Here is a 72,089-nt window from a genome sequence, read left to right on the forward strand (position 1 = left end):
CTTCCTCTTTGTTCAAGCTCCCTTTCGTTCTCCTTCTTCATTCAAGTGCCCGGAGCTCGAATTTCTGGATTCAAGGTAAGGGAAGTTAGTTTTATGCTGTGTTTTGGTTAAAGGAGGGTCTGGGGACTCATTTAACCGGCTGAGAACTGATGATTGTGGTTGAGAACTTCTAAAGTTAAGCTTTTGGGGTTTTCGGGATTTTTGAGAAATTTTGAGGAAATTCTTGGATTGTGGTTGCATGTGGAAAATGAGGTATTTTTCTTGTTGTTTGATGAGAATGTGGCATTTTGGCTGGATTGCATGCTTGTTTGCTGTTAAGATTTGCAGGTTTTGAGCAATTTTTCGAACTTGGGGAAGTTACTGATGAGTTCGCGCTGGGCGCTGTTCTTCGCGCCGGGCGCGCGACCACCAGGAGACTCAGTTTAGGCAAGCCCGCTGGGCGCAAGGCTGTGTGCGCTGGGCGAGCTTGCAAATGGGAGTCTCTGGTTGGCCCGCGCCGGGCGTGACTCGAGCTGCGCTGGGCGCGATATCAAGAGTAACATGTTTTTGGGATACTTGGACCGCGCTAGGCGCACTTTTGGACTCGCTGGGTGCGGAGGCTCCTTGGGAGTCTCTGCCAAGAGCATGCCGGGCGCAATTGTGAATTGCGCTGGGCGCGAGACCCTGGTAGGTCTCTGCCTTCCCCACGCTGGGCGCGGGTTAGGCCCCACTGGGCGCACGAGACTCCTTGAGTCTCTGCCAGGCAGGCACTGGGCGCAATTTGGAATTGCGCCAGGCGCGGGAGAGCCTTGGTGCTCTCGGGTTGAGCCGCGCTGGGCGCGACCTCGAGTGCGCCGGGCGCGTAAGGAGATGATGATTTATATGATGTTATATGCTGAGCCAAGCGAATTTGATGAATATGCTGTGATGATTAGGGGATAAAGCTGAGATAAATATGTTAGTTGTATTAGAGGTGTATTGTTGAGCTGGAATCAATGGATTAATAAGAGAAATTATATAGTATAACGAAATTGTAGACCGTTGGGCTGAATTGCAGAAAGTGATAATTTTGTTGAATTTCTGTGCTGTGTTGTGCTGTGCTGTGCTGAGATATGCTGGGTTGGGTGATATTATAGCCGCTAAGTCGGTGTTGTTGTTAGCCACACATGTGGTGTTGATTCTAGCCACTAGAGTGGTGCTGTTGTTGCCGTTTTGCGGTGCCGTTATAGCCACTAGAGTGGTGCTGTTGTTGCCGCTTTGTGGTGCCGTTATAGCCACTAGAGTGGTGCTGTTGTTGCTGCTAAGCAGTGCTGATATTGCCGCATTGCGGTGCTGATATTGTTGAGTGGTATAAGCTGTACAAGTGTGCTGATAATTGTATCTGTTATTATTTATATTGATATTTATATAAGTGTATGTTGAATTTTAATTTCACTAGCTTACCCTTTTGTTGTTTTCCATGTTATTGGACTGCGATGATCATACTATGTATGGGAGCAGGGCAGGAATAGATGGGCGTCTTGTGGTGAGTCTCTGGCGGACCTTGTAGCTGTTTTGCTTGGTGATGTTGTTTTGCTTGCGGCTACTTGGGATAGTAGCATTTGGTTGTAATTTTCTTTAGTACACTTTAACTCTAGTCAGACTGGAACCTTGTATATCTATATATTCTAGATCCTATATTTATATACTTGTTCTATCTGCCTGGTGTTTCTAGTGTGCTATGCCGGGTGTAGTGACCAGACGGGTCGTTACACATGATCTCCAATTCAGTCTGATTTCCTATTGTTTTTTCGAACTTGCATAAACATATTAGAAAGTATATGAGAAGCTTTTATGTTAAAATGCTTTTTGATATTACTTTCTGCTCTGGTCTCCATTTCACCTTCCTTTATTATAATACCAAAAAATAGTTAACAAGAAAATATATTAGTTACCAAATTAGCAAATCAGCAACCTAGGGTTAAAATCAATATCATCAAATGTATTTAGATCTTTCAAAAGTAAAAAAAAATACAAAAATAACAATCAAATATTTTCCTATCACATGATGGTTCAGTTACATATGGATCAAATGATGTAGAAGTATTTTATTTCTATTTATATTTATCAAGTTCAAGATTATAATAAAATTAAACAAATATTTTATAAAACTTAATCTCCCTGTAATTTTTTATTAATAAAGTGTGTGATAACTAATAAATTGAAAAATATATGTTTGTATAGTTAGATCTAAACAACTAAAATAAGATTAAATCAAATAAACACAACACTTGGGAAATGACTTTGAACTATGAAATGACAACTTCAAATATTGCATTCCAAATTCTGATAAAATAAATAAGTTATAATGACATTTTCAATTTTGGTTAAACAGTTCACTTGTTTCTTATAATTGTATAAATTTTAAGTTTTAGTTCCTTTATGAAATAATAACTAGTTTAATTACTACACAAATTTTTGTACTAGCCACCCTACCATTTTGGTCCCATTGTCCCATAAATCTATAATAGAAATGACAATTCTAGTAAAAAAAAAACAAATACACACACAAAGTGAAAACAACATAGAAATATAAAACTCCAAACCCAATTTCATTCATTGTTATAAACCAAAGTTTAATTGATTTAAAATATCAGTCACCTATAATTGTATGAGTTTTAATTTTTAGTCTCATTATGAAATAACAACCAGTTTAATATCTACATAGCCTACCATTTTGGTCCGATTGTCCCACAAATCTATAACAAAAATGACAATTCTAGCAAAAAAAAAAATACACAAAATAAAAATTACATAGAAATATAGAACTCCAAACCCAATTTCTTTCATTGTTATAAGCCACAGCTTAATTGATTTAAAATATTAATCAAATCACACACAAAAAATAGCACATTAATTAAACTGATCATACATATTGCATGAAATCTAATCTACTCGTCAGTTCTATACAAACTGATCATAAGCTTTGAGTTTGTATGACTATGTTTTACTTTATATGGTTGCAAAGTCACTATCTACATAACAAGGAAAAGAAAGAAGAAAAAAAAAGAGACTAGTTGAAGTAGAAGGCTAAAGAGAGAGATATGGAATGATCTTTGTTTTCCACAAGTAAAGAGCATGCTTTATTATCACTTCTTTTAAAAGACATGTAAAATTTATATTAATAATATTCCTTTCTAGAAAAGACAATTTTTTCTCCTCAAGATGAATTAAAAAGGACAACAATTAATCTAATCATTGAATGCACAAGAAATAACATCAAGATATAGAATCTAGTTTGCATAGTTAAATAGCTCTTTTAACCCATTAAAACCAATAAATGAAAAAAAAATCATAATAAGTTCAAGGCTACTTTTTAGCTTTTAGAATAACAAATAAAGTGTAGTACAAATATTTTTTAAAAAGAAATATTCTAAGCATAAGGATTAAAAAATAGATATACACATACAATAAGCTAATTATGATATCATAAATAATTAATTTACAAGTAAGCATAGACATGTAACCATATATTTCAAAAACCATTAATTTACCTTAAAACATTGAAAAAATATCCTTATTAGCCTTGGGAATTGCTGCTTAATGGTCAATGTGATAGGCTTTACTACAGTCTTTCATGGGTTAAACCTAAATAGAAAAAAATGACATATAAACTTTACATATAATTAAAAAAGTATATAAATGCTTATTTTTACCTTTTACTAGTAGGTTCAATTAAGGGAAGATCATCAAGTGGTGGGTCCTTCTCATTTAAGTTTTCATCAACAGGTGGTGGATTAACATAGGGTGTGCCTGCAACAATTGGGGATAGAGATGGTGTGTATGTAATACCTAGGGATGGGATGGTGTAGAAGCTATAACTGTGGATGGGGATGGTGTAGAAGCTATAGCTGAGGATGGAGATGGTGTGGATGCTACAACTGAGAATGTGGATGGTGTAGGTGTAACAAAAGTGGATGGGGTAGATGGTGTCAAGTTGTCTCTTTGTGACAATATTTTAATCTCATATCGTTTCTTCCCCTTCATTGCCTCTTTCCCCTTATTTCCACCGGGTGACGGTAGATGGGGAGGGTCACAATCTCCTAATGACATATCTATTTGTTGAAAAATAAAATTACAAATAATAAGTAAAATTAAACATATAATTAAAAAATAGACAATGAAACAAATTTAGGACATCACTTTTATATATAATTATGATTAAGTAATACACTTTGATATCAAAATCATAAACTTCAAATCCAATTTTTCTAATCCTATTCTGAACTGTAGTCTTCAAAATCATCATCAAATTCTCTTTCTTTATTATTTTCTGCTAAATCATTTTCTTCTTCATTCATTTGCTCATTGACTTCTTCAAGATCAGCTTCTAAATCCTGTAATCATGTAATTCCTTTAACTTCAATGATTTCATTAGCTTAAACATCTAAAGTGTAGTTTGCTTTTGGCTTTAATATCTTATTGTTATTTTGTAGCTTCAAGTCCAAGTCTTTTCGTCTACAATACAAACCTAAGTCTTTCCTTGCATTTTCATTGTCTTTTGTCTTGCAAATTACATTCATCACAATGTTGAATATGTTGTCAAAGAGATTTTTTTATGTGCATAACATCGAGGTTGTGTCTCAACAAATGTCTTTCCAATATGGAAGATCCCAAAAGATACTTCTTTTTGTCCAATTATGTCATTGTACATGTCCGTCTAGTGTACGCACACCATCTTCTATGACTTTTGTTAAATTCATGACTCTATGCCAAACTTGTTAAGGAGTCAACATAGGTGGTGGCCCATCCATTTCAACTTCACCCTTTCTGAAGGCATTCTTGTTCCTCCTAAATGCATGATCGCTAGGTAAAAATCTACAATGTGAGTTAAACCATGAAGGCTTAATTCTATTTCTTAAACTAAAGGCTTTTGCATGTTCCATGCAATAAGGACATGCAAATCTACCATGAGTGCTCCAACCAGACAACATGTCAAAAGTAAGAAAGTTATTAATAGTCCACATCAAAGTTTTCCTCATCATGAAATTTTGCTTCCTTGAAATGTCATATGTTAGAACACTATTCAATAGCATTTTCAAGTCGCACATTGTGTGGATTAAAGGTGAAATCTAGATTAACTCAATCAAAATGCTTCTAGGCTTCACCGTCAAATGGATGATGTAATATGCTCAAACTTCTTTTACTCTCATAGTGGCACGTCATTTGTGCAACAGTTTTCATTGAAGCAAACATACTTTGTAAGCTTGGAATTATAGACAAATAGAACATGGCCTTAATTGGAATTGGTTTTTTAGTAGTTGTTCAAGTGTTATGGCTCTAATACCTAGGCTTATGGAAAAATCAGCATTCACTTAACTCTTTGTCATTTTTTCTATATTCATTGTCAAAAAAAATAACATGCAATCATTGACACAACAATCAATTCTCTTAGTCTTCAATCCCAACTTTGATACTAACCTCTTTGCATCATAATACACAATGAGATACTAAAATGGTTAACCTTTTTACTAATAAATAAAATTTACTTCTACAACTTTTTCATTTTTGCAAACAAATTCATTTCTCACACAATAACCATTCAAAATATAGAATAAATTCACTAAAATAAATTCAACATAAGAAACTATAACAAAGAAACAATGTTATAGAGAAATTAATAATAAGGATTAAAATAATTAAAAAAAACTATAAGTGTAACAATTAAAAAATCAAACTAAACTATAAGGATTGAAAAGAATTAAAAAATAAATAAGTTTCTAAATTATCTTTTAATTTTGTCTCTCCTTGCTAGATATATTGTTATTTCTTGTTTTTGGTTGGTGAGTTGCATGGAGGGTAGAACTAATTATCTTTCCCACTCATAAAATAATTAAAAGACTATAAGTGTAAAAACATTATAAAAAAATCTATCTACACTATAAGACTGAAAATAATTTTAAAAAATTCTAAATTATCTTGTAATTTTGCATTTCCTCACTACATAAACTATTTTCTTCCACAACTAAAAAATTGCATAAACTATTTTGCTATCCCGTTCAAGCATTTTTTCAAGTTGGCCACACATCTTTATCCTAGATTGACAATTGTGATTATCAACACAACCTCATAGGGGAGTCAACATTTTACTTATGGAATCACTCATGTGTTGAAAACTTGATAACCTAGGTATTCTTATAACATAAAATAAAACTCATATATATAGTGTCATCTAATAATATTCATAGGTAGCCAAATTTATGTACATTGTACTTATACATAAATTAAGTGGTGCATGAAAAATTTAACACTTAACTCCACACTTAGTTTAGGAAAGAAAGGATGCAATCAAGATATACTCTAACCTGCTTGAAGAAGTTGAAAGTCATAAACTTCAAAACAGGCCTTAGACCGTGGCAAGCAATGTCAACTCCAATCCCAACAAACAAAACTTGTATTATATTTCACAAAAATATGATTTTTATCCATCAACTACAACCAAGTATCTATAAATTTTGTTCTTTTATTTTTTTCAAAGATATTCAATTAAGTTTAATTCGTAAAAGTTAATATGTTAATCTTACTTCTAAGAAGTAAAATACACAAACCATGTTATTGAAAATGCAATTAACTTACAAAACAACAATTGCATAATAACTATTAGTCTTGAAATTTTTTGTTTCTGAATTCACAACTTTCTGCACTTAGTACAATCACAATTGCATAACGAGTTTTATTCTAGATGTAAACATATCATCTTTTAGTTCTCTAATGCAATCTAAATTGATGGCAACTTATAGTAACCATGTCCTATTTTATGTTGAGTTTGAAGCCCTCTTGAAGATCTCTATGAAGATGAAGTTTTAGTTTTGATGTAACCATATTTAGCTTTGTTTAGCTTTGATTAAGTTTGCTTCATTCTATATTTTTTTGCATATGTTAAAAGGATATTGTGTTCATTGTTTAATAGGACTTAGGCTTGAATGTGTTTGCTTGTTATGATTGGTTAATTTCAAAAACTTATCTTACTTTAGTAAACATAAACTCGATGTTTCTTATTTCATGTGAAAACATGATGTAATAGGTTATCAAGTGTTGATAATAGATTACAAACTGTTTTGACATTAAATCAAACTTGATTCATTCAAAAAAATTCAATATTAAGTTAGCTGGGTAATAGATTACCATTTCAAGTAATAGATTACTAAAGCTTAGTTTTGAAGTGGAATTCAAAGTCCTCTCTGTGATAATCGATTACCAATTGAAGTAATAGATTACCATATGGTGACTTTTGAGTGAAAACAAATGAAATAATTTAAAAAAGCACCAGGTTAATCGATTACCCATATTAGTAATCGATTACCTCTACACAAAATTGAGTTTTATGGTTTATGAAACATGGGATTGTTGAGTCAGACGAAGCAATTCCCAAAAAGGTTTTGAATGAGACAAATATAATACATGTTGTTATTACTAACAAATGTGTTAGTGTTTCAGAAAAAAAAAACATAAGTACAGGCAAGTTGAAACAAAAAGAAAAAGAAGCCAAGCCTAGCATAAGAAAGAAAATGCTCAAACCTCAGATGAATAGCTTCAACTTAGACAAAGAACAGTCAAAGCAAAAGCACACCATGAGGATCAGAAAAACCAAGACAAGTGAATATCAGACTAAGTTTTGTCAAGGGCAACCTCAAGCGTAACATAATAAATCAGACGAAGCAATTGGCCAAAGATCAGAAAGTCAACTACATATCAGATAAAGGATAACACAGACTGAAAAGTATTCTAGACGGAAACAAAGTCTGTCCATCTATCATGCTGACCAGACCAAAAGAAAGTCAAAGCATCTACGTCAAATACTCAGACGAATATCAAGACTAGAGACGCACAAGATCAACAAACGCACACGAAAACTTCCATACAAGTAATTGAGAAATCAAGTCTCCTAGGATAACTCAAGCATCGTCTACGATCATAAAAGCTCAAAATGATTGCGCGAGTAATAAAATAAGATGAGAAAAAGAAAATCAAGCACAGAAGTAAAAGCATGCATGTGTTAGAAAAAGTACATTACTTTTTTAGATAATGACAACGCTCTACAGCTACGCGATCAAAAAAGGACAAAAAGGTTCGTAGGTCTCTGCTAAATTCAGACACTGCTGCATGCAAAATGAAGAAGACATCACGCAATGTCCATGAACAAGAAGCAACATTTAATGCAAGATCTTGAGCATTAAATGAAAGATCAAACTAGTCATGAACGATTATATCCGCTTCAACGGACACTTGCAATGGAAAAATTTTACTATATATATGTCACAACTTCGAACCTGAGAAGGTTGGCTTTTAGAAAAGATAGACGAAGAGTGATATCCAGCCCATGAAGTAAGGAAACCAGAGATAGAGCTTCTAGAGTCAAATGTATATTGATGTAATTATCTCTGTAGTCTAAGGTGTTCTAAGTGTAACTAAGGATCATATACCTTAGTGAGTGTAGAAAACATATGTATCATCTCTATGAGAGTAAACCAAACACTCAACCTCAATTTTCTAGTTATCATATGTAAAGCCTGAAGAGGCTAGGGAATAAATACATGTAAAGCCTGGAGAGGCTTGTCAAAGAATACTCACTACGAGCTAGAAGTGGCTGATCAAAGAATACTAGCTTCGATGAGTGAATTTGACGGGCCAGGAGGTGGTCGACAATACTCACTGAGAGCCAGAAGTGGCTGAATAAAGAATACTAGTACTAATAGCCAACTAGGAGTGGTTGAGAATTCTCAGGACCAGGAGTGGTCAAGAATACTCACTAAGAGCCTGAAGAGGCTAAACAAAGAATACTAGAGCTAATGAGTGAAGTTAGCCAACCAGGAGTGGTCAAGAATACTCACTAAGAGCCTGAAGAGGCTGATTAAAATACTAGCGTCGATGAGTGAAGTTGACGGGCCAGAAGTGGTCGAAAATACTTGGCAAACCAAAAGTGGTCATAATATTTATACTTCATTGAATATCTAGTGGAACCCTTCTTTTAAGGAGACTGGACGTAGCTCAGTCTGAGTGAACCAGTATAAAATCCTTGCACTATCTATTTACATTTCAGATGAGATTTTATCTACTTGCTAAATCATATTAAAAACTTCGTCCATTATTTATTCTTCAATGAAACTACCTCTAGACGAGAAACACTCTTGTTTGAACTATTATCTGAAGAAACAGTGTTTTCCATAAGAAATAAGTTTTCGTCTAAGAAACATTTCCTGTGTGCAGATGATAAAATCCCAGACGCAAAAATCTATTTATTGAACCAATTCTGCACAGTTTCAGCAAAGCATTCAAAGTAATATCTTTATTGGACGAAGAAAGAGTTTCTTGCGAAAATATTTTTAAAAAATTCCTTTGTTCACACACACACACACATTTAACCCCCCTTCTATGTGTTTTTCATCTAACTTTAAGGATAATTGATTACCAGGATAAGTAATCAATTACCTCAGTTCTTGAATCAATATGATTTAAGTTTCTTTAAAGATTGGTAATAGATTACCTGCTATGGTAATAGATTACTACTATTACAAGTTTTTAATGTTGAAATCTTGTTTGCTATATAAATATAACACTTTTTGAAAAACTAAAAATAATTAAATGATATGATCAAAAAAGAGCAAGAAAGATCATTAGAGAGATCAAGAAAAGAAAAGAAAAACATGGTTGTAATATCAAAAACATTTTTTGAGAGAAGATCAAATCAATTTTTTTGGAGAAACTACAAGAGCAAGATTGAACCAAGAAAGATGTATTCTTGAAAGAACTTGAAATATTGTTGATCTAATCTCTGTGGAAGATCATTCTACACATTAGGTGTATTGTTTATGATCTTTAAACTTTGTTTTTACTGTTGGATATATGACTCTTTGAGATAGAGTGACTCTAGAAAAGTTAAAAGAAATCTCGGGATAGGTTTTTCTCAAGTGGATTCTTGTGGGGTGCAAGAATTATGTGTTTGTGAAACCTTGTAGAATCAAGATTGTGTGATTTACATTCTGAGTATAATATTGCTTGTACATGGTGTTTGTAAAGAATATTATAGTGGAATTACTTGATTTAGTAGGGTGCTAAGTCAGAAACTAGATGTAGGCCCTTGTATGGATGAACCAGTATAGATCACTGTGCAAATTCTCTCTTAACTTTCATATCTTAATATAATTCTTGTTTAAATTGTAAAAAAAGAATTTCAAGAAATTCAAGAAACTATTTCTGTGAATGTTATCAATTTCTTATTCAAATTCTGAGTATTGTATATGCAATTTGGTAATAAGTGAAAAAAGATAATTATTAAAATCAATTTGGATTACAAGAATTTGTTCTGTTGTGTAATAAATCTGATATTGTGTATCTTTAATTGAATTGTAATCTGAATGTGATTAACTAAAATTGGTCTAACAAAGTAAAGAATTAAAAAGAAAGTTCTTAAAGACCATAGGAAGTTAGCTAAGACAAGAATTTATTCAAGACCCCTTCTAGATTCATGTTCTACTAGGACCAACAATTGGTACCAAAGCTAAAATTTGATAATTACTCAAGCTAGATCCTTAGAACCCTTAGAATGGTTGGTAATCAATTACCTTTTGATGAATTTGCCTCTATAAACAGACATTCTCTCTTTTGTGGTGTTAATTATCCTTTTTGGAAAGTGAGGATGAAAATTTTCATGGAATCTGATGGCATCCTTGCTTGCATTAATGTAAGATGATGACCAAGGAAGGACACCTTTACTCCAAGGATCAAGTTCTTCAAGGTGGCGCAAGGTTTTAGGGTGAATGATTATGGAATGGACGAAAATGGAGGTTGGGTAGAAGGTGTTTGAGGAAAGGCTTGAGAAGGCTCCCTTAGGGTTGGCTCACTTCATGATGATGAATGCCACTTCTAGGGTTGTTCTCTCAAGGTGGAGATGGTAGGGTTTGGCCGAAAATAGCCAAGGGAGACTAAGAAAAATATCAAGGCTCAAAGGCTCACTCAATATTATAATTTCCAAAGTATTTACATGATGCATAGCCTAGGGTATTTATAGAAGGGAGAAAGCATTTAGGGTTGCATTTGAGAGTGTATTGGCTAAAAATGCAATGTTAAATGCACTTCAAATGAAACCTAAATTAACCCTAGATGCTACTTGGTGGCCAAGGATGGAATCTTTGGGTTTGGCTAAGCTACAACTAGGTGCATGATAAGACCATACAACCTAGGTGCCCTCTACTTGCGCCTAAGCCTTACCAAGTCAAAAAATAATTCCAAGACTACCAAAAAATACGTCTAGGGATTTTTCCTAACCCTAATAAAATACCCTAGCTATAAAATAAAATCCTATAATCTAAAGCACCCCACAATACAAGGGTAAAATGAGAAATACAAGTAAAAATAAATCCTATGACTAAAATACCCCAAAATACAAGGGTAAAATGGGAAATACAAGTAAAATAAATCCTATGTCTAATATACCCAAAACACAAGGGTAAAAAAGGGAAAATTAAAGACAAGGGCAAAATAGGCACAAATGCTATGCTAATAAAAACTTACAAGCTACCGCCCAAAAGTAGGCTCACTCCTCCTATGACTTTTCAACACTAACCCATTCCTCTTGCCTCCTTCAATATATCACCTCTTGGTCTTCTTGGCCTTAGTATTATTCCATCATTCCCTCCCTCTTGAAAAGGATTTGACCTCAAATCAAGAGGTTCTTTATGGTGGGCATCATGACCAACAAAAACATAAAAATAAGCATTAAAGGCAATAATATATAATAGAAATGGAAATTTTATCCTAAGACGAGTTCCACTAAAAATGCTAAAAAAGATTGTCTAAACTAAAAGGACTAGACTCTCTAATGCTAAGGATAGGATCCTCCCCATGGTGAAGTCTAGGTGTATAACTAAAACCTAAAAAGGTAAAAAGACTAAAACTATAGCACACTAATGCATTAGTCCTAAGAACTAAAATATCTTGTTGGAGGTACCCAATGTAGTGACATAGGTTTGAATTGGAAAATAAAGAAAAATTAACTAAAAAAATTACCTAAACAACTTTGTATTACATTATTTGTTAGATACATATGAGAAAAAGGTGTTAAGAGGAGTCTAGAAAACTTATATAATCTAAGTTTGTCTTGTAGGGAAGTAACCAAGTTAAGTTCAAATAAGTTTGAACTTCCTTCAAGATCAAAAATAGAAGATACAACACCATGAGATGTATCCAACAAACCATACAAACCAAAAGTTGGGTGCTTTATGAAGAAAACTAAAGTAGAAGGAGTTTTAAAGAAAGAAGGCTTATCTTCCTTGGGCACCACGAAGGAAGTAGCACAAGAAGTGGGACTAAGTGAAGTCCAATTCTTCTTCACTAATTCTTGAAGTTGAGAGTTTTTTTCTTTAGAAAATATTTGTTTTTGAATCTCGACTTCATGACTAGTGGTAACATGAGAGAAAGTGTTAAGGTCTTGATGAATAAAGATAGTCTTTTTCAAATCATTATCAATGGTAAAGTGACTTTCTTTAAGCATAAGCCCTTTGGAAGAAATATTATTCTCTTTACTATTCTCTAAGAGTATTGTTTGCTTTTCTTTTTCAAACCACTCTTCAACTCTGTCTATACTTTTCTTCTTGTTTTCTTTCTTTATTTTTATTTTCTTTTCTTTTTTCCTTTCTTCTAAGTTCATCCTCTCTTTTTGTACTTTCTTCCTCATGCACACTCTTAGGGATTCTAACCTCTTTATCTTTTTGATACCTAGTTGGAACAACCCTAGGTTTGGATCCACTAGTTTCTCTCCCTTCAACTAATTTTGCAAGTAATTGTTTTATTTCCTCATTATTTCTTGCATTTTCTTTTTCCCTTTTTCCACTCTTTTTATATTTTCTTCCTCTTTTTTTTCAAATACTCTTTTAACTTTCTAAGTTCATCTCTAACACTAGAGCTAGTACTATGATAATTATGACCATGTACACTAGAATGATCACTCATCTTTGTTCAAGAAAAGGTTTTCACAAATTTGTTTCAAAAAGGTTGGCAAAAAGGTTTTCACAAAGATTGAGTGATAAAAAGGTTTTCACAAAAAAATTTTTAAAGGTGCAAGATTGGTATAAAAAGGCCTAAGTGTACAAACTGAACTATCAAAGGGAGGTGGACTACAAGGAATCACTTAAAAACCAAGCCTTTTCAAGTAGGAATCACTAAGCCTTTACACACTTTTCTCACAAAAACAATTTTCACAAGAATTAAGTGTGTGGTGTGCACGGCCCCCTAGTAGACAATGTAGCCTTCTAAACGAAAACAACTAAGAATAAAGAACCTATACAATTATACTACTAAAGCTATAAAACATACAAAGGAAAACACTTAAAGTATATACTAGTCGGATTCCTAGGTGAAGGTTTTCAAATCACCTTCCAACTACACGAAATTACTACCAAATTGAAGAGGTTTAAAATGGCCAATTACAACCCATAATGAAAGAAAGCACAGGCCAAAATACAAAAGAAGGCCGAAAATTTAACAAGAAAGAAACAATTGGAAAAGAAAGTTTTTGAGTCTTCAAGTTTTCAAATCTCCACCCCTTCACAGGGAACACCCAAGGTTAGCCTTTCAATGGTGTTTGCACTCTTTGATTTGGTGTGATCCTCCAAAGTTCCTTGAACTCAAATTGGACAGCCCGTCCACTCAATCCACCAAGAAAGTGTGTGGTGTTTAGAAACTTTCCTCACCTAGGTCAAAAAGAAACCAAAACCCAAGAGTACAAGAGGCCAAGGAAGAAAAACTAAAAAGGCACAATGAAGAAAAGGCTAAACTCAAAGTGGAATTGATGAGACAAACTTAAGAGTAGAAAGAAGACACAAAACTAAAATTAAGGCACATTAAGAAAGACAAGCACACAAAAGAATAAGTCCTAGAATGGCACTAGAATAGAATTTATCAAATGGGCTTAAAAGAAAGTAATGCACTTAATGTGTTTGATTAAATGTCTCATTCGACCATTAAGATTTTTCCATAACTCCAAAATAAATCCAAGTGTCAAGGTATGAAAATTTGGTCCAAAACTCAACAAGTCTAGCAAAGGTTCCCTTTTTCTTTTGTCTTTGATTCTTTTGATTTTTTTGTTCATTTTTAAGCTTGGATTTGCCTCAGTTTTATGGTCAAGGGTCCAGCCACAATCTCTCTTTTTTTTATTTTGAATGTTGATACTCTTCTTTTGCTTGGGTTTTACACTTGTGATTGTTGGTTTGGTTAGCAACTTTTGGAGTATCCTTTTGGTTAACTTATGATGGCTTAATGAGACAAGTTTTGAGTGTTTTCTTAAGGTTTTTAATGTGCAATGTCCAGTAGCAAGAATATGCACATAAAAGTCATTTTCATACTCAAAACATCAAACAATACATAGGCATATCACGTGCACAAAGGAATACACAAAGTGGCCAAAAAATTTTAAGCAAGTATGTGCAAAGAAATTAATCACACATGATATTTTAGGAATGTAGAACATGCTAGAACTAATTAGCATGCATGATTGACTCTCTAAAGCACATCAAGGACTCACGGTCATTTCATCAAACAAGTGGCATGCATGCCATTTTTTGTTCATTTCAAAGGCTAAGCATAAAAGCTTGGAATTTCTTTCAAGGTAGTTCAAAGGAGACAAGCTTATGACAAAACCGGATGGATTAAAAAATAAAAATCATCAATATATCATGCAGCCCAAAATTTTCCAACAACTTAAATTTAAAGAAAAATGGTAAGAACCTAAATAAGAAAGCCTAAAAATGCCAAGATGATTCACAAGGAAGATATGCTATGAATCAACACATGAAAAGAGATTTATGGATCATCAAAATATGGCAATATGATGACTCAGTTAAGAACAACTTAGAAGACATTCATGGAAGACAAGACATGACCAAAAATACTTAGAGACAAAGAAAATGTTACCCTTGAAGAACCAAGGCTCTAGATACCACATGATGGCATCCTTGCTTGCATTGATGTGAGATGATGACTAAGGAAGGACACCTTTAATCCAAGGATCAAGTTCTTCAAGGTGGCGCAAGGTTTTAGGGTGAATGATGATGGAATGGAAGAAAATGGAGGTTGGGTAGAAGGTGTTTGAGGAAAGGCTTGAGAAGGGTACTCTAGGGTTGGCTCACTTCATGATGATGAAGGCCACTTCTAGGGTTGTTCTCTCAAGGTGGAGAGGTTTGGCCGAAAATAGCCAAGGGAGACTAAGGAAAATATCAAGGCTCAAAGGCTCACTCAATATTATAATTTCCAAAGTATTTACATGATGCATAGCCTAGGGTATTTATAGAAGGGAGGGAGCATTTAGGGTTGCATTTGAGAGTGTATTGGCTGAAAATGCAATACCAAATGCACTTCAAATGAAACCTAAATTAACCCTAGATGCTACTTGGTGGCCAAGGAGGAATCTTTGGGTTTGGCTAAGCTACAACTAGGTGCATGATAAGACCATGCAACCTAGGTGCCCTCCACTTGGGCCTAAGCCTTACCAAGTCCAAAAATAATTCCAAGACTACCAAAAAATACGTCTAGGGCTTTTTCCTAACCCTAATAAAATACCCTAGCTATAAAATAAAATCCTATAATCTAAGCACCCCATAATACAAGGGTAAAATGGGAAATACAAGTAAAAATAAATCCTATGACTAAAATACCCCAAAATACAAGGGTAAAATAGGAAATACAAGTAAAATAAATCCTATGTCTAAGATACCCAAAATACAAGGGTAAAAATGGCAAAATTAAAGACAAGGGCAAAATAGGCATAAATGCTATGCTAATAAAAACTTACAAGCTACGGCCCAAAAGTAGGCTCACTCCTCCTATGGTTTTTCAACACTAACCCATTCCTCTTGTCTGCTTCAATATATCACCTCTTGGTCTTCTTGGCCTTAGTATTATTCCATAAGAATCTGTTCATAGAAGTATTTGCCAAGATGTAATTACTAATTACAAAATTCCTACTGTAAACATAGAAGGGAAAATATTTGAGAAACCTTTTGATAGATGGGAACCGAGTGAAATTAGAATAGCTAAAAATAATGCAAAAGCTTTAAATATTTTGCATTCTACATTAAACTATGATGAATCTTTTAGAATTTCAACTTGTACTATAGTTAAGAAAGCATGGGACTTAATACAAGTCACTCATGAAGGAACTCTGGAAGTTAGATGTGCAAGAAAGAACACTCTTATTCAAGAATATGAGACTTTTAGAATGACTTAATGAGAAACCATCATGGACATGCAAAAGAGGTTCACTCACATCATTAATCACTTGAAAGGACTAGGAAAGATCTTTGATGAAGAAGAGGTAAATGTAAAAGTTCTAGAGTCACTCAATAGGAGATGGAAATAGGAGATGGAAACGTACTATGACTGCCATTACCGAATCTAAGAATTTAGCTAAAATGACAAGTGCTGAGTTATTTGGAAAGCTAAGCGAGTATGAGATGGATAAGACAAAAATGGTTGAGGAAGAACAAAAAAGATAAGAAAGTCAAAGGTTTGGCTCTAAAAGTAGAAGACTCCTCAAGTGAAGAAGAATACAATAGCAATGAAGAAGAATATGAAAATGAAGAACTGAACTTAATGGTAAGAAAGTTTCGAAGGATTATGAAGAAAAAGAACTTAAAAAAGAAACCATCAAGTCAGAAGAAATTCTTCAAGAAGAATGACAATTCCTCTCCAAATTTTACATGTTTTGAGTGTGGGAAAGTTGGTCATATAAAGGTTGATTGTTCCTACTTGAAAAAGCAAGGAAATAAGGAAAATAAGTCAAAATTCATATCTAAAAAGAAGAAAGCATACATAGCTTGGGAGGATAATGCTTCTACAACCTCCAGTAATAGTGAACAAGATCAAGAGGCTAATCTTTGTCTCATGACTAAATATGAATCAGATTATGAGGTAAGTGATTTAGATTCATCCAATTGTTCATTTAATCAATTACAAGATGCATTTTCTGAGTTATATGTTGAAGCTAAAAAGATAGGAAATCTAAATAAAATCTATAAAGGCAAAATAAGAAAATTAGAATTGAAAGTGTCTTTTTTAGAAAAAGAAAATGAGACTTTAGCAACTAAAGTTAGTAAGTTGAAATTACCTTATGTAGATCGTAAAAACTTGTATGTTGCATTAAAATTAAAAGAAAATAAAAGAACTGATTGGAAGAATAATTATAACAAATCCATGACTCCACATTTTTCATGTAACTATTGTATGAAACCTAGACATAACTATTCTAGATGTATGATTAGGAAAAAGATTGATTATGTACACACTAACTCTCTAGGACCCAAGTTCCTTTGGGTACCAAAATGAAGTTAATTTTTGAATTGTAGGTGTGCTTGAGAGCCAAGAAAACAATATGATATCTGGATAGTAGCTACTCAAAGCATATGACAGGGAATAAAAGCAAGTTCATCTCTCTACAAGAAAGAGAGTGTGGTACAATAACGTATAGAGATAACAACAAAAACAAAATACTAGGTTCAAATACAATTGGTAACAATTCTAATACCCTTATTAAAGATGTTCTCTATATAATTTATATATATATATATATATATATATATATATATATATATATATATAGATATAGATATATATAAAAGAGAAGATAAACTAAAATAATATGTGAAAAAGATGTTATAAAAGAAAATATTGGTTGGCGTATTTAAAAGTTCAAGTTGTTAATATCTTATAATGTTTGAAAGCTTACCTCATTGACAAGAATTTGGCTCCCCTAAGATCATAAAAGAGGAGTAGAGGGAAATGAGAGGGAATAACAATAAAGTCATTTCATTATAAATGAAATCATTTTTACTTTTTATAAAAGATAAACTATTAAGATTAGACTAATGTTAAGATGGGAAGAAAAAGTTAAGATAATATATACGAGGCATTAGGTTCAAACTTTAATACGATCGTTATATATATATGTATATATATATATATATATATATATATATATATATATATATATATACTCTTTAAAATAACAATTATATAAAAAAAATATTAAAAAGATGAAAATTAATAATGTTTGAATATTTTGTATTTGAAAAGAAAAATATTATTATATCCTCATGAATAGTATATTTGTCCAAAAAGAGGAAATAATTTCTTTACCTTCATAACGAATGCTATAAAAGAGAAATATAATATTTAGTCCTAAAATAGAAAATAGATATGTTTGAGTTATGACGTGGCTAAACTATATTAGATAAGGTAGTGACTTTAGGAACTTACAAGTCACAAATTAGTTATGACAACTTCAATGTGCGAAAATAACAATATAAATTATTGTTGTTAAAAGCATAAGTAGCGTAATGGATTCTATTAATTTTTCACTTTAGAAAACGAAAGTATGTACATCAAAATTCTATATTCTTTTATATATATATATATATATATATATATATATATATATAATTATTTCAATTCTCCTTATTTTTTGAATTAAAGACTACGATTTCAATGGATAAATTGTCATATAAGAATATCTAAACCCATATAAATATAATAGTCATTGTACCTGTCTGAGGGCACACTCGTAATCTTCTGTGGTGAAGGGCCGAACGGGAGCTTCAGGTGGATTCTTCAGAGGGGGGAGGTACCTGCAAAAGGCACTCCGACGCTCAAGTCAGGACAAACACGATTTTCTAGGGTAATAATTGAACAGTGACATACCTCGTTACGTGTGATCTATTTATAATACCTGACATGGGCCTGAGCATGGTGGGCCTTCTCTGACATTTACCGAATTAGGTAATACGATATTAATCGGCTGATTATGCCTTAATCATGTACTTGTCCTTGCTAATCGTGATCATTGGCATAATCCTTGCTTTATCCTTCGGCTCATTACCGAGCCGACAGGTAAATGCTTGGGTTGCTGGGTGTCTTCGGCCGTTGGCCGGGCCGACAGGCATTTGTTCGGTTATCAAAGCTCTATCGGCATTCGGCTGAGCCGATACATAGCGTATGGAGACGCATCGTGGTGCTATTCTTATCGGTCTTCAGCCGAGCCGAGGTTACTAGTGAACTCTTCTCTGCCTTCGGCTGTATGCCGAGCCGATGTTAACGTCGAGGTTCGTTGGGGCGTGGTTGTTTTCAGTTCGCGTGGGTGTCTAACGAAACGGCACGTGTTGGTCCACGTGACCGATAGGATCCCTCCGGTACAGCCATAAAATTAAATATTGTTAAACAAAACTTTTTAGAACATAACTTATTGTAGCACATATATGTAGTGACAATTTTTCTGTTAGAATTCTTCTCCAACAACATTAAAGATTTGCTAATAACAAATATCTTCGTGGAAAATTTGTAATCTTGTAGTGAAATTGCGAGGATAACCTAATTTCTTAAATATGTGATTAATTTGATCCTCAAATCCGTATTTATGAAAAAGTTTTAACTCCTTAAATAAACATCAGTATATCAAAAAATTAGTCCATACTTTCGGACAAAAAATACCATAAGTTGAAAACAAAAATAAAAAAACACTTAATATAACAACTCAAATTAATTAACACCTTACATTGGATGCGTGGTACCCGCTTGCTGGTAATTGCAATAACGGGGAGAATATTATGTTGTTTTCTTCCCTTTTTGTGAACATTTTTTTTTATTAACAACTTAAATAACTTCTAAATTTTTTTGGGTAAAAAGAAAAAGAAGAAGAAGAAGAAATATATCTTCTAATGTTAGGTTTGTTGATTCATCGGGTATACCTATTGGGTCAAATATGCAATTTAAAGGCCCAAATTAAACTTTGTTTGAGCTAACTCATTACCCCACTATTCTTGTCCGATCTACCTTTCCTCCCGTGTACGTACGAGACAACATTTAATATGCATTGCATACACATAGCATATAATATTATTTATATTCTCTTGTATATTGAATTCAATTGGAAGAGATATATATAGTTGGTGAGTAACAAGAGACAAATGTGGGTCCTCATATTTATGTTCCTAATATTTAAAAGTGTATATGTTCCAAAAAGCGACTATTGACATGTCACTCTTTACTCACGTGAGAGGGTTGTCAGATCTACCCATCACGGACCAGAAGAGATACCATATGAACTGGTTTTCTATTATCACATGGTCGTGCTGCGTACGTAGTTAGAACATTTCCTGGGGTTGCTTATATGCTTATAAACAACCTTCGGTACCACTTTATACTACATCAGATTTATGAGTTGCTTAAATTTATACAAGTATCATAATCTTTGTTAGAAATGTAAAACCACGTAAATGAAATTTAGTTATTTTCTATTAAAAAAATAGATAAAATTAACATAAAAAGCAAAATGTATAAATATAAATAATTTTTCTTTAAAATTATTTTATAAGTTTAAGTTAAGTTAAAAAATTACATTTTAAACTGGTTTTATAACTATAAATCTATTGAAAAAAGTTATCAACTAGTTATATATGCTCAACCACCATTTATAAGGTTGAGCTAGTCAGGTAAAAAAAAATTCTTTTTAAGTTTTTCTTTGCCACCTTAAAAATGATTCGCAAAAGTTGTTATTGTGAATAAAATTTACATGTTTACGGTAGATATTTATGAAATATATATACAATAAACAGTGGGTAGCATGTATTTGATTATTTACACATACTTCAAATATTTTTCTTATTGTTATAATTATGTTATTATATACTTATTATTATATCAATATATTTCATTTCTGTCTGTATTAAAATAATATTTAATCAGTAAAAATTATATTTTATCAACGTAAATTAGTCATTAATTATTAATTTTTCAGATACATATTATAAATAAATAATTTAATCTATTAAATGTTTGATGAAGTTTGTCTTTAAAAATTAAGTACATAAGTTTAAATATAAAATTAAATTTGATTATTGAATGAGCCAATTTATGTTTTATAAGTTTGATATAACGTAACACAAACACAAATAACTTATGAATATCATAGAAAGACTTCCATGTATTTATTGTTTACTTATACTTCCAAGGATATATATATATATATATATATATATATATATATATATATATATATATATATATAGAGAGAGAGAGAGAGAGAGAGAGAGAGAGAGAGAGAGAGAGAGAGAGAGAGAGAGAGAGAGAGAGAGAGAGAGAGAGAGAGAGAGAGAGAGAGAGAGAGAGAGAGAGAGAGAGATGAGAGAGAGAGAGAGAGAGAGAGAGAGAGAGAGAGAGAGAGAGAGAGAGAGAGAGAGAGAGAGAGAGAGAGAGAGAGAGAGAGAGAGAGAGAGAGAGAGAGAGAGAGAGGAGAGAGAGAGAGAGAGAGAGAGAGAGTATCCATTGAGACCATGAGATGAGAGGATCGAATTTTAGGCATTAGATTAAAATCTTTAATTTCTTGCTTGTAACTTTGTATTATCTTGGACTTTCTCTGCTCGCTATATTGGTTATTCTGTTTTCACCATGTTGCATGCTTTATTATTTATTTTGATGAAATAGTGTTATTTAAGAGACTGTTGTGTAAGTAATTATGCGTGTCATTTCATTGATATGGTAGTATCAATATATACATCAGTACAAGAGGAGTCTTAGCCTATGATTTGGAATCCCATTAAGATTGTGGATCCCATTAAGATGGTAATTGATCTCTAATAACTATTTATAAGAGGAATATTTTCTAAATATTAATTACGTTGTCTAACACACTCCCGCAGTCGAAGGTTGCCGTACGTTGAGACTGTCTCTAAAGTCTTCAAAGAGTATGCGCGGAAGTCCTTTAGTGAAGATGTCGGCAATTTGATAGCGTGACGGAACATGAAGGACACGAACTTGTCCACGAGCCACTTTCTCACGAACGAAGTGTATATCCATCTCAATGTGTTTGGTGCGCTGATGTTGAACAGGATTGCCTGAGAGATATATCGCGCTGATATTGTCCACAATAAACTAGTGTGGCCTGATGAACCGAATGATGTAGTTCAAAGAGAAGATTCCGGATCCAACAAGATTCAGAGACCACGTTAGCTACTCCTCTGTATTCTGCTTTAGCACTGGATCGAGACAAGGCTGGTTGACGCTTAGAGGACCATGAGATTAGGTTGTCTCCAAAAATACACAATATCCAGAGGTGGAGCGTCTAGTATCTGGGCATCCACCCCCAGTCAGCATCAGTGTAGGAGAGAAGACCGGAGATTGAGGATATATGAAGATGTAAACCATGATTAAGAGCATGCATGTGTTCATTTGTTGGCGCATGCATATAGATAAATAAACTTGTTGCACAACATATGATATATCCGGTCTTGTGAAGGTGAGATATTGCAAAGCTCCTGCTAAACTTTGATAATGCGTGGGATCTGAGGGAGGTCCAGAAGATGCACTTAGTTTAGCCTTAGTGTCGACCGGCGTTGTGGATGGCTTACAAGAGCTCATGCCGACTCGCTCAATAATGTCTTCTGCATATTTACGTTGAGAAAGAAACAACCCACTTGCATGTCGTGTAACTGCAATACCCAGAAAATAGCTCAAAGGACCCAAGTCTTTCATAGCAAATTCAGAAGCAAGTAGTGACATAATGGAATTATGAAGAGCAGTAGAGAATGTTGTGAGAATGATGTCATCAACATAAAGTAGAATGTATGTCGTGTCAGCTCCTTTATGATAAATGAATAATGAATGATCAGATTTGCTATGTGAAAAACCAATAGTGGAGACAAAATCAGCAAACCATTGGTACCAAGCACGAGGGGCTTGTTTGAGTCCATAGAGAGATTTCTTCAATAAGCACACATAATCGAGATGAATGGGATCTCTGAAACCCATCAGTTTATGCATGTATACAACTTCATGGAGCTTACCATGCAGGAAGGCATTTTTAACGTCCAACTGATGAATGGACCAAGATTGTGATAGAGCAATGCTCAAAACAGTTCGTATAGTTGTCGGCTTTACGACTGGGCTAAAAGTTTCATCACAATCCACACCATCCTGTTGAGACCTGCCATCACAAACAAGACGGGCTTGTACCACTCAAAAAAACTGTTAGATTTCTTTTTAAGACGAAAAACCCACATGGAACGAATAATATTAGCATCAAAAGGACGGGGAACCAACTCCCACGTCTTATTTTTAATAAGAGCATCAAATTCGTCTAGCATGGCCATTTTCCAATTCGGGTCAAACAAAGCAAATTTTGGGTTACGGGGAAGGGGTGATGGTGCAATAGAGGTCATCAAGTTGAATTGACGTTTGGGCTTATGAATCCCATGCATGCTGCGTGTTTCGATGGTTCGAGGTGGGGCTTGATTTATTTGGTTCGGACATGGGCTAGGTGGCATTTGGGTTGTTTGAGGTGAAGGGGCTGGTGGTGGTGTATTAGGTCGTGGAGATGTGGGCGAGTTTGGTTCGTGGTTGGGTGGGATTTGTGGTGTATTATTTGGCTCAGCTTGTGTTTGATGAGTTGAGGTAGGTTGCGTATGTAAGTGGTGATGCCAAAAAGGATGTAAGCTTTCATTTAAAAAATCATAGGTGTGAGATGTGGATGAATGTAACTTGGCAAATGGGAATTGCAACTCATCAAAAATGACATGTCTACAAATGATTATTTTTCCATTTGATAAATTATAACATTTATATCCTCTATGATTGTTTGGGTATCCCAAAAACACACAAGGGGTGCAACGAGGTTGTAATTTGTTTATTGTGGTGGAGGGAAAAAGAGGATAACACAAAAAACTGAAAACCCGTAGATGTGTGTAAGATGGTTTTCTATGATAAAGTATTTGAGTGGGGGAATAATTTGAGAGGAGCTTGCTTGGGAGGATGTTTAAGAGGTAGGTTGCCATGGGAAGTGCGTGATGCCAAAATGATGGTGGCATAGAAGAATGAGCAAGGAGAGTTCGGATGAAGTTGTTGATGGCTCTTATTTTACGTTCGGCTTTGCCATTTTGTGGAGATGTATATGGGCAAGAAAAACAAAATGTCATTCCATGAATGTGACAAAAGTTTTTAAAAACCTCATTATCGAACTCCTTCCCATTATCACACTGAAAACATTTAATATTCCTTTCAAATTAAGTGTGAATGAATGCACAAAAAGACAAGAAAATGGAATAAGCCTGTTATTTTCTTCCAATGGGAAATGTTCATAAGAAATTAGTGTAATCATCCAAGAAAATAATGTAATATTTATGATCTACAGAACTTAAAATTGGTGATGTCCATAAATCACTATGTATTATATCAAAGGGTTTGGTAGTGGAAGAATTTGAAACATAAAATGCCAACTTAACATGTTTCCCGAAAACACAAGATTAACAAACAGAAGAGAAACTAGAGTGTTCGCAGTCAATAAATTTATTTTTTCTAAGGGAGCGTAAAACAGGTGCTTCCGGGTGTCCCAAACGGTTATGCCATAAAACATAAGAAAGGGCTGCAAAATTTGATGGAGTGTTTGTTGATGGAGTGTTGGTGATAGGATAAATATCCCCAGTGCTATCACATCTCATTAGTGATATCCCCGTCGAAAAATCCTTCATAGAAAATCCAAAAGGATCAAATTCAATAGACACAAAATTGTCAATTTTCAAAAGACGTACAGAGATCAAGTTTTTAATGAGTTTAGGGGCATGCAAAACATTGTTTAAAGTTAAGGGTGGGTGAGGAGGTGATAAGGTTGTTTGTCCATACTCGCGAATTGGAATTTCATGTCCACTGCCAACAATAATATTTTTGTTATTGCTCAAATTAAAATAAGACGAGAGAGTACCTCAAGAAGCTGACATGTGTGATGTTGCGCTGGTGTCCATGTACCAATTCTCATCAGGAACGTTCAGAGATAAAGTTTGCATTGCCGCATTAATGTCAGTGGGTGCATGTTGTGAAGGAGGCCCATGAGCATTGAATGCTTGTTGTGGGCGATTTCCAAGAATTCCGGGCTGACGTGCAAGAGGAGGCGAAGTCCATGAAGATGTGGGGTAAGGGCAAGGAGGAGCGGCCCATGATTGTTGTCCCCAATGTCCCCACGGGGGGTATGATATCCATTGGGACTGTTGATGTTGCCACGGTCGCTGCTGTGAGGGTCCACCATGTTGTTGTCCATTGTTGTGGTGGTTGTTGTTGCGTCCTCTGCCTCGACCGCCACCATTACGTCCTCGTCCACGGTTTTGGCCGCGTTTCGAGCCGTTGTTGCCATGATTAAAGGAAGGATGAGGGCTGGAATTGGGACCGCGACCAACACTAGATGCATCATCAATGGAATGGTTGGTTGTGAGGAGAGTGGTGCCAGCGTTGGTGGCGGCGAAGGCAGCCTGCTTTGCTTTGCGAGTTTCTTCAAGGATTAACCTTGATCGTGCCTCATAAAAGGGTGGTAAAGGATTAGTTTGCTGAATGAAAGTAGCAACACCATCGTAGTTCTCATTTAAACCCCGCAATTAATTGAAGAACTAGACTTTGATTTGAGATCGGTGCACCAATTAACATTAGATAGTTGATCAGCAAGCATTTTGAGTTCTTGGCAATATGCCAAGATGTTGGGATAGTCGTCCATATGAACGTGAGTGAATTGATTTTCCAGGTAGACAGCGCGTGAGTTTTTGTTATCCAGGAAAATATTTTGCAGTTGCTCCCACTCCCATGCTTGTTGTGTAGTCGAATTGGGTTGTAAGATGGTGTGTAAAAGATCGTTAGAGATGGTGTCGTAGATCCATTGAAGGACGATAGCATCCAAGCGAGACCAAAGTGCTGGATCGCCTTCGGCAACTTTTTCCGTTGCCGTGTCAGTTGATTTTGATGGAGGTGGGAGAATGTGATCGATGACTTGGTATGCTCGGCAATGGATTTTGAACAACTCTACCCATGAAGAATAATGACCATTTTCCATCTCTAAAGTGATAGGGATGAAATTCTTAACGTTGTTGACAACAAGTGCAGGGTGGATTTTGGTTTGGTCGGCCATTGATGTGATGGAGGAAGCCCATGGGCCAAGGGCCCAACTACTAGGGCTATGGCAAAAAGGATCCAAGAGGAGTGGGCCTAAGCTCAAGGAAAGTCCATCACACTTTTTAGTTGGGCTTTGATCCAAGCCCAAGTAGAATAGGAGTAGTGTAGGTTTGGGCCTTAGGGCTTGTATTTCATTTTAGGCCTTGTATTTTGGCCACTTAGACTAGGAATTTCATTTCATGGTCATTTAGATTTAGGGTTAATTTATGTTAACATGTACATCTTCATTTGAATGTAATTAGTATGTCATTTGAAGTGTATTTCGGCCATGTGCACACATGCACATGGTGTGACCGAAATGCAACTCAAATGGATACTAAATCACATCCAAATGAGTGCACATGGAGGGGGTGGCCGGTTGGCACCAAAATTTGAATTTTAGAATTCAAATTTTGGCGCCTAGAGTTAAGTAAACCATACCATGATTTTACTTAACTCTAGGTTAACCCAACTTAAACCCTTAACCTAATTTTTCCTATAAATCTTTCTTTGGCCGAGTTTTGTATTACTTTTGGAATTTATGAATGAGATTTCTATCATTGAACTCTCTCCCTCCGAAAGTCTCTCTCAACCTACCTCTACCCTCCTTGAGCTCCTCTCTTTGTAGAGCTAGGTTGTTTTCTCTTCTATCCAGACTTAGCTTGGTTAAGCCTAGGTCACATTGATTCTTCTTGGAGCTTCCTTCCTTGCTACACTTCCAAGGAACCGAGAAGGATTAGAAGGCAATCATTGAGGATTCACCAAGTGGAACCTCATCATGATGTGACAGAGAAAAGCAGATGGAATAAAAATAGGAGAAAGGGATGAGGAGGGAGGCATTGTCTTGTGAGGGCAGGTAGGGTTTTCAAGGATCAGATACTAACTACTGATACCATGTAAGTAATTATGCGTGTCATTTCATTGATATGGTAGTATCAATATATACATCAGTACAAGAGGAGTCTTAGCCTATGATTTGGAATCCCATTAAGATTGTGGATCCCATTAAGATGGTAATTGATCTCTAATAATTATTTATAAGAAAAATATTTTCTAAATATTAATTACATTGTCAAACATGTTGTATGGGTTATTTACGTGCTCGACTACCAAAATCTATTTTCCTTTAAGCAATAATGTGTCCTCGTGAAAGATAATATGATTAATTTAATCACATTAATCGGTCCCAACTACACGTTTGTAATTCCAAACAAAAGGCCTTCATTCTGCCTCTCAAGAAGAGAAGATAGACATATTCTTTTAATGAACGAAAGATTTTTTTTGGATAATGACTAAAAAAAATTGCAAAGATATAAATCTAAAGCAGACAATAGAAATTTTTTTGACACCATTGATTCATTTACCACTTCCTTTTGTCTTTAAAAATTATGGCGGAAGAATTTTCATTTCTTCAATATAAATTTCTTTGACACCATTAATTCATTTACCACTTCCTTTTGTCTTTAAAAATTGTGGTGGAAGAATTTCCATTTCTTCAAGAACATTGGATCCAATGAATAAGGTTCGTAAATCATCTATTTTCTTTTGTGCATAATCTCCTTCATACTCAACTAATTGCTTCTCATTGTTCTCAACTCCATTCATCACTAGAAGTGATCTTTCCTTACACTGTCCTGCCTTGTCCATACACCTAAATAAGTGATTCCATATATTTTCTATGAGCTTGCTCTCATTGTTTGGTTTAGGGTTATTAGTTACATGCAAGATTTCCAACTTTTGTCACCCTTTTTCTTATTTTCTATCCCGCAATCTACACATGGAATCCATAACTCATTTTGAAATATGCAAAAGTTCTCATGATATATTTCTCTAAATTATGATATATTCCTCTAAATTACGATCCAACTTTTAGTTTTGGCACAGAATGAAGTGAATCTCGTAATTCATTTTTTTAAATTAAAAAATAACTAGCACATCTTAATCATCAATTATTTTAATTTCTAATATAAAATTATTGATATAAATTGAAAGGGTTAAGTAAAACAAAATATAAAGTGAGTTATTGGTTAATCACGTGGTTTGATAACAATAGTCATTATAAGCTTCCTTTTATTCGTATAAATTATAACGATGGTAACGAATTTGAATTAGCATCCTACATACTATTTCAACTTTTAGGCTTACCCTGATTCACAAAGAGTTAATTATAAGTTTTTATGTCGAATTAATCTGATTACACCCTTATTTTAGTATATATAGTTGCCACTATTTGGAATTTGGGATAGGTAAAATAGTATTGCACTAAGAAGAAAATTATTATATAGTGGCACACGTTCTCTACTAATACAATACGTGTTATTAAAAAGTATTTTTATCCACACTTTAAATATAATATATATTGGTATATTATTAAAAAATATTGATATATACAATAGTAATACACTCAAATCATCACTTAAATTGTGTAAATAAATTCATACTTACATATATTATTTATATTAACATTTTTTTTAGTAATTAGCACTATTTTTTTAAGTATGCGCTTTCTTATTTTAAGTATTTTACTAAGTGGATGGCAATTTTTTCTATGAAGTAATCTTCTTCCAAAAGTTAAATTATTTTTTATTGTCTCTTTCCCATCAAATTTCCTCATCTTAACTTATTTTCATTTCAGTAATTATTCCCTAGGTAAGCTTGTTTTGTCCATTTGTCTAGAGTTATTATTGGGTATATGAATCGAATTGGGTGTTCATCGTTTGTCTAGCCTACAAAATAGGATAAAGCATGTTATTCATAAATGAATCATTTTGAGAGTTGTACCAAGCCAGCAAAATTCAGATTATGATAGCAAATGTTATGTATTACATTATTAAAAAACAATAACCGTCAACTTAGTCGTTTGAGTTAACTTAATTTTATAAATTATAAAATATTGTAGTACTATAACAATTTTATAAAATACAAAATATTGTAGTACTAGTTCTTGAAATTATAAAACAATAATCATTCTGATCTCTAACATTGTCACACAGTCAGTTTACTCTCTGAAATCATACAATTTAGTAATAGTTAAAATGTCTAACATTTTGTAGTTTTAGAAAATAAAATGATATTTCTATAAGTTAGAAAATAAATTATTCGATACTCATACTTTTAAAGACTAAATTAGTATATATTATTTCATTCGAGTCGTATTTACAAGCATATTATAGTTAAAAATTATGTCATAAAACATCACGTACTCCATTAAGAGAATAATTGATAAAAATTAACTTTCCTACTTTTAAATAACTGTTTTTTAGGAAAAAAATTCTTTGTAAAATAAATTATATGTTTCAGATAATAGTTTAAATTTATAAATAGATTTTATTTTCTGAAAATAAAATATTTTTAAGTAATTGAAAATTTGAAAATTATGATTTTTTTTTTTCTCTTTTGAGATGATTAGCTATATAATATTTTTTGTTATTTTCACATGAAATTAAACATCTTAAATTTTTTTTTTAAATTTATCAAAATAAATTTTTATTTTGATTACAATCAATAATCAACTATTTAAATAATCTAAGGGGGTGTATTGGTTTAGGAATTCATAGAATTTTAAAAGACTTTTTTTTTAGTAAAAAAGTTCATTAGTATTCGATCATGATTTTATATCACTTAAAAACAATCCAATGGTATTCAATCTAGATTTTCAAGAATTTGAGACTTTTTACAACTTAAAAAGTGTAACGACCCGACATGGTCTCTACACTTAGTGGAATCGCACTACTACTAGCAAACTAAGATAAATATTAAGCTGGATAACTCACATATACAAGTATAGGTAAGAATAAAAATAACTAAGTTTCTGTATACAAAATAGAACACCATATATGTACAGTCATCCCAAAAATAATATTTCTTAGTGCCGGTCAAGCACAAACAAAACCGTTATCCAAAATGGTAACTCTAACACGAGGATCAAACTCTCCATCTCGTAGCGGTCACCTCAACTCTAAGCTATCACTGACCTGCTCCCATACCAAGTATGATCATTGCAGTCCCACCACATGAAAACAGAAGGGTAAGCTAGAGTTCAAAAATCAATCATACAAGTACAGAATAAAATCTATACTACACATGCATCCAACTCAAGTCCCAAAGGAACTTCTATCTCAATCAAATCATTCATTCATCAAACATAAAGTCAAACACCATACACTTCATCATCATGACAATCATGCAATACATGCAACTCATGAAAGATATCAATGCATATCAATCATCTAATGCATTGTCACGCATACACCTATGAGATCTCCCTAACAACAGAGCAGTATAAGTGACATCCCATCCTACCGAAACCACCCCAACCATTTTCACGCCCAATGCGCTCGCTCGGTCACAGCTAAACAGGATATAATCCTCACTTGGGTTTACTCGGATGATGTCACTTACACAATTGGAAGTCCAGATCCACCGTCAGGTATAACACAACTGGGTACATGCTTATCACGATCTTGGCATGCATTACCAAGTCAATTGTGGAGTTCGCCCACCAACTATCTGCAAGGATCCACGCACCTTCCCGAGTACTTGGTTAAGGGAATAACCCTCGACCTCATACCCCGCTCCAACACTAGCTAAGAACTTAGAGAATACTCACCCAACCTAGTGGCCTACTTGAGCACCACTCTCCCAAATTCAATGGCCTACCTAAGCACCACTCTCATATATCAGTGGCCTATCTAAGCACCACTCTCAAGAGACTCTATGTGAGCTCTTCCAGTTCGAAAATATTTTTCCTCTCCTCAAGTCCTAGGCTAGACTCATGCCATAAGGCATCACATGCAATTATGCATCACACATGATACATGGTCTGCCCACCATCATGATTAATAATCATACACATGTCATAAGACATCACGTGCAATAATGTATCATACATCATACATGGTCTGCCCACCATCATGATCAACAATCATACACATGTCATAAGACATCACATGCAATAATGCATCATACATCATACAAGGTCTACCCACCATCATGATCAACAATCATACTCATATGAACATATACTCATGTCATATCATATTTATACATTCATATATATCATTACCAAGCATACATATGAATCACACCTCAACATACATCATATATCATACATAGATGATCTAAAACTTCAACTTTAAACATGCCAAAGCATCATTTCAACTATCACAAATAAACATGTTCATGCCCTGCGCAGCCTGAGCGCACCTGACCTAGTCCTAGTTAGAGCGTTTCAAAAACTCTCATCCAAACCAACAAATCCAGCCACATGCAAACACAAAACACAATGCATAGGCTCCATACAACTCAAAAATAAACTTAAATCTCACATGCACCCATCCAATGCATCAAAATCACCAAAAACTCCATTTTTTCCAAAACCCCGAAAAATGAGCGAATTCTCTGATCCAACCATGGATCCTCGACTTTCATGCATCAATTGAGTTTCTAAACTCACATGCAACCTATACAACAAACATTCTAGCTTCCCTTACTTGAAGATTGGTTCAAAATAGCCAATAATTGAAAAGAAGTAGAATTCCCTTCCGAAGCTCAACCCGGAACTTCAATCCTTCCAAAGCAAGCTTCCTAGTCTGAATTTCAAGAAAAGACAGAAGACATTAGTGATCTATAAGAGAAAAAGAATCATACAAAGAAATTTGGGAGAGAAAGGAGCTCATAGACCTAGAGTCCTTCTCTCTAAACCTTCTCTCTAGAAAACTTCACTTTCTCCTCAACCACACAATCCCTATTTATAGAAGTTCAGGAGTGGCCAGAACGGCCCGTTTTGAATCTGGAACGGCCCGTTCTACACCCCTTCATCATGTGCAAAAATCACACGTAGAACGGCCCGTTCTGAAACCAGAACAGCCCGTTTTGGGACTCATCCAAAACGACCCGTTCTCCATCTAGAACGACCCATACTCCATCTAGAACGGCCCAAAACGACCCGTTCTCCATCTAGAACGACCCATACTCCATCTAGAACGGCCCGTTCTGGGGTTTGGAACGACCCGTTCTCAACTACGATTTTTAGGTCAATTTAGTAGTTTGGAACGACCCGTTCTAGGCTACTAAATCACCCATACTGGGCTTTTGGGCCTTCTGTAATAACTTACCACGTTACAAAAACAATCCATTGGTATTCGAAAATATAGGGATTTTAAAGAATTGTTGTATTAGAGAGATTTTGAAAGACTTTTTAGTGGTATTTATAAATACCAAATTCATAAAACAATCCCATCCAAACTCATTAGATTTTGGAGGATTGTTCGAAGTGATTATTTAAATGCTTCAAGAATTTCCAAGTGAGTTTTTTATCTTTTTTTTTTTCTATGCTCATGTCTTCTCCATTTTTTTTTTCTGTTAATAATATTGCACTACTTCTCATATATAATACTGTACTACTATTCTCATTCTATTCCCATATTTGGTGAAACTCCTGTACGTAAATAATAGTGTCATTGACTTGCTCTATTTTATTCTGTTTAGTAATTTTTTTTATAACATGCATCAAGAAAAGGAAAATGTGAAAGCTAAAATTGATATCATGATCTCTATAATCAACCGTAGATCTTCAAGATCTTGTAATCAATTTAGATTTATTAGAGTGTATATATATATATATATATACATATATATATATATATACATACATATATATATACATATATATATATATATATATATATATATATACAAGATGAATTTGATTTAGGTGTTTCTATAAGTAAAATGAGATAAGAATGAATCTTAGTTGGAGGAAGAACCCTCTCAGCATAAAAACTGTGATCTCTCTCCCTCTCTTGAATTTTGTCATTGTTATCCTTCCCCTTTTATGACTCAACAATTATTTTTATTTTTTTTACTATGAATTTTATTTTTTTAATTTTTATATTGTGAAATTAGAATTTTTTATATTTTAAAAAAGAAAATTAACATAAGATATTATAGTATCTTAGAATTTAATACTAAAAATATTTCTACACAAGTAAATAATTGAAAACAATTAAAAAATTTAAAAAATTATTTTGCACCTGTAACAAATTTCAGATTTTTTCTCCTAATTGATGTTTGTAAATTTCTAAGATATTTTAAATGAATAAAACTGTATGAAAACCAAACTTTCACTCAAATACCAATATAAAATGCAGAGACATATTTAATTATAAGAGAGTAGGGTAGCTATGCCACTATTTTTTAATCATTTATAAATTTATAAATAAAATATTTTAAATAAAAAATTATAAAAGATTTGAAATGTTGTTTAGAATAATTTTTAGCATGTGTAACACTACATAACTTTCTTCGTAAAGAATGTCATTCTGATGAATTTTTAATTGGAGTGGTAGACAAACTTTCATCTTCAACATAACTGATTAATGAAAATCATAATTTTGAGCCTATTATTAAAACCCAAGAGCAAAAGTAAAAAGATGTTAATGCTTGGAGGACTAGTATAACTATGAATATGTGGACGAATATTATTTAGAAGGACATAATATTACAGATCGGAGAATTATTATTATTATTTATCCCGACATTGTTATTTTTTTTAATATTTTTGTTTTTAACTCTTTTTAAATTTAAATGTATGAAAAAAATCTCGAACTCTTATCTTATGTAAAAAATTTACGAAATTTTGCAAAGTCCACAAAATCCCGCAGAATCCATTAAAATCATAACTTAAAAGTTTGTAAAATCCATTAAAATTTTGATTTAAAATCTTACAAAATCCTACAAAATCTTAAAAGTCATGAAAATTCTGCAAAATTTTAAAAATTCACAAGACTTTTTTCAACTAAAAAAATCCTTTAAAATCCTAATCTAATATACTTCCTAATTTTTACAATTTGTTTACACACCTTTAAAAGCAAAACTCTCTTGGTGGAAATATCTAAAAGTAACTAATCCCTTCAATTTTGAGTTTTTAACCGTGATTATTTTTTTTAAAGACCACGAGTATTTCTCACCGAAAATAATCTTATTTAAAGAAAGTAAAATTATCTAATTCAAGATTTTAACAAAATTAATTATTTAATACCCAAATTTTAAACTTACTTATTAAATTAAAATAATCTCGCGTGATTAATCAGTTCACGAACTTGATAATTTTAAGAAGATATTATGTATATATATTCATAAATAAATAAAACTTTTAATAAAGAAACATCAATGTATACATTATTTCAGTCTTTCTGACAATAAGGCATCTTACGCGGTTCCTATTTTCCTTTTGCACTCAAATATGTCGAAAAAGCTGTGAACAGTTACATTTGACTTATTATTCTTGATTTCTACATGGAAAAAAAAATAATAATAACTTACTAAAAAAAGAAAATAAGGATAGTAAAGTTACTATCTATGTAAAGAATAACAATATACTATCACATAATTGAAACTTACCGAAAAGGATACACACAAACATAGAGGCAGAATATTTTATTAATTTAGTATTTTGATTTGTTGTGCCAAAATTGATCCATATTTACAAAAGTAAATATTTATAGCTTCAGTGTATTTACAGCTATTTTTCTTTTAATGCACGCTCAAGACAATACCAATCATGCACTAAAGGCTAAGGACGATAGTCAAATTTCTTCAATAGTATATATAGACACATTAATATTCTTATAACTTTTAGAAGTTAAGATGCACATGCGTTTTCATTATTTTTTTTTCTTTTAAAATTAGAAGCAATTATATTTAAGTAGATATAGAATTATTATAAGTGATAAAAACTCTTCTTCTAAATATTTAATATGATTTTATACCCATAATTTTTAAGTTAATGATTAAGCTGAACAATCATCACACAATTGATCATGAATTTTTCATTGACTTTTAAATTAAAAAATATTTAAGCGTATTTTTGATAAATATTTGAGAAAATTAATGTATTATATATAGAGCTTTAAAATTAATTAATAAAATAATTATTGTGAGTCAAGCTTATTCTTATTTTAAAAAATAAGGTTAATGTATGTCTATGGAATAAAGATTATAGTATTGATAAGAATTTCGCTAACGTGTTTATACATGTATATAGTTAGGAGATTGAACTCATTGATTCTTATTATATATATATATATATAGAGAGAGAGGAAAGTTTAAATAATATCGATGTAATTTTTATTAAATATTACACTACTTAATAATTTTATATTAAATATAAATTTTATAAATTTAATTGTTAGATTGAAAGTTTATATCATTTTATATGTGTATATAAAATTTTATTAAAATTGAACAATAACTTGAAGGTAATCAAAGTATCTATATTTTATTATATTTTGAAATGTATATATTATGTCAATTTTATTTTATAAAAATAAAGTATTAAATCATGTTGGAATAATATAAAATTTTATATATATAATTTATGAATAAAAAACTTTCAATTTAACAGTTAGATTTATAAAATTTACATTTAATATAAAATTATTAAACATGTAATACTTAATAAAAATTACATTAATATCATTTAAATCCTCTTTTATATATATATATATAGCAAATATTTATCGAGTAAATAATTGATATCTTCTACCCAAAATATGATTGTTTTTTAATGGAGAATATTTGTTATATAAACAAAAAATCATATATTAAAAGTTAGAAAAAAAATTATATAAAGAGGAAAGTGGGGTTTGTTACAGTTAAAATGGGTCCCACATGACACCTCTCTTATTACTAATGCCACCTTCTCTACCACCTTAATTATAGCTTTCTTTTTATCCCATTTATCTTCTTTTTATATCAACTCTTTCCATTTCCTTCTCCACTTCTCTTCTCCGGCCACCCTCGCCGGAATCTTACCGGAAAATTATATTTCCCATCTTCCAAATTCACCTCTTTCACCATTGCTGTTTAACACAGATCAAAACACTCTTTTTATATCTTCTTCTCTTCTGTTCTGTGTTGCTATTCACTTCAGCAATGCAATTGAAAACCTGCGAATTTTAGACCCATTTGAGGGAATTTCAATTTAAATTCACATTTTTCCTTCTGGGTATTCTTCACTATCCTAGCTTATGGTTGCAACTTGCATGATCTTGAATGTAGTATAGTAGTAGTTGTTGCTATTGTTATGTGAGTCACAAACTCACAATGCTAACAATCTTTTAGTGCTATGGATTCTGAAAACTCAATGAGGTTTTATGGTTTCAAGGTGTCACCTGTTTGCTGTGATTAATTCTGAGCATCTCCTTGTTTGGTGGGGTGTGGGGTTAATGATTTCTGGTTTTGGTTTCAGATTTTAATTATTAGCGTGGTCAATGGTTTTCGTTTGGTTAGCATTAATTATTTTACTTGAAATATCCCAACTTCAAGCCTCAACTTCGGTTTTGGTATTGATTTATGCCATTTATTAAGACGCATTAAATTCAAGATTTATTTGTTTTAAATTTTGTTTCTCTTTCTTCTTCTTATTTTTTGAAGCCCTTCATTGAAGACCGAAGAGTTAAGTTCACGCCACTGATTTGGGTGTAAGCAATATTTAAGGGAGAAAAAAAGGAAATGATGCTGAGGTGGGCAAGGGTGTCTGATGGAAAAGGTGATCACTGTGACAGTGAGGAGATGGAGATGGGTTTCAATGTTTTAGGTGGTGATGAAATTGTGAAGTCCAAGAGGTTGATTGTGAGGCCTAGGATCAAGGTGTGGATGGCTCGTGCCATCACTACAGTCATACTTTGGACTTGTGTGGTTCAGCTGATGGCAATTGGGGAGTTATGGGGGCCAAGGTTGTTGAAGGGCATGCCTTATTGTTTCAGCCACCAAGATGATGCATCTCAAGCCGTGGCAAAGGCTTATATTCCAGCCAAGGTTGTGCTCCCACCAAAAAGTAAGTTCGAGGTTTGTCACATGATTGTTGAAGTCTATAGATCTGTTTAGGTAAACTTTTCTGTAAGTACTTCTACAATAAAAAAACTCGAAAGCAAAAATGAAATAGTTATTTTTCATAAGCTACAACTACTAATATAAGCTAATTTTTAGAATCTTTCTCCAATTAGTTTGTCCAAAATCTTATTTTGGACTTATGCATAAGTTAGCATAAGTATATTAAAAAATTTATTTTGATTTTTCTTCCTAATTTTTTCTTCTAGAAGTACTTTCGAAGTTTATCTAAATAAGTCCACTAATGTAAAAATTTCCTCAAAAAAGGAACTTCCTTAGTAGTCAGTAGATTGTCTGTGATTTTTTTCAAAGAATTGAGCTTTGAATATATATACATATATATATATATATATATATATATATATATATATATATATATATATATATTTGCTGAAGAATTTTTGGACTACTTATGAGTGAGGGCTGAATTTGATGATTCTTTTTTTTCATCAGGGATCCATAAGAATAATGGTTATCTTATGGTTTCATGCAATGGAGGACTCAACCAAATGAGAGCAGCAGTGAGTGGCCAGTGCTTTGTTACATTTATGCAGGCATTAAATTAACATTCAAAGTCTGATCTGTCTTTCTAAATTTTGTTTTCTCTACTGCAGATATGTGACATGGTTGCTATTGCAAGACATTTAAATGTTACTCTTATAGTTCCAGAGCTGGATAAAACATCTTTCTGGGCCGATCCTAGGTTTGCACATTTACTACTGCTATATCAAGAATCCAAGATTTTAGTTCAGGCAGAATTTCTCAAGTGATTATCATCCTGATTTTTCATAATTGAAATGTTGTGCTTATATCTGTTCCCTTGAATTGGCAGTGAATTCCAAGACATATTTGATGTAGGTAATTTCATTGGATCCTTAAGAGATGAAGTGAGAATATTAAAGCAACTACCACCTAGGCTCAAGAGAAGAGTTGAACTAGGATTATACTACTCATTGCCACCAGTTAGCTGGTCTGATATTTCATACTATGAAAAACAGGTCTTTACTCAGTTAGTATGGTTTCTTTTCTTTATCATTGTTTTTGGTTACTTGAATACAATCGGAGATCTCATATCAACTAATAGTACGATCAATATAGTGTATATAAGAGAGGAGAAATCCACCTTACATGTTAGTTTTATAAATTTGAGTTAAACTCAAACTCCGATTTTAAGATGGTATCAGACAAATACAACTAATTTTCCTACTTGCTTATCACAGATCCTTCCTCTTTTACTGAAACACAAGGTTGTGCACCTAAATAGAACCGATGCTCGACTTGCGAATAATGGACTACCTCTGAAGATTCAAAGGCTGCGATGCCGAGTGAATTTTAATGCTCTGAGGTTTACTTCCCAAATAGAGGAACTCGGTAGAAAGATAGTCAGAATTTTGAGGGAAAAGGGACCCTTCCTTGTGCTTCATCTTAGATATGAGATGGACATGTTGGCCTTCTCCGGATGTACTCATGGTTGTGACCACAGGGAGGTGGAGGAACTCACAAGAATGAGGTATGCTAAATCATGAACTAATGTGTTTTTTAGTGTCAATTTTTGGTTCTGAAGTTACCCTTTGAATATAATTTTGTAAAATTGTATTTTTAAGATATGCTTATCCCTGGTGGAAGGAAAAAGTCATTAATTCTGAGCTCAAGAGGCAAGATGGTCTATGCCCTTTGACACCTGAGGAAACTACACTAATACTGACAGCTTTAGGCATTGATCAAAGTATTCAAATTTACATTGCTGCTGGAGAAATATATGGTGGAGAGAGAAGGATGGCAAGTTTACAAGCAGCTTTTCCTAATCTTGTAAGTAGAAATTGGCAGAATCATATTTTCATATGTATATCTGTGAATTTGAACCATTCACTACCAACAGGTGAGGAAGGAAACTCTGCTGGAACCTTCAGATTTGATGTATTTTCAAAACCACTCATCACAAATGGCTGCACTGGATTACCTTGTGTCTCTAGAGAGTGATATATTCGTTCCAACATATGATGGGAACATGGCTAAAGTTGTTGAAGGCCATAGAAGGTATTACTTACTATAATGCTAGATTTTTACGAGTCATCTTCTCAGTGACCTCAAGCATTATAATAGTGTGTCTAGATCTGTTGATTTCATTTGTGCTCCCAAGTATATAATGGAATTTTTTATGGCATTCTTTTCACCTTTTGGAAAATGCCATTGGATCACATAAGGAATTCATGAATCATGATTGATTGAACAACTTAATAAACATTATACTCTCCATGCAACACTATCTGAGTCATTGAGAGCACTTGCAAACCAAGCTCCTTTCTCTTTTTAATTTTTGCTGCTGATGCCAAAACTATCATATTTAGATTGCCTGATACCAAGTACTCTTACTATTAATTCTCTTCTCTTTTTACTAACATCATGGTTCATGCTGTTCAGATTTTTAGGCTTCAAAAAGACTATATTACTTGATAGAAAGCATTTGGTGCGCCTCATTGACCAATACGCCAAAGGGTCATTAAGCTGGGATGAGTTTTCCATTATGGTGAAGAAAACTCATGCCAATAGGATGGGAAGTCCCAAAAGTAGAGTTGTCATCCCTGACAGACCCAAAGAAGAAGACTACTTTTATTCCAATCCTCAGGAGTGTTTGGAATCGCAAGATGAACCATTCAGCAGCACATGATCTTAGCTTAGCTAACACGTGCCTCCTCTATTTATACTCTTTCCTCCATCACAAGTCAATGCCAAATGTAATTTACTCCAAGGAGAGGGCCTGATAATTCTGTACACAAATTAACACAAAGAACTGTGCGCATGCCTTCCTCAATTGTTTCTCGTTAAACATTATTAAGAGTTTGTTTGGATACAAATTTAAAAAAGCTTTTGAGGAGTTTTTCAATGAAAAAAGTATATTTATTTCTAGTAGAGAAGCTCTGAGAAACTCTTCTATACTTGTATCCAAGCAAATTCTTAGATAAATTGGCTTAATTGCATGTTGTGAGGAACAGGTTCTTGTGTAAAGCAACAGCAAAGTGGAGTTATATCTTCTACACTGTAAAGAAGAACAAAAGATATAGAGTACTTTTACTATTAACTTTTTATAATATCGAAGATGGTTCTTCACCAAATACTCATTGCTGAGCCTTCAAATAATAGATGTAAAAGAACAAAGCTGAAGTCTCTTCGAACCTTCTTGTCCATTAAGATATTGACATATTGTAATGGCTTTGTGCCGCATATGATAGTTGTCTGTGATTATGTTTGTGGACCAAAATAAGATTAAGTGGGAAGACTCTAAAATGGGGTGGCAAGACTCGAAAATAGTTAGTTGAAGGTTATTGGTGGGCCAAGAATCATGATTAGCATTATATATATTTTTGTATCCTTATGGAAATAACAACTACTTTTGTGGTTTAGGCAGGACTAGAACAACCAACTTCAAACAATTCTTGATGGAGAGTAGAGACTCGTGGTGGAGAAGTGTCCTGTATATATCATAGAGTCCTTTAATACGAGTAACCCAAAAATAAAATAAGTAATCTCAATAAATAAATGAATATATATGTTTATATACAAAGAAAATCTTGATTGTATTGAAATATATGGTGGAAGATTAAATGGTATGCATAAAGTCTTAAAAGTGTGACTATTATACACACAAAAAAAAATGAATATTAAGTAAATTTTTTCATCAGCAATTGAAATTGCTTATTCTACTTCTACTCATTTTAAGGTGGTCAATTTCATTTCCTTTTATTTCGTATAAAGGTTTGGATCCTCTTTTATCCACTAATATGATATGATCATGTTGAGGAGAAAAAGAATCATTTTTATCAAATATAATTAGTAGATCTTAAAACAAATTATCGCAAGTCCGTGTTTAATAAAATTATTTATTTTTTTCTAGCTAACACATGATCAATTATGTTCATGCAAATAAAATAGATGTATGCTAAGTGTTTTCCTATGTTATAATCAAGAAAATAAAAATAAAAATCCTTTCACATACTTTATTTTTTCATTTTCTTTTTAAGTGTTGGGGTGCTGGTTGACCTCTGCATCCCGCGTGTCATCCCTTTCTCCTTATATTTTATTATTCTGCAGCTGCAATTTTATATTATCATTATCACAACTCTAAAGTGGGTTTTAACCCAATGATATCTATACATTACTTAGTGCTTACATTTTAATTTAAGGCTCATTCCTTATGTTTTATTAAATTAAAATCCCATATCTCCATATGTAAACAAATAATCACAATTGGAGGATAGTTAGTTTAATTCACTAACGATTGCAAATTGTGATTACTACGAAAGTGCATCACTAAGACGTCACATATGTACCTTAAGTTTTCAATTTATATATCACAGTATTACGAGTTAATTACTCTGGTGCGGTCCTCAATGCATAACATGGTCCAGCATACAGCAGGCCAGAGTAATTGCAATTGTTTTTAGTGGATGATAGTAACGTGACATCTATCATTTATTCAAATATAGAGTTTAATAGTGTTGAATGTTGAAGAAATATATTGAAAAAAATTGAAGTTCTACGTAGATTAAAAATAAAATAATTAAAGAGTATATAAGTGAAAATAAATTTTCATCTTATAAACTGATCTTGCAAAATTGAATTAGATTCATATCTCTCATTCTCAGAAACACACCCAGTTAACAAGAACATAAATGAAGCAGCTAAGTCCAAAAGGATCAATACTAATATTTAGTTCTTAGTTATATGAATTCAAGTCTCAGCGCACTCTCTAGTTTTGGCTGAATTCTAACCAAAATAAATAAATAAATAAATAAAAATTTACGTATGCGAGTTAAACTGGCTGATCACACCTAATTCGTATGCGAGTTAAACTGCACCGTGATGCATTTGGATTGTGCATGATTATTAAGAAATAAATGGTGTTATATAGTCCCAAAAAAGAAAAACATATGGTGTTATATAGACATATTTATTATTTTGACAAAAACACCTCACATGTGAAGTTTTTTTGTGTCTAAATATTGTAGTCTTGCACTCCTGAATCCAAACATAAGATATGTGTCACTTGAATTAAGTCCCACGCGTCTTTTGCTGTTATACAAGCTAAAATTCTAAAAAATTCATCAGAGTTTAATGTAGAATGTATAATGTTCAGTGCCTTTGCATCATTCTTAGCTCTTTTAATCTCGCCTTGATCCCAACTATCAAACAGTTTCTTTATTTCTTTTTTATTTTCAGTTTTAGTAGGGATTTTGTATTCAGTAACCACAGCCTGCCATATGCTTCTATGAACAGATTCCATAAAGATTTTTATTCTCACTTTCCAAAATGGGTAATTATCCCCACAAAATAGAGGAGGTTTGTTTATAGAGACACCTTCAACAAATGGTAATTGGTTACCAACCATCTTAGGAGTTTATGGATCTAACTTGACTAACTTTCAAATTTTAAGCTCTTGATACCAATTATTGGTCCCAGTGTACTAGAATCTAGAAGGGGGATGGGGGTTGAATAGATTCTATCCTAAGATTGCTCTCTTTTTCACAATTCTTGAAAATTAACCTCTCAAGAAAAAAAAAACAACCTTTATGCAATTTGAGTAACAAACAACAGTAGATTACAAAGTTTATTATTGACGTAGTAGAATATCAAAGTAAGAGCAGCGAATCAATCACTTGTAATCAAGGTTGATTTTATATTACCTTCTTTTTAATCAGATTCAATTACAAGAATAAAGATAATTAGAGTTGGTACTGTACTTGAAATTTCATTTTTCCAAATCTTTAAAACAAGAATTCAACAAGATTCTTTAAAGATAAGGGTTAGAAGATAAAGAACACAGAAATTTATATTGGTTCAGCCACCCACTTGGCCTACATCTAGTTTTCCTTGATTTAGCACCTCACCAAATCAAAGATCATTCACTATAATATTGTTTACAAACACCTTGCACACACAATATTACAAGAAAAGCAACCATCAATCTTGACACCCTAAGATTGAATACAATCAAAATTTCTGTATCCCAGAAATTACTTGAGAAACCCTTCTCAAGATTTCACCATCTCTTATTAAGATACCCTATCTCAAGAGATACAACATTAAAAACGACAATACAGATTCAAAGATCAGAGTAATATCACCTAGTTCTATGAAGATTTTGATCTTTCACTCTTGAGTCCAGTTCTTGAATTTCTTCTTTCAAGAATTGATGTCCTATCTTTGCACTTCTTGAAATTTCAGAAAATTTCTTTGGTAAAAACACTTTAATCTTGTTTATGAAAATATTTCTTTTCTTGAGAATTCAAAGGTTCTCTTGGGTCTCTTTTTAAATTTCAAAAAGATTAATTTTATAGAGTGCAAGACATGATTCAGTTATCAAGAGTAATAACAATAGTAATCTACTACCTGTGTAGATGCTCTGTTACCAACTCTTTTAATTGAACCAGAACATGAAAACTGTCCAGGAAAATTGATTATCTCAGGTGGTAATCGATTAACCCGAGCTTGAAAAGTTTCAGATTTGCATATCACTCTGTGGTAATCGATTACCTATATTGGTAATCGACTAACACGATGATAACTTCATTTTTTCAGTTTGATTCCAAGAAAGATACTCTATTTTAATCTATTACCAACTTTGGTAATCTGTTACCTCAGAGAGTTCTATAAAGATAGGTTCAGTAACAGACTTAGTAATCTATTAACACAGAGAACATTTGAATATCCTTTTACAGTGACAGGTTTGGTAATCTATTACCCTAAATGGTAATTTGATTAACAAAGTTACCTTGAAAACTCTTATTTGAATCAAGTAATATTTCTATGTTTAAACACTTGGTAGTAAATTATCCTTTTCAAGATAATCTATTACTTCATGTTTACTCATGGAAATATTTAAAAAAAATAAATTCTTGGATTTTAAAAGCTTGACAGATTCTTGAATTAAGCAATCAACATCAAACATAAGAAAACACACACACAAGCCTATATCTATAACATTCAATACAATATCCTTTTACATAGGCTCAAACATCATTTATACAATATCATTAAAACTAAAACTTCTTGAGAAGTCTTCTTGTCATCTCAATGATCTTCATCATTTCAACAATCTCCAACATATTTTTCTATTAGTTCATCTTAACCACTGAGACTTTGTCTATTTCTTGATCAATTTGATTAAGTTTCACTATCTTTTACAAAGACATAAATATTCTTTCGCAATTAACTTTTGACTTAACCTAAGTGTTCTTTCAGTTGTCTCTTCAAACAACTATCCTAGTATTCTTTCAATATAAAGCCTCTCCAAGTTTCAACAACTAAGCATTCTTATACAGTCAAGCTTCTCCAATCTCAAAGAAATAAAACAAAGTTAAAGTTAGGAAATAATTATATTGTTCGTCTTACTACAATATATAATATAATCAATTAAGTATAGAGCTTTTTACAAAAAGAATGAATATATCTTTTCTCAATGATTGTCTCTTTTCTTTTTGAGTCTTCAAGCTTATTTACATAAACATTTTTTGAAGATGACTGTTACAAATCCTTGATTGTCTCTCACAAGCTTGCTTCTCTATCTTCATCTTCATTCCTTAGAGAGAAGTATCTGTTGGTGCATTAAATGTGTTTTTACCAAATTCTCATTTCTTATATGGTCAAGGAAATTACTTATCATCATTTGGGTACCAAAAGAGGTGAACTATGCGTGTGTCAGTCAAAAACAACTTTTCTTTGAGCTTTTTGCATATTTTTAGGAATATGTTAGCCCTATTTCTTATGCAAGGCATGGTTATGTTCATTTGTGAAGTGTGAGTATTGAAGAAAATTTTTTATTCTTTTTGATCTATTAAGGAATAACATAGACAACGATGATTCAATTATCAGACATCATAAATTATATAATTATAAAGCTTTTTATCTTACAAATGAAGTGCTTCGTTCAAGAAACTTAATATCATAATAATTTATCGTCTTATTACTATTCATCTTATAGTGTATGATCTGAAATTTTTTTCTTACAAAATAATATCTAAATTTGTTATAATTAAAGCTTATAACCTACGGGATCTAAAATCGTTTTTTTTACTATATCTTTTGACCTAATAACAGATGTTTTGTACCTTTATGTGTTTTTAAATAAAAATAAAATAATCAAAATAATAGTGTGTAGTTACTATTCAAAGAGAGAAGTTTGAAAAGTAAAATTTTTTTTAGTGCAAAATAAAAAAAATGAAAGTAAAATAACATTAAGTTGTAGGAGAAAATGTGTGATTTAAAGATAGTTATATTGTTAAATAAAACATGTAAACACCATATAGATGCAGGACCTTTACCATTAATATAGCTAGATTACACGTTTGATTCAAATATCAAATAACATTTTTCATTCTATATCAAAAAAAAAAAATTTCTCTCGTCTAAACCATGATTCAATAAAAACATAAGAATGTACAATAAAAAAGTTTGAAGGAAGAATTATTGTTTAAAATGGATTTTTATAGGTGTTATTCTTGTTTGAAGAAATTTTTTTAACCTTTTATCTATTTCATTTTTTATTTATTATAATTATTTATATTTTTTATTTATCATATTTATTTATTGATTAAATCAATCTTTAACCTCTCTATATGTATTAAACATCAACGATTATCTTATATGAGAACATTTATAAGGGATATTATTTGACTTGAACATTTTTAAGAATTCTTTTAATTTCTTATCTATTCAATTTTTTATTTATCATAATTATTTATAAATTAAATTTTAATATTTTAAAACAAGTTATTAATAATTAAAAATAATAATCTTGTACCACAATATAAAATATCTATTTTAAATCTAAATTAAAATTTATATGATTAAAAATATTTATTTATACTAATTTCAAATATAATTTATACATTTAAATATAATATTTATGTGTATATATAATTTATTATAAATTTTAGTTAAATATAATCAATATTTAACTTGTCAAATGCAAATATTAAAATATTAGTTTATTCAAAATCATAATAAAAATGATTAAATAAAATGTGAATTCTAGAAAATTTAAATTGATAAGAAAAGGTGTGTTTATTGATTGCCGGTGACTTATGCTTTGAATCTAATCAAACTCTTCCTCCATTGCATTGTGCATGATGAAACAAAATAACAAATTTCCACATATATATATATATATATATATATATATATATATATATATATATATATATAGAATGAAGTATGCATATTTTTATTTATTTATATTGTATTGACCAAATGATCGGAAGACAAGAATTAACGAAGGATATTTTGTTTTTGCATGGCTAAAAACTTAATTTGGTCCTTTATTATAATTGTTTGTTTCAATTTGGTCTCAATTTAGTCTCTAATAAATTAAATTGTTGAAATGTCGGACTTCCATCTAAATTATTTAAACGGAGTTAACTGTTGGCCACGTGGATGTCACATAGATGCATAGGTAGATGCCAAATCTCTTTAATGCATATGGAACCAGAACGGCCCGTTCTGAAACTAGAACGGCTCGTTCTGGTTGCACATGTTGTGTGTTAAATTTGTATTTGGAACAGGCCGTTCTAGGTGCAAAATTAACATACCACGAGTGCAGTAGAATGGACCGTTCTGAAACCAGAACGGGTCGTTCTGGTTTTAGAATGGACCGTTCCAAAATGCCAACCACATACGTGCGTTCAACAAAATGTGACAACTTGATTCAAAAATTGAAAATAAAAATTCATAACATATCATAAATTCAAAGACAGAAATATGGTTCAGAGACTGAAAACAAAAATTCATAACATAACATAACATATAATAAAAAAGTTCAAAGAAATTACTGAGAAGGGAAATCATATGGATAATGCTGAAGGTGTCAATAATACATCTTATCTACCATATAACACTGAATGGCTGATAGGATATTAGCATTATCTACCTGTTCATATGGTTGTGTAGTGAAATGTTGGTCCTGTGTATCCTCTTCCTTTACTTCAGGTTGTACCTCCTCAAGAACAGATTGTTGTTGTTGGGGTACATCAGTCAATGACTTCAAGGGGAAACACTATGTCATTCCATCCTTGACTATATAGTGTCAATTTGGTAGTAAGTGATTCACTCCAGTTTGACTAACAATGAAATAGAACTTGCTACCATTGTCCCTAATGATACACTGCATTGTCCTTAATGATACACTGTATAGCCCAAATGTTTAGCAATTGAAGTTATCAATCCCCATTGATAATATTACCAAATCCAGTGTTTGAAATGCTTTGTACCTTGGGTCTTTTTCCTTGCACGATTCACAACCGTGAACTATAATCATCGACCATTTGCATTTGCCATTCTGGAACTAGAACGACCTGTTCTAAAACCAGAACGGCCTGTTCTGGTTCTAGATGCATTAAAGGAATTTGGCATCCACCTATACATCTACGTGTCATCCACTTGGCCAACATTTAACTCCGTTTAAATAATTTTGACGGAAGTTCGAGATTGCAACAATTTAATTTATTAGGGACCAAATTGAAATAAAAAATTAAAGTGAGACTAAATTGAAATAAAAAATTATAATAAGGGACCAAATTAAGTTTTTTCCTTTTTTCTTTTATCGTAATTGGACCTATTGGAAGAGCCAATGGGTCATGAGTAGTACGATGGAACTACACATAAATGAAGAGGTGCTCGAGACTTCAGAATAATACATATATATGTATTTTGAGTTATTTTGTCTTCTATATATTTATAATTTGAACATACTATTTTTTATTTTTTTTATTTTTATTAATTATTGTCTTTTATTAATTAATTTCTTTCTTATATTTTGATCTTCTTTCGATTCAATTTGCATTCTTAACTTGTATTTCTCCTTTTTATGTATAATATATATATATATATATATACACTTAAATGTACTCCACTTGATAATTCATATTTTACATCAAATTTTAACAATTCAATCATTAAATTAGAAGTCCACATCTACAAATTTTTAAAAAATTAAAAACTATTAATATTTTATTTCTTTAATTCAAATTGATGAATAATTATAAAAATATTTTATTTGTTAATTTAAATCTATATAATTTCCAAATTTTTTAAAAGCTTGTAAACTTGATTTATGCATTAAGAACTTTTAATCCAATGATTGAATGGTTGAAATTTGATATAAAATATGAGTCATTAAGTGGAATAATTTTAAGTAGAGTTATTTTTTTTATCATGCTCCGAAAAAAATAATTTTTATGTTGCTTACTTCTTCGTTTCCTTTCACTACAAGAAAAATGCGAATTTCCGACAAACATAATCCGTCGGTAAAAAGGAATAACCGTCGGAAATTCTCTATTCGAAGGATTTCTGACGGATGCAAATTCGTCGGAAAAGGGGCGTCGGAAAAAAAATCCTTCGGAAATAATTTAATACGTCAAAAATTTTCGATGGATATATCCATTGGTAATTATCCGTCAGAAATTTCTGACGGATACATCCTTTGAAAATTGTTTGAAAATATTTATATGATTCCGACAGATAAATCCGTCAAAAATTTTTTGTTTAATTTTAATAAATTTATTAATGTAACAGCCCTCATATTTGATCTCTCAAGGATTCTATTTCACGACGCTTCACTTTTTAACGTGTTTTGTGCTTACTTGCACAATTTATGAGAAACTTCCCAAAAGATCACCCATCCCTATATTACTCCAAGTCAAGCATGCTTAACTGTGGAGTTCTGATGAGATACGCTATCAAAAAGTAGATGGATGTTGTCAGTATAGGTAGTACAAATTAATTCATTTAAGTCATCCTCAATTATACAATGTCATACTTATACTATCTTTGGATCTCTCTTATTTTGGTGTGTCCAGACTGTTACAAAAATATAATAATATATAATAATTATATTATCAATAATAATAATTATATTTGGACCGTCCAGGTCGACTACCGACCTTACCTTCTCGGCTTGCTCCGAGTTCAAACCACGACGACTAGGCCCCAAGCCCTCTCGCCTTCTAGGCTCAGGGCTGAGAGGCAAGTGGACCGTCCAGGTCGGATTCTGACCTGGACCTTCTCGGTTTGCCATACACCGACCATAACCCGACCGAACAGCTCCATTTCTACGTATACTCGGTCGAGGCCCGATTGGGCATCCCCATGTAACACCTGTCGGCCTATTCCCGATACCTCTTACCCATCATAGCTTAGTCGGCCAATGCCCGACTACACCCTTTGGGCGGACCTTGTCAGTCAGGATCCGACTCAACATCTCCATGCTTATCAAATATCTTTGATATAATAACGGTTACGAAATCCCCAAATTCTCGGGGCCCAAGAGGCCCATGAACTACAAAGCTATAAAACTCAAAAACCCTAGAGCTAAGGAGGCAGATTACACTTTTGAATGCTCTAGCTTTGAGGCTTGAGCAAGGAAGAATCCCTAGTCCACCCTTTGGCCGGAACATTTTGGCGCCCATCGTGGGGCTACAGTGAAACTTTTCCTACGCCCCAAGAAACACAAAAGAAACCTACATTCTACCATGGCGAGAGGCGGCAATAACAACAACAACGCGCAACCACCAACCGTGGAGGAGATGATGGCCATGATCAATGGCTTAAGGGAGGAGAATGCGCGATCCAGGGAGAGAGAGGAGGCCATCCAACGTGAAAACGAGGAGATCAGGAGGCGAGCAGACGAGATGCAGGCCAGAATAGAAGCCAGTACCAGGACGGTGGAGGAGGATGTTATGTTGGAAGTCCCTAGGGATTTTTGGCCTTTCTCAGAATCCATAGAGGCCGAGGCCATCCCCAGGGATCATCGGATACCCCAAGTCGAGCCCTTTGATGGAACGCAGGACCCAAGTCAGCATCTGACGGATTTCTGAGCCCAAATGCTAATCTGTGGGGGAGGCATGGAAGTCCGCTGTAAGCTTTTCATGGGAACACTAAAAAAGCAGCACTTGATTGGTTTAGTGGTCTCCCTGACCGCTCAATTACCGACTTCGACGTTTTCAGTAGGCTTTTCATGGCGCAATTCGCTGCCAACAAGAAGAAGCCACCGATTACATCGGACTTATTCGATCTCAAGCAGCAGCGGGAGGAGTCGCTGAAGGACTTTATGCAAAGGTTCAATGAGGTTGCTTTGAGGATAGCATCTTTGGATGAGAGGATGGCTGTCATCGCATTCCAGAAGGGCCTGAGGTCTGGAGCTTTCGACATCGCTCTGGAAAGAGCAAATTGCCAGACGATGTCGGAAGTGAGAGCCTTCACGCTGAGTCATATCAAGACGGAGGAAGGACAGATCAGCAAGAGAGCAGCAGAAAGCTGAGAGGCAGGGGGCAGCAATAAGGCGGGAAATAAGCATCTCCGACCGCGATCGGACTGGAGTAAACGACGTGACCGTTACAACTCGAAGGAGGGCAATTACAGGCAGGCCGATCACGGTGGTCGGGCAAGGGGCGAGTGGACACGCAACATTGACGAAGAGAAGTTTACTCCACTCAATGTTCCCAGGCGACAGATACTTCACGATTTTAACAGCGCATCGTTGTTTGAATTTCCAGCGGCAACGGAACGTCAATTGGGACCCTTCAAAACTGATTGGTGTGAGTTCCATAGAGCTCATGGACACTCCATTGAAAATTGCCTTGTCCTAGGAAGGCAGATCGAGCGTTTGATCTAGGAGGGGCGGCTGAAAGAGTTTGTGGAAAGAAAACAGGAAGGAGGCTCGTCGGATAGGCGACACAGGCGCGCACAGGATGACACCAGGAGGGATAGGCGTAGAGAGAGAACTCCTCCCAGAGACACACCAACAAAGGTGTCAGAAACCCACCAGCAACCCATCCACGGGGACTTCAATACCATTGTAGGGGGCTTCGCAAGCGGAAGAGCTACCTCAGCAGCCCGAAAGAGGTACTCTCGGTCGGTGCTGACAGTATCGGAATTCAGGCGACCGTCTCAGCCTGAGATTTCGTTCTCAGACTCGGATTATGAAGGAGTAGCCCCTCACGAGGACGACCTCGTCGTCATATCAGCGATTGTTATGGGGTACAATGTGAAGCGAGTGTTGATTGATCAGGGAAGTTCCGCGGACATCTTATTCTAGGAAGCCTTTGAGGGGATGAAAATACCTAACGACCGCCTCATTCCTTATGCAGGGACTCTAGTGGGTTTTGCAGGAGACCAGGTCATCGCGAGGGGATACGCCGATCTGGAGACGACCTTTGGTGAAAGAGTTCAGATGAAGACAGCGGTAGTGTCTACTTCCCATCTGAAGGTAAAGTATCCGTTGCCGAACGGTACTGTGGGGGTCCTTAGAGTAGACTAGGAGGTTGCTCGAAAATTCTATGGGGATAGTTTAAAGGCACGAAGGTGACTGTACACTGCGCAGGTAGAGCAGGAGGTCCACTCCGTTGATCTAGATCCTAGAGTGAGCCATTTTGATCGCCGACCAGCCCCTGCCGAGGATGTTAAAGAAGTGACCGTAATGGAAGGGAAGAAGGTAAAGATTGGAACATCCCTAAGCCCGGAGGACGTGGTGAAACTGATAGAGGTATTGAAGGTGAACATATCGGCATTCGCGTGGCACGCCAAAGACATGCCAGGAGTCGACCCCGACTTCATGTGCCACAGGCTGGCCATAGACCCAAGTGCAAAACCGGTGATCCAGAAAAGGAGGAAATTCGGGGAAGAAAAAAGAAAAGCCATCGCTAAAGAAACAAACAAGTTATTAATGGCAGGGCATGTACGAGAAATACAATACCCGACCTGGCTCGCAAATGTTGTGATGGTACGTAAAAGCAGTGGAAAGTGGAGAATGTGCACAGATTTCACTGATTTAAACAAAGCGTGTCCGAAGGATTCGTACCCTTTGCCGAATATAGACTGTCTCGTCGATGGCGCGTCGGGGTACGAGCTGTTAAGTTTCATGGATGCGTATTCAGGTTACAATCAGATTCGAATGCACCCGGCCGATGAGGACAAAACCGCGTTCATCGCCGATCAAGCCAATTACTGCTACAAGGTCATGCCTTTTGGCTTGAAGAATGCGAGTGCAACGTATCAGTGTTTGATGGACAAAGTATTAGCGAACCAGCTGGGTAGGAACGTGGAAGCTTATGTGGATGACATGGTGGTGAAATCAATGAGTCTGAATCGGCATTTGGACGACCTGCAAGAACTATTTGGGACCATAGGCAAGTATCAGCTGAAGTTGAACCCCGAAAAATGTTCTTTTGGGGTTCAAGCGGGAAAGTTCCTTGGTTTCCTGCTAACCCATCGCGGCATTGAAGCAAATCCAGAAAAGTGCTAGACAATCATCAACATGAGGAGTCCAGCAACGGTGAAGGAGGTGCAACAGCTCGCTGGGCGAATGGCGTCTTTGTCGCGTTTCCTTTCAAAGGCAGCCGACAAGGCCCTCCCGCTTTTTCAATGCTTAAGGAAGAATGACCGCTTTGCTTGGACGACTGAGTGCGAGGAGGCCTTTCTGGAGTTGAAGAAGTCGCTCGCGTCGCCCCCGATCTTCATGAGACCGAGGTCGAATATCCCTTTGTTGGTTTACATATTGGCTTCCGACCGAGCTGTCAGTGCGGCTCTAGTCCAAGAGCAGGAAGGCTCTCAAGTCCCTTTGTATTTTGTGAGCCGGGTCCTACAAGGAGCAGAAACGAGGTATCAGAAGATTGAGAAATTGGCTCTTGCGATACTGGTTACAGCACGGAAGTTGAGGCACTATTTCCAGAGCTATGAGGTGGTAGTCCGAATAGATCATCCGATTAGGCAAGTGCTACAGAAGCCCGACCTAGCAGGCCGGATGATGAAGTGGTCTGTGGAGCTATCGGAGAATTCCATCAAGTATGAGCCGAGAGGAGCAATAAAAGCCCAAGCGCTAGCTGACTTCGTGATGGAGCTGACCTCACCCACCGATGAGGGCAATACTGGAGAGACGTAGTGGATCCTATCGGTGGACGGAGCCTCGAACCTTGGAGGAAGTGGAGCAGGGATCGTCTTGGAAGGGCCGGGAGGAATTTTGTTGGAGAAATCATTGCGTTTTGAATTCCGAGCAAGCAATAACCAGACCGAGTACGAGGTGTTGTTGGTCGACATGGCTTTGGCGAAGAAAATGGGGGCGACGAGTTTATCAGCACGAAGTGACTCTCAACTGATCACGAGGCAGGTAGCAGGCACTTTCCAGGCAAAGGACCCTCAACTGGCTAAGTACTTGGAAAAGGTTAAGCTCTTATCGGAAAATTTCCGAGAGTTCACGCTTAACCACGTACCACGAGAGCAAAATTTGAGGGCCAATCTGCTCTCCAAGCTTGCAAGCACGAAGAAGCCAGGAGCCACTCGGTCGGTCATCCAAGAAACCCTAGCGCAACCAAGTATCAACGAGCCACAGGGGGTGTTCTTTTCATCCAAGAAGAGCTCGATTCATGGATAGGACCGTACATCGCATATTTGACTCAGGGAGAGTTACCAGAGGATAAGAGGGAGGCATAACTAATATAGAGAGAGTCAGCCAGGTTCGTGGTCATCAATGAAAGGTTGTATCGAAGAGGTTTCAGCTCTCCCCTTTTAAGGTGTTTGACCACGTCACAAGCGCAAAGAGTGATGGACGAAGTGCATAGTGGAATGTGTGGAAGTCATATCGGAGGACGAGCTCTTGTGTACAAAGTTGCGAGGGCAGGTTACTTTTGGCCGAGTTTGAGAAATGACTGCGTAAATTGGGTTCAAAAATGTGATGGATGTCAAAGGCATGCAACTTTGCACCACTCTCCGGCTGAACGACTCCACTCGATCTTGTCTCCTTGGCCATTCAACAAGTGGGGTATTGACATTCTCGGTCCATTTCCGATTGTTGTGAGACAATTGAAATTCTTGATCGTGGCCATGGACTACTTCAGCAAATGGATTGAGGCAAAGCCTGTTGCAACCATTTCAGCGGAGAAGGTAAGGACATTTCTATGGAAGAATGTAGTATGCAGATATGGCGTTCCCCAGATGCTCGTGTCAGATAATGGGACACAATTCGCGAGTGCGAGAGTCCGCGAGTTTTGTCGAGGGATTGGCATCCGAATGACGTTCACCTCCGTCGAACATCCCCAATCTAATGGCCAAGCGGAGTCGGCCAACAAGGTTATACTCTCAGGTTTGAAAAAGCGCGTCCAGGACTCAGGCGCTTCATGGGTGGAGGAGCTTCCCCGAGTGTTATGGTCATACCACACAACTGTCCATTCCTCTAGCCAGGACACCCCTTTCAACCTAGTGTACGGAACAGACGCCATGATCCCGATTGAAATTGCTGAGCCCTCAGTACGTGCTACAGCTTTTTCCGAGGAGGAATCCGACCAAGGAAGACGAGTTGACTTGGACCTGATCACAGAAACAAGGGAGAGAGCAAGGATAAATCAAGTAGCAGCCCAGAGAAGAACGACTTTCAAGTATAATACAAAGGTTGTCCCGAGAGACTTTGTCGTAGGGGACCTTGTTCTGAAACGCGCTCAGCTAACTCAAATGAGGAACAAGCTGTCACCTAAGTGAGTCGGCCCTTATAAAATTGATGATGTCGTCGGAAAAGGAGCTTACCAACTGAGAACTTTGGATGGAGGCATGATACCGAGAACTTGGAACGCTGCAAACTTGCGTTTCTATTACAGCTAATTTTTCTTTCCATTTGTATTATTAGGTGCACTCTTTTCCTAACTCAGTATTTTTTCCCCGTAAAAATGAGAGGGGGTTTTGTTGAGAAGGTTTTTAACGAGGCACCACAATTCAATAACTTCTCAATTCAATGAATATCATCATTTCTTTTTTCCTCATATATTCTTGACATTCTTATACAGAAGTTACACAAAACTCGTGATTGTCGGCAAAAGTCCGACTGGGCGAGTATAAATAACTCGAAGACAAAACTCGTGATTGTCGACAAAAGTCCGACTGGGCGAGTATAAATAACTCGAAGACAAAACTCGTGATTGTCGGCAAAAGTCCGACTGGGCGAGTATAAATAACTCGAAGACAAAACTCGTGATTGTCAGCAAAAGTCCGACTGGGCGAGTATAAATAACTCGAAGAAAAAACTCGTGATTGTCGGCAAAAGTCCGACTGGGCGAGTATAAATAACTCGAAGACAAAACTCGTGATTGTCAGCAAAAGTCCGACTGGGCGAGTATAAATAACTCGAAGACAAAAAGTGGGCTGCACGATGGACGACTACACTTAACACATTCGGATATTGGACGACTAGTGGCATCAACATTCAACTTTTAACTTAGACAAAATTTTGTCATTTTTCTAGTCGGTATTTGGACGACTCGTGGCATAGATTCAATTTTTAACTTAGACAATTTTTTGTCATTCTTCTAGTCGGTATTTGGACGACTAGTGGCATTGAGGTTCACCTTTTTAACTTGGACAAAATTTTGTCATTTTTATAGTCAGTATTTGGACAACTAGTGGCATTGAGATTCAATTTTTAGACAAATTTTTGTCATTCTTCTAGTTGGTATTTGGACGACTCGTGGCATTGAGATTCAATTTTTAACTTACACAAATTTTTGTCATTTCTCTAGTCGGTAGTTGGACGACTCGTGGCATTGAGGTTCACCTTTTTAACTTAGACAAAATTTTGTCATTTTTTCTAGTCGGTATTTGGACGACTAGTGGCATTGAGGTTCACCTTTTTAACTTAGACAAAATTTTGTCATTTTTATAGTCGGTATTGGACGACTAGTGGCATTGAGATTCAATTTTTAGACAAATTTTTGTCATTTTTCTAGTCGGTAGTTGGACGACTAGTGGCATTGAGATTCAATTTTTAGACAAATTTTTGTCATTCTTCTAGTCGGTATTTGGACGACTCGTGGCATTGAGATTCAATTTTTAACTTACACAAATTTTTGTCATTTTTCTAGTCGGTAGTTGGATGACTCGTGGCATTGAGGTTCAACTTTTTAACTTAGACAAAATTGTCATTTTTTCTAGTCGGTATTTGGACGACTAGTGGCATTGAGGTTCACCTTTTTAACTTAGACAAAATTTTGTCATTTTTATAGTCGGTATTTGGACGACTAGTGGCATTGAGATTCAATTTTTAACTTAGACAAATTTTTGTCATTTTTCTAGTCGGTAGTTGGACGACTCGTGGCATTGAGATTCAATTTTAAACTTAGACAAATTTTTGTCATTTTTCTAGTCGGTAGTTGGATGACTCGTGGCATTGAGATTCAATTTTAAACTTAGACAAATTTTTGTCATTTTTCTAGTCGATAGTTGGACGACAAGTTCCATCAAGGTTTAAGTTTTTAACTTAGCAAAATTTTTGGTTTTATTCAAGTCGGTATCCGGACGACTAGTTCCATCAAGGTTCAAATTTTTAACTTGGAAAAATTTTGAAATTTTCTAGTCGGAATTTGGACGATTAGTTACATTAACATTCGACTTAGAAACGTTCGTCGTTTGTTCAAATAGGTATCTGGACGATTAGTTACATTAACGTTCAACTTTTAACTTAGCAAAATTTTGGAAAAAACACATAGTTCATAAATGTCTCAAAATAGTACGACAAAATTCACAAAGCACCACAACAACAATAAAAGAAACGAAAAGAAAGGCATGGTTTTTAAACATATTCAATCGTCTTCTGGGGGGTCTACGAGCTCGCCATCCATGATCTCTTTGAAGTAACCAAGGCTCCCAAGATCAATATCGGCGTAAAGGAACTTTACTTGGCCCGTAGCAGCATCGAAACCTTGTGTAAACTTCTTCAAAGAGTCCATTTTCGTGGCAAGAAGGTCGGCCTGCAAATTTTCAACTTCTTCCTTTGCCAAGGATAGCTCGTCCTCAAAAACTCGAGCCGCATCGACACTTTTGTCTCGGGCTAGCTTGATTTCTTCAATCACTTTCTCAAAGTTTGATCTCTCGGAGGCCCAAGTCTTCCTCTCATTGTCAAAGGCACGCCAACCTTCAAGCAGTTTATCTCGTTCAGAACTTACCCACTGAAGATCCGTCTTACCCTTCTTCATGGCCTTCTCGAGGGAATTCATCTTCTTCCCCTGCAATTTGATCTCTCGGGCCATTCCCCGAATCTTATCCTCATTGATGAGTGCCAGAGCGAAGAGACGATTAGTCAAAGATTCGACCCCCTTTGCAATTGAAAAAGGACTCATCTTTTCTAAGTCCTCTTTGTCGCCTTCAAGTAGATTAGTATGGCGAATATGAGACGAGTGGTTGAACTTTTCGTCCCAAAAGGATGGAGTCCTCCCTTGGTCGGGGTCGTGATCAACGGGCTCCCAGTTCTCCCCAATGCACATACTCAACGTCTTTTCGGCCGACTGAACCTCATCGTCCTTCCCAGCCACACCGACTACCACCTCGATCTCCAAATTCACGAGTGAGATTGGTCTCTCGGACTCACGACGACGCTTGAGAGAACTCTCACCGAGTCCTTCCTCCTGGACTCGAACTCCGCCCTCTATGGCCTTCTCCACCGTTGGATTTCCAGTCCCAACACCTTTGGAGGCCTCCTGTTGTTTCCATAACTTTCTCATTTCACGATTACTCAAACTTGCCATCTTATCTGCATAAGAATTAAATACATGTTACCATTACAAGGAAGCGCAAAAATCAAAGTAAAATAATGTTAAAGGTTACCGGCGAGAGACCGACTACCTATATAAATCCTCAATTCACTGGGTCTATTTTCTAAGTCTAGAAGCCTAGTGGTGCTGAAATCGTTTGAAGCTCCTCAAGTTTTCTAATATCCTCTCGGTCTTCCTCGGCTACCTTCTCGAATGACAGACCACCATAGGATACCGTCCATCGGTTCCAATACAAAGGGTATCCGTCAAGCAAATTCTCATTACCAGGAGTACAACGAAGTCGAAAATACGACTTCTTAAAGTCTTTGTAGGACGACTGGAACAATGTCAAAAGCCCTCGCCCATTAACTCCACCAACGGACACCCAACTAGTACGCTTACTCACTCAGGATTCAAAAAAATAGAAAAATTTATCTAAGGTGGGAGTAATGCCTAGACCCATACACTAAATTTCAAACCCTCGGACAAACGCCCAACTGTTTGGGTGAAGTTGTGTAGGGGCTACATTCAGTGCTCGAAGCACTCCTTTTTCACACTCGGAAAGGGGCCACCTCACCCTAAGCTTCGAAATCATGGTAGTATAACAAAAGGTGAATCTCTCGGAGGAGGCCCCTTTAACGCATACGGGCTCCCTATCAACACAAGGTTCACAAATAATCACACTATCCCCCCCCTCACACACCACATGTTCACTACAAAAGCTATCAACTATGGCCCACGAGTTCATACAAGAATCACAACGCAAGACATCATCTTTTACCCATTCATATAGTTCCCTATAGTTTATGGAAGCCATTACGGATGAACAGATTAACTTAAACAACTACTCAAGGTTTTCTTTTTCTTTTTCCGCAAAACAAAAAAGACCAACAGATTTAAATAGACGCGTACCTAAGGGCACCCAACAACTCTTCCTCACTAAACAACTTCACCGGAATGCCGCAAACCATCGTGGACCTGAAAATGAACCACTGCAAAGGAGATGCTAAGCCCTAAAAATGGAGGAAGTGAAAGCAAAGACCAAAGCAATGGAGGGCCTTGGGTATATATATATATATAGGCAAAGGAGGCGTACCAAGAAATCCACCTTTTGAAAACGCAGCGTTTAACGAAGAGACTCACATTAAAGAGTTACGGCGCATGCTGGGAACGTTACAACTTTTTAGTATCAAAACTCCCCACACGTTTCAGGACACGTGGCACCACTACCATCGATTCTCTAAAAAGCCACCCTGCAATAAATGCATGTCTCAGTGACGCAATGCGAAGGGACACCACTCGGACGGCTATGTGACAACATGTCCCACCATTCAGAGGGGGAAACGTTAAATCAAAACTCAAGCTCAGACTGCTTTTCGGGAACGTACCAATTTCAGCTCAGAAAGAATTACTTAACCTAATACCAAGATTTCTCGGTCGGATCCCGACCAGAATCACGACAACTAGGCCTCAAGCCCTCTCGCCTTCTAGGCTTAGGGCTGAGAGGCAAGTGGACCATCCAGGTCAGATACCGACCTTACCTTCTCGGTTTGCTCCGAGTTCGAACCACGACGACTAGGCCCCAAGCCCTCTCGCCTTCTAGGCTCAGGGCTGAGAGGCAAGTGGACCGTCCAGGTCGGCTACCGACCTTACCTTCTCGGCTTGCTCCGAGTTCGAACCACGACGACTAGGCCCCAAGCCCTCTCGCCTTCTAGGCTCAGGGCTAAGAGGCAAGTGGACCGTCCAGGTCGGCGACCGACCTTACCTTCTCGGCTTGCTCCGAGTTCAAACCACGACGACTAGGCCCCAAGCCCTCTCGCCTTCTAGGCTCAGGGCTGAGAGGCAAGTGGACCGTCCAGGTCAGATTCCGACCTGGACCTTCTCGGTTTTCCATACACCGACCATAACCCGACCGAACAGCTCCATTTCTACGTATACTCGGTCGAGGCCCGATTGGGCATCCCCATGTAACACTTGTCGGCCTATTCCCGATACCTCTTACCCATCATAGCTTAGTCGGCCAATGCCCGACTACACCCTTTGGGCGGACCTTGTCAGTCAGGATCCGACTCAACATCTCCACGCTTATCAAATATCTTTGATATAATAACAGTTACGAAATCCCCAAATTCTCGGGGCCCAGGAGGCCCATGAACTACAAAGCTATAAAACTCAAAAACCCTAGAGCTAAGGAGGCAGATTACACTTTTGAATGCTCTGGCTTTGAGGCTTGACTTAGGAAGAATCCCTAGTCCACCCTTTGACCGGAACAATATTATATTTAATTAATCTTTATTTATATTATATATATATATACTTACTTTTATAATTAACAATCTACTTATTTCTATTTAAAATTAATATTATGATACAATTTAAATTATTTATTATAAATTTAAAATTTTAAATAATAATTTATATATTTTAAAATGAGAAGGATTATAATAACACTACCGGTGTAACTTTTACTAAGTATTACATCGGTCAATAACTTTATATTAAATGTGAATTTTGTAAATTCAACCGTTAGATTGAAAGATCATATCACTTTATATGTTTATATTAAATTTTGTTAAAATTGAACAATAACTTAAAAGTAATCGAAGTGTTCATATTTTAGTATATTTTTAAATGTATATATTACATTAATTTTGTTTTACAAGAATGAAGTATCAAATCATCTTGAATTAATATAATTTTTTTATATATGATCTAAGAGTAAAAAAATTTCATTCTAACGGTTGAATTTATAAAATTCACATTTAATATAAAATTATTGAGCGGTGTAATATTTAGTAAAAATTACACCGGTGTTATTATAACCCTTCTCTTTTAAAATATTATTTTTATAGATTAAATTTTAAAATTTTAAATAAATTATTAATTAACTTAATATATTTATTCAACTTAAATCTAAGATATAAAATTTAAAAAATGTATTTATCCTTGTTTTATTTTATTCTAATTATCAATCATTAATAAAATACTAATTTAAAATCTAATTATATCATAATATTTTCATATCAAATTTAAAACCAGATATTAGTTATACAAAAATATCAAGATCATATAATAAATTGTTAGTAAGATTCTAGTTAAATAATTTAAAATAGTTATTTTTCAACTATATTGTCTGCAAAAAAATTATTCCAAAGCTAATAAATTTTGTCTATATTAATTATTAGTAAAATTTAATTTTTAATTTAATAATTGGATCGATGAAATTCAACATACACCATGAGTTATTGAGCGAAGTAACTTTACTAAGAGTTACTTTGTGAGTCATTTGATTGCTCCTCCCTTCTCTCTCTCTCTCTCTCTCTCTCTCTCTCTCTCTCTCTCTCTCTCTCTCTCTCTCTCTCTCTCTCTCTCTCTCTCTCGCTATATATATATATATATATATATATATATATAGATATTCTAATATATATATATATATATATATAGATATTTAAAATTTTATTGATGATCTTTTTTAATATATGATTGTCAATTTTTGTCAAAATTTTTTACATTTTCGACAAATATAAATTTGTCGGAAATATTCCATCAGTAATATACATTTTCCTACGAATTTTTTTCATCGGAAATATAAATTTTCTGACAGGTTTATATCTGTAAAAAATTACCAACAGATAAATCCGTCAAAAATTACCGACGGATATATCCGTCGAAAATTATCGACGGATATATCCATCGAAAATATAAATTTTCCTACAGATTTGTATCCGTCGAAAATATAAATTTTTTGACAGATTTGTATCCGTCAGAAATTATTTGTTGGTAATATAACTTTTCCTACGATTTTTTTTCCATGAGTAAAATCCGTTAGAAATATAAACTTTTTGACATATTTGTATCTATTGATAATTTGTATTTTTCTTGTAATGTTCATTCACATCATTTTTCTGGGGAATAATTAGAAAGATTATATATATATATATATATATATATTCTTCTTTGTTGCTTACTTCTCCATCTCCTTCATTAACACCATTTTGCCCGAGGAATGATCGGAAAGACCAATAGCAGCAAAAACTTGGGAACTTAAAGAAATGTCTGAAAGGATTTATGACTTAGATAAAAATACTCAGGGATTGGATGTGAGAGAAAGGATAATGCTTTAAAATTTCTTGATGCATCTTGTTGGGGTTAAATTGCGAAATTTTTGAAGTGCTCAAAGTATTCTCAAGAGATTATTCGATAATCGAAGAAGAGAAATTACACGCGATTCAAGGAAGTTACTCACATTGTGTAAACGATGGAACGGTTATATATCATATGGGACTTGTGCATAATAATTGTTTCTCGAAGTTAAATCTAAGGGCCTCGAAGGAACTCCAACAACATAGGCAATGTTTGCTCGATCATCTTTATATTGGTAGAGCCCTTCGATTCGGGACCTTTCCCACCTCCCTCAGTTTTTAGGATGAATTTCTTTGAAAATTTTGATTTTAAGCGTACTTAACCTGAACCCTGTCTATGAGTAAAGCAATCTTCGGAATCTTTATTCGATAACCAAAAAATGTAGTAGGCAATGGCGAGAAGTTAATAACGATTGAGAAGGGTTACCCGTGTCGCATAGTATGGAGCGGTTATACGTCCCATTTCAAACTAATGCAAAATAACCACTCTTCCCTATCCTTTATAAATAAACGAGGTAGACTCATTCCTAGAGGCCAGAAATTCAATACTTACATGCGCACATGCATCTATTGCCTCATGGCTCCCGTGCATGAGATTACTGAGTATGATTTCTTGGTCACCCTTTTTCTTTTTCTTTTCTTAGGATAGTTCAATCTTAGTTTAGTGTAACGTAATTTTATAGTTCCTTTATTTCTCATAATCATTATGTGTTGTAATCCAACAATTATTTGAAGCAAACAAATTATGATTTCCATTATCAACATATACGTTGTTCATTCGATTCACCTAAATGTTTATATGCATGGAACTTATTTTGTGATAACTATCGATGAGCACATGGGAATCTTTGCATGTTAATTCACATAAAATTGGACCTCGACTAGTTTTACATGTTTGTTTCATTATTGTCATCTATCTTTTATGCATGTAAGTCTCATTCCTAGAAATTCATTGCATGTTAAGAATATGTATTATCTAAAGCCCATTTTATTATAGTTTCACATAATGTCTTAACGTTGTAATAACATGAAGAATTCCTATTTGTTACATATCTAAATTGAAAATTCTACTAGTTCGAATAGAAAGAATCTATAGAAGAATTTCACCACAAATACTTCTATGATTCGATCAATTACATTTTCTTAAGACGCCTCATAACTGATTTTAGGCATTTATGATTTGCATGATAAATGTGGAATTTAATTTTTTAATAAGTTGGAAGCTTCCTTTCTGCATGAACAGAAGTATGAATGGAAAATATTCAGGATGGCCAATCTTCACCAAGCTTCAAATAGCATTACTTAAGATTTCTGATGATGACCTTCCTATGATTTCCTTTTAATTTATTTCAGTAAGTTTCTTAGTTGAGCTTATGAACAAGTTCTTATTTGGTAAGAGCTTATCGAATAAGTACTTGATTAAATTGTTTGCCCTAATGTACCTTTAAGAGACTTTGAAACGCTCTGTCATTTGACTTCTAACTAGAGAATAAAGATGGTGACATAGTAAATGTTTCCGATCTGCATCATGATCTAGACTAATTAAATAAACACTCTGCATTAAGGTTCTCAAAGTAATTCTATTGAGAACCTAACTGTATTTAAATGCATTAAAACCATATGTAGGCACATATATCCAAATGCATGTATTTACCTATCTTCAATGCAACTGACCGATATAGTCTCTGGCCCATCACCAAGCTAGCAAAATTTGGATGTCCCTTTCCATGGTGATCAAAAACTGATAATGAATACTTAACATCATGTTCAACATAAAACACGTAGTCAATATCTTCCTATTAGATCAAAGGACAATTTTAGATCTATCAAGAATATAAGTTTTAATGTTAATAAATTTGAACATTGATCGAGGCCGTACCCGGTCAAATAAAATCAAGTTAATGTAGTACTAGGATGCTTTCCTAGGTCGTCTCCCAAGGACCACTCTTTTCTGTCAAAGGATCAAACACGAAGGGGGGTTTGGTTTAGAATCAAGGTTAAAACACAATAAAATGCAAGTAAAATAGTAAGTAAAGCAGGTTGACTCCTTGTTCGGATTGTAACTCTCTTATCCCTGGTTCTTAAGAGATTTCTCTGTCAACTTCCTTGTTCCATCCGAGTTAACCAACTAAGCGAAGTTTAACCCAAGACTTCCCTACACGAATTAATCAAACATGTACAACATTAAACCTCCCCACAAGATTAAGCAAATTGTGGCTTTAACAAAACAACCCAGATTCATTAAGCATGAACAGGTGTTGAAAACATTTTAACACAGAGGTCCAATGAAGAAGAAGAAAACGTGATAGAGATGCATAATAGAAATAAAACCTCAAACAGAGATTACAATCCCCTCATGAAGCCAACCCCAAGGGTTTTAGCTTTCCATTCAAACAAAAACAGAAACGAAAACAAGAATGCAAGGAAGAGAAGGAACCGCTAAATCTGTATTCATTCAAGCAAAATGCAGTCTTAAATACAACCAGAAAAACAAACGTGAATGGAGAAGCAAAATGTAAATGGAGATACAAAAACAGAGGGGAAAAAAACGTAAAGGAAGGGAAGGAATGAACAAAACGTGGTCACATCAGTTTTCTTAATGTTGGTGGCTACTAGGTCAACCCTAACCTAGACACCTAAGATTCCTAAGACCTAAAAACGCAAATGGGACCCCTGCCCATGTGTTTGGCTTGAAATTACAAAAATGAGGTTAACAAAAATGTAAACATGTTGTTGATGTGGTGCTGACGTGGAAATGTGGTGCTAACATGGCGTTGACCTGACACTTTATCTCTTGAAGTCCAAAATTAATATCCAAGCCCAAAACAATTAACCTGAAAATAATTAATAGACAAAAAATTAGACCAAGTGAATTAGAATTAATTAAATTTGAATTACTGGCCCAATGAAGCCAAAACAGTAAAATTGTGCAATTAATAAGCGATTAAGCCCAAATCAACAATTAAAATAAGTACAAAAAGATAAATAAATAAGGGAAAATAATGACTCATCAAACAGTTTTACTAAAAATGTTTTTCAGATTTTATAAGAAAGATGGATTAAAAAGATCATTGGTTATAATGACGTATAATGTTTTAAAAGAATGATTTTGCCTGTCAAAGATGATTGCATTAAATATATCATTTATAATATCTAATAACCAAATTATTTATGTTTATGTTATTTCTTAAAAGATCAAATTGTAAGAGTAAAAACTTTTTCAATACTTAGATTCCTAAGAGGAAAGAATATTTGTTTTTCATTTGAGAAAAGAACAAGTAAATATCTTGAAGCATGAAATTTTTTAGATAAAGTTATTTTTTATTGACACATGCAATAATTTCCATTTTTGCACCAAAAAGGTATTAAGTAGCTTCCTTAATCATATAAGAAGTAACAATTTGGTGAAACACATAATGTACCAAGAAACACTTTATTCTATAAGGAAGAAAGATGAAGATAGCCTATGAGTAGAGTCCAAAGATTTGCAACGGTTATATTCATGAAGCGTGCGTACACACACACTCACACACAAATATATATAAGCTTGAAGATTCAAAATGAAGAGACATTTACATATAGAAGAAAATATTCATTGTAAAAATTCATTTTGTAAAATGTCTTATAGTACTGTTGGGGTAAAATTGTGAAATTTTGAAGAAATCAGAGGACTCTCAAAGGATCGTTTGACAAATCGAAGAAGAGCAGTTATAAGCAGTTCAAGGAAGTTACCCACATTTGCGTGACTAGAGGGATGGTTATGGACCATAAAGGATTGATGTAAATTAACTGTTTCTCAAAATTAAAATTAAAGACCTCAAAGGAATTATTCGAGAATTGAAAAATACAACAGGTAGTTGGGGGAAGTTAAGAATGGGTTGAGAGAGGCTACCCACGTTGCTTAATGTGGAGCGGTTACATATACCATGTCGAACCAATGCAAAAGTAACCACTCCTCCCTATCCTCTATAAATAAGCGAGGCAAACCCATTTCAGGAGGTCAAAAATTGAATACTTACACGCTCACATGCATCCATTGCCTACATCCATGGCTCCCGTGCACGAGATTATTGAGTATGATTTCTTGGTCGCCCTTTTTTCATTTTTTTCTTAGAATAGTTCTAGCCTAATTAGTATAATGTAGTATCATAATTCTGTTGTTTCTTAAAATCCTTATGCATTGTATTTTGACAATTATTGGAAACCAATAAATTATGATTTTTGTTATCAATATATATGTTGTTCATTCGATTTAGTTGAATATTTTTATTCATGAATCTTGTTTCATGATAATCATTGAAGAACGTCTACAAATATGTGCATGCTAAATCACATAAAATTGAATCTCGACTAGTTTAACTTTCTTAGCTATTTACAGTTGAGTTGTATAAAGTTCATTTTGGAAAATTTGTTGTACGTTAATAATGAACAGAAGTAAGAGACATAGGAAAAGAACTGCCCGATAGATTTACCAAAATTGAAAACTTTGCTAGTTCGAATAAGAAGGATCCATAAACGAATTTCACCGCAAACAAGTACTTAATTGTTGTTGTATCACGTTTTGTGAATAAAACAAAATAACTTAGATTTCTCAACTTTAACTTGTTATAGCTTGAAGTTTGAAGTGGTTTTGTTATAAAGAGTACTTAGTTGTTGAAGTTTGAGGAAGTTTTGTTGTTCAAAGAAAACTAGAGTAGTTACGTGAAAAAACAAGTCAAAGAATTCTTAAGTTGAGCTAGCAGTAATTTGTGAAATAATACTCATATCTTTACAAAGATAGTGAAATTTGCTCAAGTTGATAAAAAAATTGGATATGATCTTGATGATTGAGACTAACTAGTATAAAAATATTATGTGTTCTTTATTCTTAACCCTCTATTTACAATTTTAAGATTTAACTACTACTTTGCTATTTAAAAAAGGTGTAGAATTTTTTTTATTAATACTAATTAACTCCCCTTCTAATGCCTTTTTTTCTTCGCACCTCCTAATAATTTATGGGCATTTCTCCTCAATTCCATGACTCTACTTTTAGGCATTACCATTCTCAGCTGCCAAACCATCAATGTTTATGATTTAGGCCTTGTTGGAGGTGGTGGAAGTGGACGAGGACGAGGACTTGCCTTCTTCCAAGCATGATGTGGAATTAATAATCTCCTTTGGCAAAGATTTCTACCCCAGATACATAAAGAATTGTCTCATGTCTCAGAATTCCATATTCTCGTAAAAGAACACTATCTGCAAGGGAGATTCAAGTTACAGATCCTAAGACCAGGATGAGAAGTTACTTTTCTTGACATATGACCTTGACTTAAATATTAACTTTAATATAAAATTTGAGCAATAGCTACCCAAAACAAAGTTTGTCAAGTCTATACAATTCATTGACTTTGAATAATTTAACATGGCGATTGTGTTACTGTTAGAGCAAAACAAGGTAACTCGAGAATACTTGAAGCTTGAGGGTACTCGAAACCCGAGAATGCGCGAAATCATGGGAGATCAAAAAACAACAAAAGGAAACTCTGGAGACATACGAAGTATAAAGAAGAATTAGGAGGTACTCGAGTACATTTTTCGCGAAGCACTCGAAATCCTTGAAACTCTGCCACTCATCGAATGCTTCGCAACTTCGCAACCTCTCAAAGTAAAGGAATTAGAAGAGACATGGTTACAAACAGCTTCTGAGTTGATGAAGTACATGCGAAGTACAAGAAGAATCAAGAGACACTCGAATATATCTTTCGTGAATCACTCGAAATCACAGGAAACCGGCCATTCATGAGCATGCTTCACAACATCTCAAAATGAAGGACTTAGGGGAGACACGATTAGAGAAAGGTCAAAGTAAATCGAAGGGATAAGTATCGGATTGCAGAGCGGTTTGGGGGGTTATAAAAGGTTCTAGAAGTTATTAGAAGACATGCATGAATGACCCACGATTTGGAAGTTTAAAACGGTTATACATTCGTGACACGCTAGATATAGTTATTATGATCCCTCAAATCTCTATAAATTGATGAGCCGTGCTCATAGAAAAGGGTCAGAAATCGCATTACTCACAAAACCTCACAAGCACTCTTCGCCTGCGCATCAAGCTCACGTGTATGAAACGACTGAGTATGATTTCTTGACCACCTTTTCTTTTTTCCTTTTTAGCGTAGCGTAACGTAGCATAGTTTAATGTAGTGTAATTTTCTAAATACTTATTATTATCCTTATGCATTGTAATTCCATTACTGTTGAATGAAGGATATGTTTCCTGCAATCAATATGCGTGTTGTTTATTCGATCCGTATTAACGTTCACATGCATGAAATCGATTGTATGATAGTTATCAATGAAAACATAGATATTCTGGTATGCTAAACAAGTTTTAATTGTACCTTAATTAATTAACTCCATATGTTGTGTGTATGATTCATCATCGAAAAGTCACAGAACCTGTCACGTTATACATGCCTAAATTGAAGTCTTGCTAGTTTGAATAAAAAGAACCTACAAACGAAAATCTCCACAAATAATTACCAAAGCATGGATATATTATTCTTCCCTCTTGTGGCAATGAAGGGCAAGAACCATTTAGTCTCGCCTCAGTTGAGTATACTGAACAGTTTCATTCCAGTCTTCATCAACCAAGATCTTCTGTGTTGAATGAGTTCAGTATGTTCATCCTTGCAAAGAATTTAATGGCATAGCTCAGATATGAAAAAAACTGAGAAGCTTAAAAGTCATCTATTAGAGGATTGAATCATCATGTACTTTAAAATCATTTCTTCAAACCATTTCTAAGTTTAAGGCTTGATATTACCAACCAAATAAAAAGGCTTGTTCAAAAAGATAATTTAATTCTCGAAAAAGAATCAATTTAAATCCTCTAATTATTTCTACTAAACCAAAATATTTCTTGGCAAACCAATAAAAACTTCTGCTACCAAAGAAGTTGCGATAAGAAACTCTCAATTGTTTCGTGTTTTTACTAAAATTATGAGATCTTATTCAGATAATTAATTTGTCAGAATTCATTCAGCACAACCATATTATGCTAGTGATTTCCTATAAATTATAATTATCAGAAAGAAAAAGCAGTGTGAAAACACTAGTGAAGTGAAGAATAAACAACTTGAGAAATAGGTGAAAAAAATGAAGTTCCTCTTGCCTCTGTAATATCTTAGCAGCAGACTCCTGAACTTCCTGTCGGAACCAAAGGTCATGAAAAGCTACTCAAATTCTAAGAACATGTTTGGATACGGGTTAGAAAGATTTTTGAGAACTTTATTAAAAATAAAAGGTATTTTTCAGTAGAGAAACTTTTAAGAGTTTTTCTAAACTTGTATTTAAACATGTTCTAAGCCCTTTGATATTCTTCCAAAGTTCTTAAATTACTCGGTTGGTCTTAAACTATTTGGGAATTTTCAAGTAAGTTCCTAAAGTAAAAAAGGAAAAAACAATCAATTGGTCCCTATACTAAAAAAAGTAGATTCCTGGGGTTAGTTGATATATACTAGTTTTTACTTTTAAAAACCTTGGGAACTCGATTAAAAAAGAAATTACAGCAGCAAGAACTCAGTTAAAACTTTTTCAGTTTATGAAATTCCCAAATAATCTTGGAATTTTAAACCCCATAAGGAGAAGTTCGGATTAAAATATGAAACTGAATACAAAGTCTTTACCTGGAAGCATCCCCCATTAGACACAAATAGTTTAATGCTTCTCCGAATCTCCAATACTGCAGGGAGAACATGATGCAAATAATAATATGGTGATGATGAATGTGCGAATTTAAACACCGGAATTTCTTTCTTTCTGCTTGTCCCTTTAAGTGATTTTGGAAGACTTCTCACAATTTTCACTTCTTTAGCTAATGCCGGAACAAATTGTTCTTCATTGTACACATCCAAAACTCTTAAATTGAGAGCTGTATAAATAAGTATATAATGATACAGTTTAAATATATCAACATAGAACCTTAGACTGAGTTGAATGCTATTTTCAGTAACTCCGTGGAAGAGCAAGAATCTTATTCACTTGGTGCTTCTTGTTGATTGGATCTCAGGAATTGCTAGTGTAGCATAAAAAGTCAAGAAACCACATCACATACATGAAAAACCCAAATAACTATACACTTCCATGTGAATACTATTCGAATATTCCGGATCTAAGGAAAGGCACCCTAACACCCTATGCGGATTAAAATTGAACTTTCACTTCACATTTAGCAAACAAATTAATAGACAACAAAACTTTTTATCTCGGACAGATAATTGTCAACAGAACAACATAAACTCATACAATTTAAAGCCAAATTAAAATGGAAAACAACAACAACAAAAGCCTTATTCCACTAGTTGAGATTGTCTACATGGATTGCACAACTGACAATGCCAAGACTTGGTTAAAAACAAAATCCATAGATATGTAATTTACCAATAGATCCTTCTTAACAACTTCCTCGAAGCCCTTCTTGATCTTCCCCTCTCTCTTTTATTGGACTAAAATTCATTCCAAGATGGAAAAATAATGATTCATGATCCATTACTGGACCCCACATTCTTCTGCATGAAGGACTCTGCAACACACGAGTTATATTATTAGTTCAGAATATGAAATGTGCAAACAAAAAGTGCTTACACAAAAACAAAGTCCACAAGCTCATTATCTTATTGCCCCAAATGTTTAGAAGATAAATTGAATATTAAACCAATCGAACTGGTACCAAAACAGAGTCAACAAACAAGTAAAAAAGCTGAGATCTTTGTTCATGGTAATAGCATACTAGTAAAAAAGCATATCATGTGAAGATTAGCGGAACTATGATAATGATACTCTAATACTTAATAGTTTATCTTACATTTATACTTTCTCTCTGTAATCTATGAAGCTTTAGAATCCGAATCTAGAAGCAATAACGGAAACACGGGTTAGGAGTAGGTCGAAGTTTGGAAATTTAATGAAATATAAAAACAAAAGCGTATTTCTTATATTAAAGTTATTAATTCTTTATAAATATATAAATATTTTGAAAGTAAAGTATAGGAATTTATTGTTATATATCCTACATCGACTAGTATTTTAGTAAAATAAATCATATATAAGTGAAAGATAAATCTCAAAATTTATTAATTAATTTCATAATTTTGAGTTAAACTTGAATCCAGGATCTTAAAACGTAGAATTTATAATTAGTATATAACTTTATAATTATTGACACCTTTATAATTAACATTTAATATCATGTTTCAATTCTATATAATAGTCCATAAGATATTAATGATACTCCTTAAATATAATTTGAAAAGCATAACTAAGAATAGATTAAATTTTGTTTAAATTAAAAATCACAAGCAACTATATGTATTCATTAAATCGGCCATCTTGCAAATAACCTTTTGCTAATAACAAATTAAAATGAATAAATATATTTAAATTTTTTAAATAATATTTTGTTATATTTATTTCTTGACTTTAAGTAATATAAAGTTTAATATTTTTTTTGGTAAAGAATATGAAGTGTAATATTGACTTATTATGTGTTATTCTGACCAATAATATTTGTATATGAAATTTTATATTTGAACTTTTAAAGTTTGTATTCAAATACTTTTTGCAAATTGAAATAAAATGAAGCTACATGTCCTTTCTATCAACAAGAAAAATGAATAATAAACCATTGGTATGCTAATACAATAAAGTAAGAGGTTTGGATTGTTTTACCTTCAATTCTCCTTTTAACCTTGGTCGTAAAGACAACAACTGTCACATATATCCAATCGCTTATGTTGTTGAAGAACCGAAAATAGGCATGTCTCCATGAACTTTTAATAATTAAAGTTCCACAAACACCCCAAAATCCAACACAAAATCCCATCCCGAAGCAGATGTAAAACCCAATGGTTATGAGTTCTTCCTTATCTTCATTAGTGTTATTTCTATCAACTACTCCAATTGGTGGAACAACATCACCTGGGCATTGGTTGGTGAGTGGTGGGCCACAAAGCCCAATGTTCCCTATATATGTAGAGGCATCAAAGGTTCGCAGTTGAGTGCTTACCGGAATTTCTCCAGATAAGTTATTAAAGGACAAGTTCATGTAACTCAAAAAACTCAAATTTGAAAAGCTTGCTGGCATTCTACCATATAGATGGTTTCTTGACAAATCAAGTGATTCCAACCATTCCATATGACCAATGTTGTTGGGAATGAAACCTGTGAGATTATTTCCCGAGAGATTTAAGGCTAATAAAGCCTTGAGTGCTGTAATACTTTTGGGTATCTCTCCTGTTAAGTGGTTACTAGAAAGATCCATGATTGTCACAAGTCCAAGAATTTTCCCATATTCTCTGTTTTCTCCTTTCCATGCCAATACTGCTTTGTCGACATAAAATGCATTTAAATCTCCATAGGCAGTATTGTAACCGAATTTGTTAATTAAAATGTTTTTTCTTGGAAACTTGGTATTTGACAAAGCAGTTATTTTACTGAGACATTGTGGTATTTCCCCTGTAATATTGTTGGAAGAGAGGTCCAATACTTG

General features: G+C 34.3%; 2 protein-coding genes across 3 annotated transcripts in view; one reads left to right on the forward strand and one right to left on the reverse strand.

Annotated features, from left to right (window-relative positions):
- Positions 1-35,689: 35,689 nt before the first annotated feature.
- Positions 35,690-40,256, forward strand: LOC109814932 (rhamnogalacturonan I rhamnosyltransferase 1). The gene is made up of 9 exons (XM_020379471.3): positions 35,690-35,971; positions 36,400-36,802; positions 37,309-37,376; positions 37,470-37,558; positions 37,688-37,853; positions 38,076-38,365; positions 38,460-38,664; positions 38,735-38,892; positions 39,277-40,256. Exons 2-9 carry the CDS (start codon positions 36,478-36,480, stop codon positions 39,521-39,523), a joined length of 1,548 nt encoding a protein of 515 aa, XP_020235060.2. The 5' UTR covers positions 35,690-35,971; positions 36,400-36,477; the 3' UTR covers positions 39,524-40,256.
- A 29,532-nt stretch (positions 40,257-69,788) lies between these two features.
- LOC145954148 (receptor-like protein EIX1) overlaps positions 69,789-72,089 on the reverse strand; it is a 4,532-nt gene continuing 2,231 nt past the window's right edge. The window contains exons 1-3 of one of the 2 annotated variants that reach the window (XM_083067901.1): positions 71,270-72,089; positions 70,407-70,451; positions 69,789-70,124 (exon numbers count right to left, since the gene is read on the reverse strand). The exon at positions 71,270-72,089 is cut by the window's right edge and continues 2,231 nt beyond it. In XM_083067901.1, the coding sequence (XP_082924027.1) occupies positions 70,429-70,451; positions 71,270-72,089 (843 nt within the window). In that variant the 3' untranslated portion in view covers positions 69,789-70,124; positions 70,407-70,428. The remainder of the gene's footprint in view (positions 70,125-70,406; positions 70,452-71,269) is intronic. The other variant, XM_083067900.1, reaches the window with a different exon arrangement.

The sequence above is a fragment of the Cajanus cajan genome, chromosome 2 (assembly GCF_000230855.2).
Source record: "Cajanus cajan strain Asha chromosome 2, NIPB_CcT2T_4, whole genome shotgun sequence".
In the NCBI taxonomy this organism is placed as follows: domain Eukaryota; kingdom Viridiplantae; phylum Streptophyta; class Magnoliopsida; order Fabales; family Fabaceae; genus Cajanus; species Cajanus cajan.

Excerpts from the sequence above, each read along its gene's own strand:
- LOC109814932 (XM_020379471.3), top strand. The coding sequence starts at position 36,478 with ATGATGCTGAGGTGGGCAAGGGTGTCTGATGGAAAAGGTGATCACTGT. Across the intron at positions 38,665-38,734 it reads AAGCAGCTTTTCCTAATCTT|GTGAGGAAGGAAACTCTGCT; the intron begins GTAAGTAGAAAT and ends CACTACCAACAG. Across the intron at positions 38,893-39,276 it reads GTTGTTGAAGGCCATAGAAG|ATTTTTAGGCTTCAAAAAGA; the intron begins GTATTACTTACT and ends CATGCTGTTCAG.